The sequence below is a fragment of the Silene latifolia genome, chromosome Y, assembly GCF_048544455.1.
Source record: "Silene latifolia isolate original U9 population chromosome Y, ASM4854445v1, whole genome shotgun sequence".
NCBI lineage: Eukaryota > Viridiplantae > Streptophyta > Magnoliopsida > Caryophyllales > Caryophyllaceae > Silene > Silene latifolia.
Window position 1 is genome coordinate 117,458,655 of NC_133538.1, and position 72,089 is coordinate 117,530,743.

The 72,089-nt window shown below is 37.6% G+C and overlaps 1 protein-coding gene across 3 annotated transcripts; it reads right to left on the reverse strand.

Moving 5' to 3' along the window:
- Nucleotides 1-1,346: 1,346 nt before the first annotated feature.
- On the reverse strand, nucleotides 1,347-29,731 carry LOC141633058 (uncharacterized). 3 transcript variants are annotated; one of them, XM_074445545.1, is made up of 27 exons: nucleotides 29,495-29,673; nucleotides 28,216-28,392; nucleotides 25,983-28,124; nucleotides 25,127-25,202; nucleotides 24,377-24,499; nucleotides 22,574-22,826; nucleotides 21,986-22,477; nucleotides 21,545-21,730; nucleotides 20,893-21,186; nucleotides 19,604-19,849; nucleotides 19,205-19,516; nucleotides 17,919-18,309; nucleotides 17,712-17,839; nucleotides 17,376-17,540; nucleotides 15,595-15,807; nucleotides 14,091-14,645; nucleotides 13,374-13,433; nucleotides 12,905-13,233; nucleotides 9,372-9,780; nucleotides 8,244-8,711; nucleotides 6,861-6,977; nucleotides 6,668-6,789; nucleotides 5,858-6,584; nucleotides 5,464-5,718; nucleotides 5,149-5,331; nucleotides 3,339-3,680; nucleotides 1,347-2,795 (listed from the first exon to the last, which is right to left on the reverse strand). In XM_074445545.1, the coding sequence occupies exons 2-27, from the start codon at nucleotides 28,388-28,390 to the stop codon at nucleotides 2,046-2,048; spliced, it is 9,513 nt and encodes a 3,170-aa protein (XP_074301646.1). In that variant the 5' UTR covers nucleotides 28,391-28,392; nucleotides 29,495-29,673; the 3' UTR covers nucleotides 1,347-2,045. The 3 variants fall into 3 exon arrangements, with proteins under 3 accessions (XP_074301646.1, XP_074301645.1, XP_074301647.1); XM_074445544.1 differs by having other exon boundaries at nucleotides 19,205-19,849; nucleotides 29,495-29,731; XM_074445546.1 differs by lacking the exon at nucleotides 1,347-2,795 and having other exon boundaries at nucleotides 3,504-3,680; nucleotides 5,189-5,331; nucleotides 19,205-19,849; nucleotides 29,495-29,728.
- Between the last annotated feature and the right edge of the window lie 42,358 nt (nucleotides 29,732-72,089).

Here is a 72,089-nt window from a genome sequence, read left to right on the forward strand (position 1 = left end):
TACCACTATCAAATCAACAACTACAACAATATCACAATACCTTCCATTTTTTTTATTCGGGGGGTGTCCTTTTAGCCATTTGTTTTCTTCCCATCCTCTTCACGAAGCTTTCAATTGGTCACAGTAATTTTTCTGGGCAATTTTGAGAATGAAAATGGTGATCGGCGGTAGATGAAGAACATGCGGCTATTTTTTGGTAAAGAACAACTAGGTTAAGAGAGAAGAGGGAGGTAAGGTTATGAGAGAGGTTAGGTTAATTGTTTAATGAATGAGTGAAGAGAGAGGTTAGGTTGAGTGAAAAGTAAAAAAAAAAATCTGAAAAGTTATCGCCTAACATTGGGAGTTCCCCTTTTTTTATTTTTTATTTTTGCAATTGTCAAATCATAAATATCATATAATATTATCTATCACCTACCCCACTAGTATCCATATTAGGCTAAATGATACCGATTCGCCCCGTCTTCACCTTGTGACGGATAGCGTCCGTCACAAGGGAGACTAATTGTATTTTAAAACAAAGTTGAATTTCCGTATGTGGGTTGTGGAGAATCATTTCACTGCACAGGACAATGTGTCATTGCCGAGTGATTGACATCGGTTCTTCCCTGGTTGGGTTTCAGTACGAAATTGCACGTCAACCACCACGAATCACTGCACCAATCTTAATTTAATTATTTAAATAAAACTCAACAAACCCTAATTTCATCATTTAACAAACAAATAAAATTTGATTACTTAAACTAAACTCAACAAATAATATAAAATACTGATAAACAAGTAAATTACTTCATTAATTGGAGAACTATAATCCATTGTTTAAGTTCTTGGAGCAATTAGATTAGATTATAAGAAGGGTGATATAAGAACTTTTAGGTAAGAAGGGTATTAGAGGTAAAGTTATGAAACAAAATGTATGTGAAAGAGTAAAGTTCGTATGTGAAAAAGTAACTCCGCTAAATTATTGTTACACTATAACCATAACCCGTAACTAAATTATTGTTAGACCATAACCATAACCATAACTAATTATTGTTAGACTAGTTCAATACATGTTGTAATTAGTTTAACAGTATAAATGAATGATTATACATTTCAGAATAAGTGTCATTACTGAAATGTCGAATGAACATAGAATGACAGAACCGATAGGGCCTGCGCTTGAATCCCTCATCTCCTTTGTACTAGTAGTCTAGTACCATATTTGTGTCTCCTTTTGAGTCCTGGACACACACACACACACACACACACACACACACAAAGTGACTTCGACAGACCGTCTAACATGAAATTTACCAGCGTTGCTAGCCACAGTGAAGACTGCAGATAAGCAACTAATTCAGCAAGAGTAACATTAAATTTAAACATAAAAACTCCAACGAAACAATCTTACATATTAGACAAATCAATTATCTATGTATATAGTTGAAGACAATACATAAACATTGAGTGATCTTACACATAAAAGTGTCTCACGCACGACTTGCTCAATTTCCTTGCTGGCTTATCGACTCTTAAAAATAAACGGGACCCTAAAAATCTCAAAATTTGGCTCATCAATTGCCAAAACCAGGTTACAAGCAATATAAGGGTTCTTTAGTGTTACAAAACTTTCTATAGGATTCGATAAATCAATCTGTACACAAACTACATTTACTTTGGTAAGAATAATGCAACGTCTCTACAAAATTTGGAATAACCAGGACTCACTCAAGAAGGCGAATAAGCACGACTTTACCAAATACACACCAAACTCGATAACTCACAAGCCTAATTTTATAATCACATACTGAAGCAAACGATCTTGTATAAGGCCCAACAGCTAGAGAGTAAATGAACCCGTCTCACGAATAAAATTGTGTGAGAAGTCTCTTTAGAATATTTGTGCTCTATGCACACTACTCCAATTCTGGCAAACTTTGAACAGGATTTTCCATCCTTCTTCTAACCACAAATTTTGTCTGAAATTATGCCTTTCAGTATTTCCATGTACATCAATGGAACATTAATGACATTCACTTGGACTTGTCGATCAGGTAGGAATGAGTCTATGTTACTGGGAGATAGGCCCCGCCATGCCCTTTCCTCAGCACAAGGGGTCCCGCTTTTTCAGGAACCTTATCCAAGGCCTTATTACATGCATCAGTCACGTCATTAAACCCAGTGGCAAGAGTAGCCATTTGCAAACGCCATGTCAGATCTCTCGTTCTCTTGAGCAAACACCGAAACGACCTTCCCAGATACTTGGCCCACTCGGCAGGCAACCCGCCACCAGTCAGCCAAACAGAGAAGTGGGACTGGTCCCCCCTCGCCACCATCTCTGACCTGTAGAATTTCGCTAGTTCAATTAGTGTGGTATGGTGGAGAGGTAGCACCGCGACGAATTCGGCCACAAATTGCTCAGCGACCTCGGGTTTCAACATTTGGTTCCATAAAACTGGGGTCCACTCACTAGGTTGATTAAGATTATAGGCTTCCGCGACAATTAATGCTTCCTGGAACCGAGATTGTTCGACCAGTAATCTACGAGCGCTAGTTTCGGATAGATTTAGCCATCGAATGTCTGGCATCCGAATTTGAAGAGAAACAAGGGATGCTTGAGCACATGAAGAACGGGTTTTGTCACCCGAATCAATGGTGGAATAGACCTCTGCTGCTTCAATGTAAAGCCGCATTGATTCCAGAAGATCTTCATTTTGGTCCTTGTCATAGCGAAGGTGCCACTGTTGGTAAAATTGCTTTGCTCGGGACTCTAGTAAGGAAGCTGTTTCGTGCTTCATGTCAAAGTGATTATACACCTACTCAATAGGATAGATACAAAAAAAAATCATCAAGAAAATTAGAATGATAAACTATGAAGATCAGAAATTGTTTCACCAATAACCCGTGAAGATTCAAATCTCCAACTTCGCATGTTAGTTTTCAAAAACGCAAGATTACTCATTTTCATAGTATTAGATCTGGGTCGTGAGCCGTGACACAGCACTTCAACCAAGTTCTAAATTGATTGCATTTTGAGCCTACCAGCCACATTTATGGCACGACGACTGAGATCAGACGGCGACGATCGATTCCGAGATCAAGTCTCAGCCCGCAATTTTATATAATCGACTCAATTTATGATTATTTTACTTTTAGCATAAAAGAAGTCACAAATGTCAACTAACTTAGACTGTAAAGTCACAAGGGATGTTACTCATGAACTGGGTTTGCATTCCGTCACATCAAACTATCCTTGTGATTCCCTTTGTGTCGAAAGAAACACTAGAAAGACATAACTTCGATGCTATTTAGCTTTTGTCTAAGTATAAGTAGCAATGACATGAAGCAAGTAAACGAACCGTGGCAAAAGCATCAAGATCATTGGGGTTAAAATGCTTCAAAGCTGTAACTACTGCCATACGGAACCCTCTAACAGCCTTAGCAACACCAGTGTTAGCATCAGCAGCTGCAGAAAATTTTTGGAGAAGAAGATCTAGCTGTCCATTTTCAATAAGTATGCCAAGTATAAAATTCAGAGCATGGAAGTTTCCCACTCCGGTTATGAGTCTTGCCAAACAAGAGAAATCACCCTCAGAAACATAAGCCTCCACCCTTGTTGCTGCAAGGGCTACAAGAACATCAACCCCATCAAGACAAGCTGATGATTGGTAGAAGTGGTGCGACAGAATAAGGAGCTCGACCTAAAAAAGAGTTACCAGGGTAAAAATATTTAGCTAAGATCGTACTCCATATTATCTACTTCATCCCATTTATATCCTCCCTATTTGACAAGAGGCCACAATTAGGATCTAGCGAAATTTAGAGATTCTCTTTCCATTATTTACATGAATAACATATGCATAAGAACAAAGTATATGGAACACATTATAGCATACTGTAGTAGTAAAATCAAACTCTGTGACAAATATTCTTATATGCTAACCTGCACATTAGCAATTACTTCCTCTGTTTTATTTAGTTGTATACGGTTTTCAAATTACACGAGGGATTTTGAAAAACGAGCATATGACGTATTAACTGGAACTTTGGAAGTCATCTCATGTTAGGTATATGTTGCATGATATTTGTTTACATTTAGGGTATTTCTGGATGCAAAAAGAGGAAGGAAAGGAAGTGAAGGGAAGGGAAGGGGAGGAGGGAAATGAGGGATCCATTTTCTCTCCCCTTCCAAATCCCTCACACATAATTTGCTCATCAAGCACGGCACTTTGTTGCCCTTCCTTTCCCTCCAAATACCTTCATCCAAACAAAGTGCTAAGGTAGCGGTAAGAGGGGCCCCTATCATTATGTTGTACAATCCTGAAAGATGGATTAAATTGTAAAAATGTGTGCCCAGAAAACACACACAACCTGCCCAGGCAAACTCTTGGAGAATTTCCAACCTAGCTACTTACATTTGGAACAAAGGAGAGATGACATATTTGGTGGGAAAAACAGCAGAGGAAAATAGGACTACTGTGGATATGATGATGGCCATGATGGGTGGAACCTTATGTGACAGTCTCTGTGGAATAAAGATACTTTGCTAGCTTGACTTTTATCCAACTTTTAGGGGATTCTATGTAACATTGTCTTAATGCAATCAGCTGGCACAATGTTGTATGGAGGAATACTGTTCCTAAGCCTATTCTGAACCTCTTTGGGTTCTTTATAATGCAATTTAAAAAGCAACCAGGTCACAAAGTGGACCATAACAGGCATCCCTCACTAAGTGGACCATAACAGACATCGCCTGTGGAGTGAACCATAATTATACTAATATGATGCAATAGACAGAGGGATCCAGTAGCAGACTCATTTTTGTCCTTTTGCTCAACAGAAAAATTGCATGTATGAGTACACAAACAAATCTTTGTTTAATAAAGCCCCAGATACTAATCATCGCATTAAATCTAGCCCTTGACAACTTAATCAAGGTTTCAAAGGTTACTGCGACCACATTTCAACGCAGATTGGCCGCAGTTATTCACAACGACAGAGGTCAGGCCGAGATGGCCGATTCTGAGATCAAGTCTCAAACCAACACGGCGACATTCAATACTATGGTGCAGATACTTGACATGGACAAAAGCCAAAGAAATCGAGCATCATCATATAAATCTCTAATACCAGACAACAATCAAGTTGGCAAAAATAACAAACAGCTACCTCACAAGCATGCGAAATTTCTTGTCCGGTAATGACTAACCGCATCAATGCATGTCCAATCTCTTGCTCTGAGGGGCACAATTCGGCCCACTTTAGGAAATCAGAAAATCTCCACAGTAATGGGGAAGGACCTTCCTCCTTTTGGGAATCAATATATCCACCACGATGTGCTGCCAATAAACCCTGCACCAGATTATTAAAAGGTCAGACGTGTTATTAGCTGTTAATGAACAATATCTGAAATCATCTAAAGGTGTGCATACGCTATGACAATTATATGCCTGCGGAAGACAAAAAGATATCGTAACACAGTACCTTCAAGAATGATTCTGCTAGAATGTTAGCGATGCTCGTAGCAGGCATGGAATGAGATTGTACCACAAGTCTAGCTTCATCAAAAGAATCTTGTGCTTTCAGAGAAAGCAACTGCAAAAGTTCAGTTGGCTGCTTTTCAAAGGCCTCAAGAAATAAAATACCCAGGACATTGGCAGCCTTCACGACTGCTATGATTCTCTTGCAAAGTCCACGTCCACTACCTTCTGTCAATATGGCAGATAAATTCTCCAGAATCTAAAGGAAACAAAAGCTCTAGTTACACAGAAAATATTGGAGTTTCTCCAGCTCACGAGAGAAAATAACAGAAGTGCCACAAAAGCACGTAAATCGTTCATGAACAAAGATCAGGAGACCAAAAAGAATGTCAATTGACCTGGAGCGGATTGGCAAGGAGATCTTCTGTTGCCATGTCATCAGACTGAATCAGAGAGTATAAATCCTCATCTAATAACTGCAGAGATTGTTTCTGAAGTGGTGTTGATAGTTCAGCAACCTTGAGGGCAGCATCCACAATTCTTAACTCAAAAGGCACGCTACCAGATGAAAGCTTGTTTTGAAGTTGCTTGGCAGCGGTTACTTGTCCAAATTCCAACAGAGAAAGAACCGCCCTCTCAATCTCTGTATGTCCAACTCTTTCTTCCCAACTTGAATATGATGCATCAAGTCTCAGATGTTCAGTTAGCAAGTCATATCCGAGGTCCGAAGATGGGGAAGAACTCTCATCAATATCAGCAATCCTGTCGGCGACTTCTGCTGTAAACCGCCTCGTGGGGCCATATGCTTTAGTCCTTCTTTTATTCTTCATGCCCCCAGAGACGCCAGTATCCCAGGTTTGAGGACTTCTGTGCTGCGAAGAACTATTTTCTCTCACGTCTCCCTTCTCAGAAACGCGACTTCTCATCATGTTCATATGGCTATCCATTTTCGCAATAACTTCTGCAGTTTGGTCTATAATGTTTGCACTGTTTCCGAACATCTGATATTGACTAGAGGTAATCAAAGAGGAACCTCGTTCACCACCCTTCAACTGAGCTTCCGATTCTACTGCTAGAAGCCATAATCGGGTCTCAATTTCTCGTAGAAGATGCAGCGGACATGATCTGGTGAACAGGTATGTTTAAAACAATACTTGACAGAGGCACAGAAGGCATTAAAGAAGTAATCAGCAGTCAACAGAACTTACGGATGAGAATTGGTAATTGTTCCGCTTAGCCATTGTATAGAAAGAAGTAATAATTCATGGAGCTCTCTAGGAGGAAGTTCTTTCTCCACTGCCTCTTCATGTTTGAAAAAGAACCACCCAGCCTGAATGGAGAACATACAATAAGTACCTTCAAACACATTTGAACATTACACCAAAGAAGTTACAACATTACCTGTAATGCAGGAAACGAATATCGAATGAATAAGTTCTGACAATGACGCCATAGAGCAATTCTCTCCTCAGCTACATCCCAAAGGAACTCCTTCCACTCAGCAACCATGGATGCTGCCTAAAATGGAGAACATTAAAGAACCAATAGTGATGTTAATGGAAGCAAATAGCATCATTTCATCGAACGTGAATTCATGCGACAGTTTGTTCCTGGATAGGAAAAGTAAATGAATGCAGAATTTAAAACAACTTCAATTTCAGAAACAACAACTATATCTTCTAACCCAGGGGTAAAACTGCTTACATCCAATCCCCTTACCTCCCCGAGGCAAGAGCCTTTGAAGAACTGGGAAATGTTGTAGTATTGCTTCAATAAGAAATAGTAAGAAGCAAATAGCATTATCTTTGACAAACGATAACATCTCCACTTCTAGGTTTATATGAAGATGACACAAGGACTACCAGATGCTAGCTAAGGGATACAATTTAAAACAGGTGTCCAGCTGGTCAATAACCAAACTAGATTACATTTAAAATAACCAGATAGAAGATTAATCTTCTTCCAACTTATTGCATTAGAAGATGAGGCGGGCCTTTCGAATTCAATCGTACAAAACTGAACTTCACTAGTTTAAAACAAGAGGTTGGTATAGAAAACATTTTTGCAGTAATAAGTGGTAGAACCACTACCATTATACCAACATGCCTGACCGTGGCCCTGTTTTCCTCACCAACAAACTGTCAAGTAACTAGGCTATTCCGAGTTTGATGGGAATTTTTCCAAGTCATTGAAGCCACCATTGACCAGGCACCAACCAATTATACATAAGTATATAACAAAACTCCACTCAGGCCAGATGCATGATCTCTTGGTGCATGATTATGGTTTAAGAATAATGCTCCGCATACGAAGGCAAGTAATACTTAAAACTAACTACTCAAGCTCTTTTGAGTGGTTTTCTACAAGCCGCACTGCTTTAGCATATTTTTGGGGTAAACCAGTGCAAATGGATCAAGAAACTACAGTTAGATTTAAGTTGGGAACAGGAACTGGTGTACGCCTGGGGCACATCTGTATATTTCATCCACACCTTCAAGTCGTGGTAACACATTTTGCTAGAACTATCTACCAACTCATTCAGTGCAGCGTCTGCAAGTGAATGACATGGCGCTACCAAATCCATCTCACAGCAATTATGCTACTTATGCATATTACCATGAAGTATACAACACTTTTGAAGTACGAACGGAATACAAAACAACTTCGCAGCAAAAATTGAGCAATTTGGTAGGATTGGAGATTAAAATTCAAGAGTGATGCGTGGCATGATATAGAGAAATCTGAACATAGCTGTAGCACAAAAATAGGGTGTAACAAGTCTACCTGTCTCTCAGTAACACGGTGAACAGCGGCTTTCCACGGTCCCCCACTAGCCTCTAATTGTTGAGCCCAATTTCGTGCTTGCTCCCAGTATCCATTATTTTCGAGAGCAGTCAAGAGGGAAGCATCATCTAGACTCTCATTTCCTAACTGAAGATCCTCATGTTTCCTTAGTGCCGGCTCAGCTAAATTAATTTTCCACAACTGGCGCTGGTAGTTTGCAGCAGCAGATCCCCCGTCGCCAAAGTCAGTGGAAACAAGAAGCTGCAGCAAACATCTTTTCTCATAGGGAGATGGGCTAGTACAAATGATAGCATCAGCAGCCATGAGTGCAGTTGAGCTTATCCATGATGTACCTGACAGTCCCTGTTTACTAAAAATTGAAGTCAAGAGAAATGGCTCCTCTTTAGTTCGTGAAGAAAATGATCCCAGATGAGCTGAAGCTTCAGATAGGCGCATCTGAGAAAAAGCCTGCGACAAAAGAATAGATGATGGATTAAATGTCAAAGTAACAAAAGTTACACAAATATATAGCTCAGCCAGCCAAAGAACCTAAGATGATAAAAAGAAATGCTAGGGTACCAGTAAATAATAAATCTTGCTTAAACCACAAAACTCTTTCCAGATAAGCTTGAGTAAGGACTCTTAATAATCCTATATCCACCCTTAAGGCTTGTAGATAAAACAGTGTTTTTGTCTGACACAAGAGTAGCCATAAATAAAATAATTCCCGGATAATCGGATACCCAAGATCCTATGGAAACAAATGGCAAGGCTAATATACCTAAAAATTGCTATGATTGAGCCAGTTGTCATGGACAACTGTTCTATTCCCTACAAGATCTGAAATCGTCCTTATTAACAACCCAGCTGAGGCAAATAGTCACATGAAAACTTTGGGCATTCCCCGGAAACAGCAACATTGCCCAGTGCCACAAAAGGTTCCTAACTATGATGAGGTTAGAGGGTATAGGATATCTGCAATCTTACCCTTGTTTGGTTTAAATACAACGAGATTCTTCCGAATGACCCACAATGAAATCTGTGTCGAGAATTGAAACTCTAGAAATGTATAGTGGACAGGGAAACGTATGCGCAACTATTCTTTTAAAAGCAATGAGGTAGACAAACCTGAAGAGCACGGATAAAAGGTAACAGACAGCACGAGGGCAGAAACATTTCAAAAGCTCTAAGCAAAGGAAGAAATTGATGTTGTTGACAAAGCAAAGCAACTAATTTTGGCAAAGATATCGGCCAGTCATCTGAATCCTTCGACAATTTGACATCATTATCCATTCCAATTTCCTTGACCTCTTCAACTAGAAGTCTTGCATGAGCACTTGACATGTTATTCGTGCTGGCAGAGTAAAAGTCATCTGACACTTGATAGATGAGCCGCCGTCGCTTTGAACTTTTTCGATTGTAGTGAAGTGTTTGGGCACTGTCATCTGTTGGCAAGTTATTTGAGGCTTCTACAGCAGCTCCAACATTATTTGCTATGTGGGAAGCTAATTCACTTTCTCTGACAGACGAGATTTCCCTGTAAAACATTATATACTGCCATTAAAAAGTTGGAAATAGACATTTCTTAAAATTGTCCAGAAGGATATTTTTGGTCAGAGGAAAACTGTGAGAGTAACTATTTCGCCTCACTATGCAGCATACACAAAACCAATAGGTTCATACCACTTATGAAAAAGCAAATCACGAAGCACATGGTGGGGGACACATTTATAGCACTTAAGTTTAGATATGAAAAAGCAACTACACGAAGCACATGGTGGCACACACATTTATTTGCCCAAACTGCTTTACAATCACATTTGCAATAAACAGCAGCAGCAGCAGCACCACCACCACCACCAACAACAACAACTACTACAAACATGTAATATAGGTTACTAATAAGTTATATTGCATAGTGATGTATACGTGGGACTCTTGCAAGATCGGCTATGGAGGCAACTTATCGTATGAGAATATGAGGTAGATGATGGAACCTATCGAGATAAGAAGACAGATATGCATATGAGTAAATGATCTAGAGAAGGCGTATGGTCAAGTAACAAAGAACTATAGTTGACCTTATTAAGGTGGGATAGACAAGAAAGTTCCCATTACAATTGAGGTGCATCAAGGCTCTTCACATAGTACTTTTATTTGCCACATTCTGACAAATTGACGGGGTCAATTTAAAAAAAATATCCCGATGTGATGATGCTAATGATATGGCGTTGATTAAAGAAACGAGAGAAAGTGTTAGAAGGAATTTGGAACCTCCAAAGGCAAAACTTGGGGACCTAAGGCTTTAAGCTAGTATAGTTTTAGCGGGAACGTATGCACAAATGTAGGAATGATCACCTTATATGGAAACATTTTTCAAGAATCTCACTTTTTCGGGTATTTAGGATGTATAATCCAAAGGCAAAACTGTTTCATTATTATTATTATTATTACTAGTGTAGATCCCGTGCAATTCTTACACGGTATAATAGATTAATATTTTTTAGTACATTATTTTTTTATTTTTAACAAACAAATTAATTTTTCACATTTCTCATACTTGTATTTTGATTTAAGAAATAAATTTAAAATCGAAAAAACTAATCAAAGAGGACTAATGTTATGAGATTTATATTTTCGTGATTTTTTTATACCACAAAACTAATCATAATAATATCATTATTTTTAGGGTTAATTAATGAGAATAATCCAAACTATGACGGTCCTACTCAAAATAGTCTCAACTATTAATTATCCTAGAATAATCTGATTTATTCCATCATTTAACTTGTAATGCTTCGGTGGAAGGGCAACCTGTTAATCAGGTTACCTTTTATTCTTAAATCATTTTAAACACTTCCTTTACTAAAATTAAGTTATTTATCTCTTCACATTTTCATCTTCTTCTCCCCACTTCCTCAGTAATCATTCATCCCTCACCATCTTCCTTCATTGTTTCAATCATATCCATCCCTCCTCAGAAATCAGACGCCATTATATTGACTTGAAAACTAACGCAAATGCTGACTATAAGAATCAATGAAGTCAGATATCATTCAAAATCTTCTAAAAAAGTATGATCCAAAACCAAAAACAAAGTAGAAAAGTGTATAGAATAGAAATGTCTTAGTTCTCAGGCAAAAGAGGGAAAAACCCAAAGTAATTATCAGCAGGAATCTCAACAAACACCATTTTGAATCTCCTCCTGCAAGTCCTTAGGATCCTTACCATCAACACTACAATCAACAGAAACACAAGTCCCTAAAATCTCCTTAAGAGTTCCCTTCAACTCCTTAGCCATAGATCTCCCTCCCATAATAACCTTAGCAACCTCAATAACATCATCAAGTGAAATATTCTCAGTATACTTAATAATCCTAGTCTTCTTTCGGTCACGTTTCGATTCCCTGAGAGCCTTAAGGACAAGCACAACAACTAAGGGGACAATGGTGAGCTTGACGGTGACACGAAGACCCTGTAATTTGTGCTTTGTTTGCTTAATCGCCGATTGCATTTGAATTTTCGTTTCTAATCCTGGAATTTGACGTGGGTTGATGAAAGATTTGATTTTGTTTAATGCATTTGTTGAATTTTTGGGATTTGATTGAGTTATTGTGTGTGCGATTCTATTGGGCTGAATTGAAAGAAGATTCTAGGGTTTAATGAAGGGGGTTTAATTGTTGTGTGATTTGGGATTGGAGTAGATCATGAAGTGGGATGAAGTTTAGAATTTGGGTGTTTAAGGTTTGATTTATTAGATATCAAATGAAAAACAGTAATCAAAGGAAGAAGAAGCTTATTGATGAAATGAATGAACAGATAAACAAAAGAATGATGACCTAGAAAAAGTTAAAGTCACCTGTTACAACCGGTGACTTGGAACAAGAGAGCAGTACAAGTTAAATGATGGTATAAATCGGATTATTCTGGGATAATGAATAGTTGAGATTATTTTGAGCAGGACCTTGTAGTTTGGATTATTCTCATCATTTTTTATTATTTTTCTCAATTTTCTTTACTGAAATATTTTTTTTTTCACGAAACTAATAATAATAGTGTATAGTGTTTCATTTTGATTTGCAAAGCTAATAGTAATTAATTAATTGTAATGATTTTTAATTAATTTGTATGAATAAATGTATATAATAGACATTCACTACTAATAGCCGCGATAGTGTAGTTTCCTTAATTAAATTGTGCACTTTGGAGGGAAAATTTCAAGAAGGCTTAATCTTTTAGTAGATAGGAGATTATCATCATCATTGCAATCATTTACATATTTTGGATTCATTTCTTTATTTACGCTGTTTATTTTCCTCCTACTCATGTTCTTATGATGTTATTATTTTATATAGTATTTATTAATTTTAATTTTTGTTGATAATAGGAATATAATAATTTATTTATTTATTTTGACTTATTAAGGGAGATTTGCTCCTGATTTGTCTTTTGGGATTAAGGCTCTACTATTGTGCGACTGTACTGTGTCGACTGCAGACGGGTACACTACTTCCATTTCGGTAGTTGAAGACAAAGATAAAGAACAGCAAACTACAAAGCGCACAGACACAGCCAGTTAAAAGCAAAGTGATAAGAGAAAGGGGGGCACAGAGAAAAGAAAAGCCTCATCATGCACCCACGAGTAAGGTTAGAATACTCACTTTGCAGTACTAATTTCCAGCCAAACTGTTAAGCAAGGTAAGGGAGCGACATCAGGAAAGCATGAAGCAATCATAGCCAACAAAGACCAGTTCAACTCTTTTGCCTTCCAAAGTAGTGCCTTTCCTGGTTGCATTTGTTTCTCACATTGAGCTAAAATTTGGAAAAGTTCAGCTGGTGAACGAATATCTTGACTTATAAAGGGAGATTCGCTCTTGCTTTCTGGAGAATCTACGCTTGACAACATGATACTTTTCTTTTTGGATTCCATGCACCTCAGCACTGTCAATATGTGAGTCCTTAGATGAAGATCTGTAAACTCTTTCGCAGCCTAATAACAATATTAAGATAAATGTCTTCATATAAAAGCTGATGTGAAAAAATATGGCAATAATTACTACGACAACAATTACTATGACACGTAACAGATGAAAGCCAATCCATTAGAAAAATAGTTGAATAGTTTCTCACCACTTGAATCACAACGTCAGAAGGATATCCACCAACCTGTGCCTCTGAGAGAAATCCAACCTAAAGAAAATACATCATCATTACCAAACTGTGCAGAAAAAAGGCATCATGGTCTGAACCATTGATCTTCATTATCCAAGTTAAGAAGACTGACAGTCACATATGATACATAGGAGATGCAAGAGGACATCATATAGTGATTTGCGTAAGCCTACACAACGACATAGCTCCACTCTAAATAAAGTCTTACAAATACAAGTTTTAAGTGGATCTTGACAACCCTCACTTGCCAATTTACACCAACCAGTTAACCTGAATACACCCTTTTATTCAAGGGATCAAAGACGCACATAACTCACACAGAACATACACTTAGTTACGGACTTATGGCGACATCTCTTAACTACACTTGGTTGTGGCTACATCTTTTAACTACAACACAATTCAAAATCACTTTTATACAGAAAATAGACTAAAATGAATCTACTCTAAAATAATACAGAGAGCCATGCATACATATAATACATCCTCTTCATGTGTCTGTCACTAGTTCACTCCTACACTATGTACAACTGAGAAGTATACATTCCCATACATGTACCAACCCAGATGCATGTTCCTTTCATATTCATGATATAAAAAATAAAAAAATAACGTTATTTCAGCAATCATTCTAAGTTCCAACAGTTTCCCTATATTCAGATATGAGAATCATACCCAATCATTGTCTCTCGCCAAGGAAGCAAGGTACATTGTGCTCAGTGGAATCTGGTGCATTTGGCAGAAAGCGCCAACTAAACTCCAATGCTGACTGGCAACCTTCTGCTGAGATCTTAACTCGTTTCCATCACCATCACCATTCAACAACCAAGAACCGCATGATTTCTCGCTAGCATTTAGCAACAGACTAGCTTTTTCCAGATGCTGAAGAACAAGCATCAGGGGTGAAAGACGCTTTCCCTTAGCAAGCTTTTCAGCTCCCTCCTGCTTATTGACACTTTGACGTTCCTGGTGATGATAATAATCTGCTAGAACTTTAGCAAGCGAATCTGCAACAGTTGCATCACTGGCAGCACCAAGAAGAGAGGCGCCACTAGATGAAAGTTGATTTTGCTGGTCCACTTGATTTGATTTGTAGAACAAACTAATCCTTCTCAATACAGAAACATCAACACGAAGCTGGCTAACAGACAAACCACAAAGTTCTAACAGAAAAGCACATGAACCAACCAGCATAGAATCTTGATAGTTTGTTATTGCAAGGGCCATAACCTGAAAGTTTTGGAGATAAAATCAACTTCAAGCCCTTATAATCAGAACAAATGAAAGCACACAAACTTCTACGATATTACAGGTAACAAAGTCATTGTGGCCAACCATTCAAGCAAAGAAATATATAACTCAAGATGATCATCCTCTCTTCAGACTAGTGACGCTAAACGCAACAAGGAAGCTAAGCACATACACTCATCAATCATCATAATCAAATCAAAAGCCCCGATTCACCGAACGAACGTAGTAACCAACTGCAGAGTAGAATTGCATGAAAGCTCTTAACTTATAATGACAATTTTTATAATAAACAAAAATAAAATAAAATAAAAGTCGCATTACATCTCCTAGTAATAAGAGGAGACTACTCTTGGATAAAAAGAAATTCTACCACCAGCACTGAGACCGACTGTAAGGGAAACACCTGCTTCAAATCCATAAAATTAAGCATGTAGTGTGACCCACCAGGCCACCATTAATTATGTGCGTATGATCTTACAAAAAACCTCAGGATACTGTTATTTTCCATAAACGAAGTGTAGTTAAAATAGGAATCTTTGGTGCAATGAAATCGGGTACTTAGTGGTCCAATCATTACCACAATAGAAAATATAGTAGAACTCTTTGGGGTAAAGATATTAGGTACTTAGTGTCCCATCTTTACCACAAATAGAAATGGACCAGTCTTTCCAAACAACGAACATCCAAGCAGCTAACTGAAGTCCCCCACAGAGACAGCTGTCTCAACATGACAATAATAACATGATTTTGGACGCAAAATAGCATGAACCACCGTCAATAACGGTACCTAGATATAATTTGCCTCCTGATAAATAACCGCTCAGGTTTCTTAATTAATTATAAATTATGACATGAAACCATAGACTAGAAATATTGAGGTTATTTGGAGCAGTTCCATAACTCGAAATAATTAAGAGGCAGTATGTACCGAGGAAAGAAGAAACTCTTCATTTTGCGTTAACGGAGCAAGCAATGTTTGCACATCTGACTGGATATTTGCTTGTCCACGCGTCAAAGCATTAGATTGTGATCCATCAGTGCCATCAGATTTCAGCTTTTGGACTCTGTAACCAAGAAGCTGATTGAGGGCAGCAAACGCACGTCCACGATGCAAGTGCTGCTCCAGTGCAACCCCGGTATCCTGTAATGATCATAACGCACATAAGAGTTATCCATGACAAAGTAGGATAGTAACCAATTCATTTTATCGGCTATTCAGCTCAATTAGCTACAGTGGAGCGAGCTACATAATTAACAAGGAAATAAATGGCAGAGAAACATCAAAATAGCCACCACTCCATTAGTCTGTCATACATGCCTTCTTTAAAACAAAATTAACTGAGAAAAAATAAAAACTGGACCATTTCTCGATTAAGGTGTGTCAACCTTGAGCAGGGGCCCAATAAATCCATATTGTTTATAATCACCCTTATCCATTTTTTCTTGGGTCTTATCCTACCCCTCACAAGCTTATCACACTTCACATTCTTTAACTAATGCCACAATTGATCTTTGACTCACATGGCCAAACCACCTTACAAGATTCTTCCTCATTTATTTTTAATAGAGGCAACCCATAGTCCCATAGCACACACATCTTGACTAAGAGTGACACTATGCCAGTACACCTCTAGTGCAGACGAATATCATTGGTGTTGACTCTCCCTGAAACCCACACCTTAAGAGGAGCTTTGGTTTTCTTAATTCCTCTCTTAATCGGACTCAGGGAAGTCATTGATCTATATAAAACCCTCCAAAAAGGATAAACAGCTAAACTACACCAAATACCCTCCATCCCTTAACAAACGAGCAGTATTTAAGAGCATTCAAATCGACACGCAGATATGACTAACAATTATAGGAAGTCTACTTAAATACAAATTCCAGGAGTTCCCATCTCAGTACCAAAAGCAACTAAGTTGCATTGTTAAGGATTGAAATGATATAACGCTGGCACAGGTAAGGGACACAGAATAGCATGGCTATCTATGGAACACAGAATCAAGGTAAGATATCAAATTATGGATAATCTACTTGCCTTGGAGTCCGGTTAATGTGAGCAACTAGTTAAAGATGAAGAATATTTTATTGGAATAATCAAGGTGACAAACAGGGCTGAACCAAATAAGGTACTACCATCAAAACTAGGGCTGAGAAAAAATATACGACACGGTTTTTTATACATATATGATACAGTATACGGTGTTAAGTATACGGATTTCTGTATATCCGATACGAATTTCCGTATATATGATACAGTTCATTAAAAACCGTATCAAATACATATTGGCAAAATTTGAAACCGGATATACGGTTTCAGATACGGTTCATTTTTTTAATAGAAAGTATTAAAATAAAATCATAAAACCACAAAACATTAAGTGTATCTATGACTAAATCTTATTACTGTCGCACATTTTTAAGTTATTTACTGTTGTACTATTTAATACTCTTTTAAGTTGTTAATAAAATTCATAAAATTACCAAAGAAAATAAAAATAAGACATAAAATTACTTAAATTGGGCTGAAAACTGAATACCGTATATACGGTTTCCGGATATACGGTTTACGGATATACGGAAAATCCATATCGGATAAGAATACTCAAAATTGAGATTTTGAAAACCGTATCGGATATACGGTTTTGCTCAGCCCTAAATTAAACACCATTAATATCTTTCAGGAAAAAAAGCACCATTACAACATACCTCTACTGGAGGGTACAGTTCTTGTTCAATTTGTTTTTGGATAGCTGTTTCCCAGGATATTGCACTAATCTCAGAGTATTCTTGATTGCTCAAAAGAATTTCTCTGTCTCGTTGTGCATAAGGGTCTTCACCAGAAACAGCTGTTGTCTGCCATCCCATAGGCCCCTATAACGGCAGCAACAAATATCATTTAAGCAAGCAATCCTCTCCAAAGGTCAATCATGCCATAACATTTATTTCAGAGACACCAAACAACTGCTATATCTCAACTTCTCTTTGAGTGAATACCAGCTTAAGATAAGAAAAAAAATTTAAAAGAGCAATTGCAGACCTAACCTGGACAAAAAGTTGAATTAGCCTTCGTAGCCTTTTAGAAAACCAGCATGGTAGCATTTGCAGAAATGACGTGTCATGTCCAGAAGAATAAAACATACTGTCTCGCCAGTTGATGTACACGGACAAAGCTGAAACGTCAATTAATAGGAAGGTCGTTAGACTAATTAAACATGGTCAACAAGCAAGGAAAGATGATGTAGACATTACCAGTCCTTCCTTTAGAACCCCAAACACTCTGGTTGGTATCTTGGCCAAAACACGCTGAAAAAAGAGTGCGCCACAGAGTAGGGAACTTTTGAAGAACAGGCCTCAGGTTTTCCAATGTGCACTGAGAAGAGCTACAGTTCCTCTTCACACTTCCACTGCTTATGCAGTTTTGTATAGGTAAGGGAGCATACATTAATGTGGCTAGTGCTGCCATTACCCATCCAGCTTCAGCAATGCCATCCACAGTTGAAATTATTGCATTAGCATCCAAGATAGGGAGGCTACTTTCACCATCACGCATTAGAAGAGCACGCGCATTAGAAAATGATGCATCATACTCATGCCCCTTGGTCCTGGAAAAAAGCAACCATTTTGCCCATTGACAAACGCCCTGTGGCAAAGCTGAGTTAGTGTAGCAATGACACCCCTACAAAGAATTCTCGCAAAAACAGTTTAGCAAAGGATTTGACATAATAATAGTTGTTGAGTGGAGCAAATGTCAAGAAGTAGACATATATTAACTGAACTTCCTTGCCGTCACTTTTGGGACCGAGATACAAGATCTAAGTCAAGCTTATCATAAATTGACCCTCAGTATCTCCAGTAGCAAGAGTTAAATGGAATAGTTCCCAGTAGAATGATGACAGAAAAAAGAGAGAAAAATGAAACAATAACACAACGAAAATGTTACACCGATCTAAAGAGACCGAAGCTAACAGTTTCGACATCAAAGAAGAAATACTGTAGAAGATGAGTATCTGAAGGGACATTAGAAGTAATATATCTCTATTAATCGAAGATGACTTTGTAAATCAGTAATATGCACATCTTCTTCGAAAATACTTGTTGCTACGGAGTCTTCATCATATACCAAGACTTATTTTGTACTGTATAAAGCAATATGCTACGGAGTCTTTATCATATATCCGACTTATTTTGTATTGTATAAAAGGAGGATGCACCAGACTTTATATTGTCTTCACACAAAAAATTATATCAAAAGGAGGATGGTCTCTTTATCAGTCCTCTTGCTTAACACAAGAAAAAGTCATATGTAGTAGTATGATATGTGAAATTTGGATTACAGATATTCGTAAAAATTGCAATGTAATATCTTTTACATAAATACTCCAGTAATGTGTACTTTTCTGGAGAGACAACCATTAACTGCAATGGCTCGAGAAGGTATTACACATCACATTGTTTAACATCCAAGCAGGAGTATTTTTGTAAAGATAACACTGTGCAAGTTTGAAGCTTTGATTGGTGTTGTAAATAGAACTTACTGCAGCATCCTGTAGTGAACCAATACTGTCACTATCCAAAGCCAATTTGTGATGGTCAAGGTAAAGGTCAAGGAAATGCGGCAAATTGTTCTGAGCACAGTAATGCACAACAAGTTTGTGCAAGGCCCCGAACTTAATGGGATCGAATTCTGTAACATTTGCAGAATCTATAATAGCTGAGTGATGTACGGACTCTGTCCGAATGGATGACCCAATTTCTCCACCAAGGAAGCCAGACTGTGCTAATAAAAAGATGAATTCTCTTGCTCCAACCCAGCATTCCTTAAGGAAAATAAATCTCTTGGCAAGCTCCTGACCAATGAGCATTTTCAACCATGATGAGCACATCGAATTGAGCGGAGACCGAAAAATTTTAATAATTGGAATTTCTATACACACTGCGTCAAGTTCATCTGGAGGGCAAGCATAGCTGCCATAATCTACAGAATCCACACGGTCTCCAATTGAAGAAGCAGGTAACAAATCATCCAGACTGATAAAGAGACTTCTGTCATACAACAATGAGCTTGGGATCATCTGCAGAAGTTTCGAGACTTCCTCCCAATCATTATGGCAAACGTGATACTCAAACTGTGATTCCCACATCACATGAACACCCAATAAAAATGGTTGATCCAGCAAAATCTACAAAACATGAACAGACCTTGATGTCAGCTTAAGAACCTAACTAACATGAATAACAACTAATTATCAAAAAAACATGAATAGAAACTAAACTAATGTTTAGTAAGATGCATTGACAAATGCATTGACAAATACAATGTATGGAGAAATAAGTAGCACTAAATTGAATTAACTGAAATTAAAAGTCGAAGAGACTTGTATCATCCAGGGGAATGTACTTGGATACATAATTGAGTAATTGCAATCACTCAAGTTCATCCTATCCATAAACAATTAAGTAACAATCAAGCATGTTAAGACGTAGCAGCACGTCAGGACCAGTATCTACAGAACATCAAACAAAATATAAGAAGAGATGGCAGATTTAATGTCTGCACTATCTTTATAGCTTTCTGGAGGGAATAAAATGAATAAGATCACAAACTAGATAAGAGAAGACTTGGCACTCAATGAAAACAAGACAGTAACATCAGACCAGTGTCCCCAAAGAGGATAATGCTTGCGCAAGGCAAGGGAACCCGGATGTATACCCTCTGACACCTAGTATCAGGGAAGCTGTGTTTGCATGTGACCATTGGCAAAAACTGTCCCCATTATAATTGTGCACCTTGAACACATTCACAATGTATATGTAATGCTAACTGTCTATTGCACCATTTAAATGCATTCCACTACACTCTTACGCTCTTAGCTCCAGAAACTGGAAGAATGTGAAAGCTTACATAGCTCTGATAAATGGGACAACTTAAGGGTGAGCAGGGAGAATATGTTTAGTACTCCGTATGTTTACATTATTCAGCCCCTCATATGAACAGTAAACCAAAATAAACAAGTGCAGCAGTTATCAGTGACCTTGGGGGAAATTACTGTAATCAATATTCAGTCCAAGTGATTTATAAAAAAATAACAATGCATTGGCTTTCAAATCTTTCTACATTCTCACCCAGGGAGGTTGCTAAAATAGCTGTAAGGTAATTAGCCAAAGTTTTTACTACTGGAAAGGCAAGAGGATCAATAACTTCAATCATGCATACATAACTTACACGATCAATGGTGGTCTGATCCCAGGCAGTGGCCCACACAGCAGCAGCAGCCCAGTATCCCCCTAGACTACTGTCATCACCAACGTTGGAGCTAACATCAATGCAGTTTACATTAGCCCATGAACCTAACACTACTCCATTAATGTCATCGCACTCAATGCTATGATTTCTGAAAGCAGTGCACAAGAGATACAAACTAAAGTCTCTCGAGTCTTTTGTAAGCGGTAAGCCTCCAACTACTTCCTTTTTCCTGAAAGCATATGTCCTCCAAAAGCTGCTACAGGGGTAGATTCTCTGCCAGAAAAGGAAAAAATATAAAGGTTAGCTGGAAAAGACTTGTGATCAACCACTAACATACTCCAAATTAAAGTGAACCACTAACATACTCCAACTTGAAGTGAATATAAGATAGAGCAATAAATTAGTACCTCAGTTCAGTTTTTATTGGTCTTGGTTTCATATTAGATTGTTCCAAAATTAATAATCCCCTCTATACTTTGGCAACAAATTGTTAAATTTCCTAGATACCCTTACAAACACCCATTTGTGTAAACAAATTTGATATTAAAGGCCAACTGTGGTACCATAATTTCTTATAAAGTGACCCTTGGTCAAACGAAGTCTATAAAATCAAAAGGGGGGTATCAAATACCTCTATCAGTGATATCCTGTCAAGTAATGCCAGCTCATATGACTTTAGAAACCCATATTTTTTCACTTCTTCACCGATTTGGTTCCGGAGTGATTTGCTCACAGTACCATACAGTAGCTGCTTCAGACATGTTTCAATGTCTTCTCCAAGCTTTTGAAGTGTAGTGACGGCCAGTGCAGTGTCCCCCTATTATTTGCTCATTGTGAGTATAAGACCACACATATTTCCATTACGTTTAATGACGTATGAAAAAAATTTGTACAACTTAATTAATAAAAAATAAAAGGGTGAGGATAAGACATTCTCATAATCATAAAAAATAAAGAAAACAAAGGTAGTTGAAAACAAACAAAAATAATATAAGGTAGTGTTTTTACAAATACCCCTAAATATAAGGTAGTTTTTGACAAAAAAACCCTAGTAATAACAAAGAAACAATACCTTCAAGAGTAGTTCATAGGCAATTGTTCTTCCGATTTCACAAACTTCAGCAAAAGTATCGCTCTGTTTCTTATCATTCACCAAATCTTTTAACTGATGAAGATGCAGCTGAAGGACTGCTAACGGAAGGCGACCAGACATAAGAGCATCTTTTACTACAGTTTTCAAGTCCAAATTGTTCATCTCCCAACGTGCAAACATATCTTTAGGGTTCTCCAAAGGGAGTTTTCTTCTTGGAATTAACCCTGCTACAACAACTGATGTTTCATCTTGTATTCCTGAATGATCAACATTATCAGAACCCCGTGAATTAACAGGAACCAATTCAAGGTTTCCAGGATCACGAAAACCCATATCTGCTTCAAGAGTGGTGGATTCATATTGGTCTTGATTATCCATTAATATTCCATCAGTTCTGCCTATAGAAAGCTGGTCATCAACAAGCGAAGAACTTTGCTGATTCTCAAGATCTTGTGCTTGCCAAGCCTCTATCTGTGGTCCCAGTAGTTGCAATCAGAATTTAACACTGAATAAGAAGTTAATATTCATGCCAAAGAGGGAGCAGGGTCAAAAAGGATAAAAACATACCGCTCCCTGTCCAGGCCTTTTATATTTTGCAGCAAGCTGACATTGAATATTTCGGATGATTTCCAAATAATAAGACAATTCATGAAGCCTTCTTGAATATGAGCGATCATCTTCTTGTGTACACGGCAAAGATGGGGGTAATAAAAGGATACCTGTTCCTTGTATCCTTTGCAATTCACATTCGTTTTGGAGCTCTATAAATGCAGGTCTACGAAGCATTTTGATAGAGAAACGCGTTCCCAATGAAAGTAATCTGCAGCAATCAGTTAAACATTTAGCTAAACGAGATAGAAACATAATGAGTGCAAGACTTCTATCATTACACAGTAAGACACTTACATAGTTACATAGGTAGCAAGAAACAACTTTTGTACAACTAGCTAAAGGTTGGCCATGTACAACTTCAATTTTTTCCTAACACACTTTAGACAGAAGGCATACTGAGTAGTTTTTGTAGGTTGTATACTGCATATCATGTTCTAAACTTCATGTACACAGCCTACCTCGGGTAGCAGACACGTTCTGCAGAAACATATAGAGTTTTAGACTTCAGTAAAAATCTTTCTCGTCAGGAAAGAAGGCCATTAAATTTATACAAGCCTTAATGAAATAAACATCAGGTGAAAGTTCTTAGATATTCAGACAATCAAGTAGGGTACCATCTGTAAGGTTGTGACAGGATACAGGGAAGCCCAGATGTAAGCAGCCTCCCTCAAGTAACAAATATAAAATAATTCTGCGGTACACCCAGTATACCACGCCACCATACACCGGTTACACCCTAACTAGTGAGAAACCTTCTTTTCTATTTCACGTAGATTCTCCTTCGTTATTTATAGGATACGATGTCAATTTCAATTTTCTCATTTGTTTGAGTGTACAATGACGTGGTATCTTCACATGTACCTAAGAATTTCTTGCAGACATGTTCTCTATTAGGGACCTCTCTTGCTTGTCAGAAATAAAAGTTTAGTTTTTAAATTTGAGACTACTATGAATATATAACCTGACGCTAAATTTATTAGGACTTTTCTTTTATTTTGGTTGGGTATGAGGGAAGGGGATCAAATTGTGTCAACATGCAAGTGGCAATAAAGAGCTCCAGTGACAAAATCATCAAGCAACATTTATATGAAGAAAATTACATCCAGGGTGTCTTTTTGTATATGGGCGTCATCCCCAGCCCCCAGCAATCTTTTTGTAGATGAGTGTCACCTTTTTGACATTTTTTTGTATGCAGAAATCCCCCACTTGGTGCCCCGTAATTATATATTGTCTGGTCCAAAAATTGCGGAAACAACATCCTTCTCTTTAAGATGACCATTTTTCACAGCAACTACTTTAATGAATAACAGAAATAAATAGCATGAAGCAAGTGGAGTATTTGTGGCACAAAAAAGGAGGAAAAAAAAACTTAAAAAGCACCATGCATTGTCGGGAAAGACTAGAAAGCTATATACTTGACAATAAAACAGGATGTATACATGAGGCACTTGCACTTTGTTCAAATCAACGAACAGTGCATTACATGAAACATTTTCCGAGACTAAATCTAGAGGATATGGTGTTGTGAGGGAATGGCATGAATCCATGAACAACATTTACCCAATGAGATCCACGGCACAGCATGACGCCATGGTGCCCATGACAGTCCTCTTAAAGCTAGGCAAAAGGCAAAGATTAATCACTCATGTAGTCATGTATCAGATACAAGTATACAACACAACAAGTGAACAAAGTACAGAAATGACACATACAAGAAGACACTGCAATAAACATTCACACACACTTAATTTACCATACCTTAAGGCAGCAGGTACCTCAACATCATTTCCAACTTTGTGAACCATTGTGTATATGGCAGCAAAAATCAGTCGCAAGATACCTTCTTCAGCAATATTGACTTCAGCAAGCATTTCTAGAGCTCTGTTAATATTTTTAAAGTAAATACTCCTTGAGATATATGTAAACAGGCTCGCGCTCAGTGCAGGTATAAATGATTTATGAACGATAAACGTACAATCAATGATCAGAATTTGAAAGCGGTCATTTACAAAGAAACCAAAAAATCATTATCGCTTACTGCCTCCGTCCCACCAACTCTCAACCTTGAAATATCTTGTTTAGTGGCATCATTCCAATATTAATATATTTCCACCCAATCAACGTCTCCCCTTACACTATACTATTCACCCGTCGGACAAAACCCTCATTATTAATGACAAGCCGTCATGAGGTATCCAAGTCAGGTAAACAATTATGGTTGTTACAAAAAAGAAAACTAAGATAGAAAGCCACATTCATTAATCATACTCTGCGAAACAATTGTTTCAGTCACTTTTCAAACTCTCACTTGTCCTCATACTTTCAAAGTTTTACAATGCTCGGCACTAATGTACTGCAGCATCTAATCAACTGGCTGACGTAGGCAAGTTGCTCACGAATGTATGCTTCTGGTCAAACTTTATTGGGATTTACAAGTTTGCAGTTTAATAATTAGAACTAAATAATTCATTATTATAAGAAAAATAGAGAATATTGTGCATAACTTACTGCTCAATCTCTTCAAACTTTAAGTACGTCAATGCTAATTGCAGTCGACAAAGCCGAGAAACTTTGAGGTCCCAATCTGCAGTGTCACAAAGATATATGTTAACAGAGTATATACTTATCATCTCAAGATTGTTTGCACAAAGCAAGAAATCAAAAGCAACTTGTGACAAGACAAGCCTCAAACAACTTAATTACAAACTATTTCCTTCAACTCGCATAAACTCTTTTTGCCACCAACCCCACCCTATCATAGTATTCATACAAATGTGCCAGCTGCCTGATAATCCACATCAGATAGTAGCCACTAGGCAAAAAAAATTCCAAGGACTTAAAGAGTTCAATTTACATATAGGTGACAGGCTTTGAACTGTAAAAGGTCGAGTAAAATGACAAACGAGGCTCTCTTCACTGGGTCAATACAGATTTATCTCCCACAAAAGATATTTTAGCATAAACTTTCACTCGTCAATAAGTGCTGCTCGAACAAGTACCAAGCACAGTAAGGTTTAGGTTACAAATAGAGGGGGAATCAAGTGCCTTAACAAGGTTCAATCATTCTGCTTGACAAACAACATATGAATAACCAACAAATGTTGCAATAAAAGTTTACCCTCCAAAAAAGTGACGTAATCTCTCCCTCTCCTCCCTAAAAAAAACCTAGTCCAATCTTCAACAAGGGGCAATCGCCAACCAATTTTGGTGGTAATAAGCTCCATATTTTCATTTAAACTTCCCATCAAAGAAACGTACTTTAATTTTGATGTCTTTTGTACATGTCATATGACTTTATTAATGAAATTGATCTTCCCATCAAAGAAACGCACGAATGATACCACAAATTGTAGAAATCACTTACTGTTCTGCAAACAAAAGCGATCAGCTTCATCCGGACCTTCATATAGAATAACTCTATCAAGTACTGCCACTTGCCACGGTAAAACAAGTGGTTTTGTTCCGTTGTACATAGAAGAACCCTGTAAATTATGAACAGTTCCTTCACTTTCATTGTTTTTGGACATCAAATGGATTCGATGGAAGTTCAATGGCACTGAGACAGAGGGAAGAACAACTGAAACTGCATTCCTAGTAACTAAATACAAACACCCTTGAAAATTGCAACCAATAGCATCTCCATCAACACCTTGCACGTCAAATGTTCTATTAAGGAGGCCCAAACATTTGTCATCAGAACAATTAGGCTCTATGTACAAACTGGTATGCGCAATATAGCTCCTTTCACTTCTCAAATTTTTTCTTCTAATGAGACGAGTTATCCCAAGATTAGAAAAACATATAGTGTCCGCAGTATCAAATCTTGCAATAGGAAGAAAGAACCTCCTATTACAGTGTGGATGATGGGAATCAGAAACATTTTTAACACCATTGTGGGGAACACTAGAGAAGCCATGTAAACTTAAGTCATCTTGATTCAACACCCCTTGACTATGCCAATTGTGAACACTTTTGAGTTGAAAATAATTATTTTCATGGCTCAAAAATAGTTTTTGACTTTTTGAAGAGAAGTTTGCTGATTTTTCAGTGACCAAAGGAGCAGAAAGTATCTTTTGCTGGCCTATGTCGGAATAACCAACATCCCAAGGAGCCAAAAGGCCAAGCCTTAGATACTGCGGAAGAAGTTTATCAACCATAGTATACTTATCTGGCACATGATCAGTCGCACATACAATATAAGCTACACCACACTCATCAACAACAGTAAAACAAGACGAATAAGGAGCGCCTATCAATCTATGGAACCTTTGTTTGGCAGCAATAGTACGAGCGGAATCTAGCTTCTGTCTTAGCAAATCAACTTCTGCCACACCATTACCATTTATAAAAACATTTGCTTGTATTGGGTGAACTCCGTATATCTGCAACATGTTCACATATGCAATATATTCGCCTGTAGTCGCACCATGAAGAAAAACTGATCCAAACTTGTTTAGAGAAACAAGAAACTTCTCAAAAAATTGGAAGTCCACCCACTCAACTTCAGAGCTCATATCTGTTTGTGGAAGCTTAATAGAATAGAGCCACTGCAACCCAAATAAGTCCACTAGAGCAACAATAACAATGATGTCTGGTTTTATATAGCTACAGTCCATACTATCATCACATCCAGTGGACAGAACAAATCCAATCAAGTGGCCAAACGTGCTAGAAAACACTCTCAGACAAACATAGGGTATGCTCCTGGCAAAATTTCCATCTATGAAACTTAGATCTGCAACACTAGTTTTATTGTCCTCTGGTTTAGGAATACGTTTCCCTTCATAAGCGCCATCATTCAATGAAGAACGTGCATCCGAAATGAAGCCCAGAAAACAAGACTCATTGAAAGAAACAGGGAAGGAGACCACATATGCTGCACAGGGAAGTTTCGATTTCTCGGGAAAACGGGTCACAATAATACCTTCTGATTTCATAGTCTCAGCTGAGCTCATAAAGGTCTGCAGCCACTTTTTGGAAGGCAATGCACTAGATAGATGGCTCGCTGAATCCTCACCAGCACAGTGCGGACGTACTTCAGCTTCACTACTCCTATTTGCCATGGAAACATCTCCAACAGTCTTGTTATCATAAGATGATACACTAGAAGGACCCCAATTCATCCACTTTCCTACCTCATGTGCACCTTTAATTGGTGGCTGGACAAGTTCATCACTGTACTCTAATTGACGGAATGCGTGAACTGTTACGCCACGTTCACCGACCACAAAGAGAAACTCCCTAAATGGTGCTTCTGTGTGCTGTTTATACATATCCCCACACGACCCCCAGGCCAGTGAATTTACATCAGAAATAAAAGGGCAAGTATTTGATTGTGAAATATTCCTTTCAGGGAAAAATCCATTATCAGAAACTCCTTCAACTGATCCAGAAGTACCCGGCAAATTTTCTAATGAATCTAACCTACAAAATGATGAAGACACCGAATTTACATGCTCTTGACGTTCATATCTACCACTTTCACAAGTTATGCAGTAAGGGTCTCCTGCAAAGAGTGTTCTATATAAATATTGAACAAACTACAAAAAATAAGACATAAAATTGGGGAAAAAAAAAGTAAAACAGATCTGAGTCACCTTTTGTTAGAGGAAACAATAAGGCTTCATTTTGATTGGAATGCAGCAGTAACAGCTCTCTTGTAGGAGAGAGAAACGCTTCAGAGTACTCAGACACATCTAGCTGGACACGAGAAGGATCCAATTTGTGCAACTGCAACACAACTGGACCTTCCGTATTCTCTTGAACGTCCATATCTGGTTTCAAATAATAGCAAATAATTTAGCACCATCAAAATCAAAACCGAGAAAATGTCATCCATTTCCAACAGAATAACCACAGTACATCACCATATTAATAAATGTGTCACTTTGTGATACCTGTGCCACTTAGCATATTGTATTATGAATGCAATATAGTAGGTCACATCACCATATTAATAAATACAACTTCACAATACATCCAGCATTCATCATCAGCATTGCACCAGTGCCTTCAAGTAGAGGCAACTTTACATACCAATCCAAATCAACCATACTAACCAATTTTTCAATAAGCATAAATGCAGCTACAACAAGTGAGGAATTACTCACAATTGCACAATCTAACTGCAATAGAACTTACAATAAGTTCCAGATTAGTTCCAAATCTGAAGGACTAAAATAAGTGTCTGATTAAAGTGGCATCAAGACACCATATAAGTGATACTAAATATGTCATATATAAGTCGTATTGCAACTCTTACACACTTGCAAAATCAAACTGCAACTTTTTCTACCATATACTCCATGTCATGCTCAACAGCGAGTAATCGTCCATCCAACATTATACACAAACGCACAATCAGACTTATGCGTGATATTTCCTATCACTTGATGCAGCCTTACAGTCTTACACTACCAATGCAAACTAAGCAAAAAATTAACCAATCTCTCAATGCACATAACAGCGGTTGCAACGAACATTACTCACAAATCCGTAATCAAACTAAACTAAGTTCCGGACAAAATTAAGACATTATCTGAGCGAAATCAAATCAAAAACACGTCCCCGAATGCGAAAACGAGTAACCGAAATCGCATACTTCACACAAAAACACAATCTAACTTATGCATATCATTCCTACTTTAACAACTTACTAAAATTCCTCATGCATGCTGCAGTAATGCATAACAATTATCAAACTAGTACATAAACACGCTGAAATTCACAAGATTACTCAAATAAACAATAATAATCACAAACACCGATAAATACAAAGCAGAAAACAGATTAAATTAAACAAATAAACCTAAGTCAATCACAAATAACAGCAATTAAAATCGAAATTGAGAGATTAAATCGAAGATTAGTACTAACCTGAGCAAGCAAAACAGCTGTGAAATAACTGGAAAATGTTATACAGCGATGAATTGATCAATCAAATAGGGATTGATTGAAGAAATCCGTGACGAAGAAAGTCCATATATGATGGAGGTGAAATTACCGGAAATATCAGCGATATTTTGTCGTAACTTGCAAATGATGCTTGTATTATTATTAAAGTAGATTTAATGCCCGTGCGATGCACGGGCCTAGAAATAATATCGTTTCACTAAGTTTTTCGTTAGTGCTAATATATTATACTATATCATGAAGAAGAAAAATTGTACTGGATGATCAATAGAGGCCAATCTTAATGTAATACACATTGTATTAGAAATAATATCGTTTCCCATTTTATCTAAGTACTACTTTGTACCTTAGTAGGCTTGGTTGTTCACAAAATCTCTCTTTGATTGACCTCCATGCTTTATTACCACAATGACGTCTCCTCTACAAAAATGACATTATATTTGTAATTTAACTTAGCTGATAATGCAATGACTGCCGTACGTTCTGCAAAGTCAATTAACTTTGCAATGAAGTTTTGTGCGTGACACCAATATTATTGATGGAAAAAAGATGAAGAGACTTTACTTTCATTATAAAAGGTAATGTAAAGCTTGGAAGGTAGATAATCATATATATACTCCGTACATGCTTGCACCATATCTCGATCAACTCACGTGTATATTGCTCTTATGGCGGTCGTAGTTCATCTTATAAGAAATTCTGACTTATGGTCGATTATGATAGTATCTCCGGTCTCGTCTGCACATAGGGTAGGCTAAGCTCTTGTATAAATAGTGTCGTTGTATTCAATGATATGTATGCAATTCATTAGCCAACTCGTAAAATTTTATCATGTAAGCCGATTTATTTATTTTGAGGAGATTTGGTATAGTATTTATATCAAAGAAGGATGGCTTTGCTGGTTAAATTTTTTGTTACTGTCAAATCCTTCCAAACATTAAACTAATAGAATTACTCATCTCAACTCCCAAACTGTCAACTAAAAAAAAAAAAAAAGCGAATAGATCGATCTTTAAGGAGTCCATAATTTGATAAAAAAAAAAAAAGCAAATAGTTCGAAAAGATTCTGACTAAATATGGCTAAAATTCGATCGATAAGTTAATATATGTACATTAATACTTGCAAGGTATAATACTATGTTCATCTCTGTAAAATCTCTCCATTTGCTATCAATAGGTAGGCTTTACGCATAATGGTTTATTACGTAAGATCTTATAGTCACGAGACATTTGAGATTCTTTACACTGTTATAATCTCTTTATGAAATCAAATTTTGTGAACAATATATTTCGTCACCCAGCCTACATTCATACCCATTATGACGGAGGATAGTTCGCACGCAGTAAAGACTCTTATACAGGTTAATCAACCATATCAACGTATTTATACATGTCACTCGGTCGATAAATTTCAAATAGTCCCAAACAAACTATATAAACGTACGTGTAATAGTCTTAAGTTGGCTAATATTAAGGAAGAGTATGTCTTCCGGGAGACAGTCTTTCAATAAATTTATTGAGAAATTATTTTGCAATTTTAAGAAAATGTGATACTAAAGGTAATTGGGTTTTTCTAACATCTGCCCTTAGGGCACATGTTAAAAAGTTAAGTATGGAAAGATTTTCAACATTATATCACTAATTATAGTAAATATGAGTTCTATCTTGTCATGATATATTCTCAACAAACCTTTCCTAATTAGCTTATTATCATGTGTCCTAAGGGCACATGTTAGAAAATCGGTAGTACTAAACTGATAAAATAAAAATATGATAAGAAGTCTCTTTAAGTCTTACCACCCAAACAATCGTCATATTCATCAATTAGATTTCAACATGCATGAAAAGTCTCTTACCACCAAAAAAAATCGTCATTTTCATCAATTAGATTTCAACCTTCTGCAATTTCCTCTATGTATGTTGTTCAATTGGAAACATTATGTCGATTGTGTAGGCGTGCATCGTATATGCAAAATAAAATTAATTTGTAGCAAATTAGATAACCGAAAAAATTACAATAAAAGAAAACGAATAGCGGGTAGAATACGATGCATAGTTTGGTAAATTGAGAGACGATAAAGTGTGTATATATATTAACAATAATCATGTTAGCTTAGTGTTGTTATATTCATCAAATTCTAATTCTAATTTTTTATAAAATATAATCTCTATGAATTAATTATAGTAGAACTATAAGCTCTATGAATTAATTATAGTAGAACTCTACTTGGGGTAAGAGATTAGGTATTTTTTTTACGTATTATGATATGATCTTTTAGTCTAACTATAATTCTAATCTTTATCTATTAATTGGCTTTGAAGAAGTTCGTAAAAGTTGGAGTCTCTACAATGCCTCGAAAAAAGCTTCCTTTAATAATATAAATAGATAATTTATATTTTATATTTTACTTGTATTAAAAGGGATGGGGGTTGAGGAGAGAGAAAATTGATGGAGGAGAGGAGGAAGGAAGGAGAAAGAGAGAGGGAGAAGATTGTAACAAAGTTGTGAACTCTTATATCCTACACCTATGTGTAGGATATCGTAACAAAGGCCACGTTTGGTTCATCTTGGAATTTGATTAACACTGGAAAATGCAATTCACGTGAATTATTTTTCCATATACAAATTCACATGAATCCGGAAAACTTGTTTGGTTGCGGAGGTAGGAGTTGTCAACTACCTAGGGGAAGTAGGTAATCAAACTCCAACATCATGTAGGCATTCAAAACTCCTAGGAAAATTGAATGCCTACATTTTGCCCAAAAAATGATAACCAAACACTCACCCTTTTTACAATTCATGGGATTTTAATTTTCCCATGAATTAGACACCACTATCATATTCAAGTTAAGTGTTTTGTGTTTGTAATAATGCGTTCACGATATGATACTATCATATTCACTTTCATTTTAGTGAATATGACAATGTTGTATAATGAATATGCGCTTTATAGTATGATATTCACAATATAACACTATTATATTCACTTTTATTTTAGTGAATATGACAGTGTAGTTTGATGAATATGTATTATGTAGTGTGATATTCATCTCATGTCTCTATTATATTCACTTTTAGTTTAGTGAATATGGTTTTATAGTTTAGTGAATATGACTCTATTTGTTCAAATATATTGAACAATGACGATCTTGAACGTTTTATTCCATATCAAAACCGCATAATACAAAATAATTTAAAGGAATACAAATAATTATGTGATATGATATGAATATGTCAGTTACGTGATGTGAATCCGCGGGGCATATCAACCAAGCCACGGGATTTGTTGTGCGCATGACAATAGTAGCCCTCATCATTATCATTATATCATTATCATTATTCATTATCTTATATCTATCTATCTATCTATATTATTAAAGGAAGCTTTTTTCGAGCGATTATAGAGATTTCAAATTTTACCAACTACTGAGATTAGAAGATAGAGTTTCTTAGTCAACAGATAGAGTATCTTAGCCAACAATAAACGTCAAAGTTAAAAATGGTTAGAAAAGTACGTAGTGTCAAAGAAATCTTATTTGAATTAAATAATATACAATTTATAAACAATGTAATTTCACCTACTTCCAAATTCCAATGCTATATATAAATAGGGGTCGTTTGGTTGCTCAAGGAACTTTAACTTCCTAGGAACTTGCAATTCATGGGTATTAGGTTCCAACATCCAATTCGGGTTAATTTGGCAAAATCGTTTGGTTGCCCATGTAGGAATTGAATTCCACGGGAATTTCCAATAACCAAGGGGGAGTAGGTAAGCCACTTCCCACATTATGTAGGCATTGAAAGTTCTTGGGAAGTTTCAATTCCTACATTCTTCCAAAAATATGGCAACCAAACAACCTTATTTTTTTAAATTCATGGGATTTTCCATTTCCTGCGTTTTTCAAGTGGTAACCAAACGACTCCATAGATTTACCCCAACAATCATTGAACGTAGCTTCCTCATTCAATAACTGTGCTATTGTTTCACTTAATTGTGTTTATATTATGATCTCCGATCCGTCATTATTATAGCCATGGGTCATGCTCTTTCATGGACATAATTTACTTAATCATGGACATGAATGACCATTTTACCCCTTCTCATTTTTATGCCTTCATTTTTTTTTCTACAGTTTGATTATCTCTCTATTTACCACCACCCCGACACCCACCTTGAACCACCCTCACAGCCGACTACACTGCCTTCCTTAACACAACCGGACTACCCAGATCCGCCACCCACCTCATCCTTAACACCACCGGAAGAATCGGAACCCCCTGCCACCAAACCCGTTCATTCTGACAAAAGCATATATGAAAGAGTCCACAATTAAAGTAATAGCAAACAATGAAGGAATCATATAATTATTTAGTTAGCAGAGGACAGGAAGCATTAATTCTTGCAAGAAAGTGAAGAAACTAGTCTACTTTATAGCAAACTAATTTTTCCAATCACTCATAAGTATGCTGCATGTTATTCAGACTGCCGCCACAACCACCACCAACCCTAACCCCATACTTTCGTCGACTGCCGTCATAACCACCACCATCCAGGCCGTCGTCGAGTTTTATGGTACCCACAACCACCGCCACAAGTCGGATCGTCACAAGCACCACATAAATCGTCCCTCTTCATTATCAATAATTTTCGTTGACATCATTTAAACCCTAATTTCGTTACTCCAATTTAATTTAATGACCCTAATTTGACATAAAATTAATAAATTAGAATTATTACTTAATTAATCTAAGAATTAACCTTCATAGTCCATTAATTTGACAGATTTGATTAGTTTTGTAAGGATGAGAATTAGAGAGGTTTGTTTATTTTTGTTTTTTGGGAGAAGGGTAAGAAATGGAAAATAAATGACAAAAAGTCCATGAAAAAGTAAACTACGTCCATGAAAGAGCAACTACGTATAGCCATATGTGTTTACTAACTATTTTTTGTTATGGATATTTCGCGTCTAATTTTTCACGTGTATATTTTCTAAGTGAGCCACGAATTGGGTAGCTTGTGTATTATCTTTCTTTCATGTTCAGACTAATGACCAATAACTATAACTATTGTATTGTTTCTCCGTTATTTTTCGCATTTTTCATTTGATTATTCAATACCGATGTCTTATAATGGAGTTATACTTTAGCACATACAGAGTGATATCTATTATTTCTATAATAAATTAATGTTTTTTTTGGTGACGAGGGGGTTGAATCCCCCCGGGCCCATGCATTCCTGCACCACCAAATGGACCATGTAAGCCACCACCTTCGGGGGCTGCAGTGGTCAAGTGATCATCGCCCCAGCTAGTAGTCGAACCCGGGACCTCTCAACTCCTGTATTTCTGCAAGTTTCAAGGTTAAACCAGGCTACCATTGGACTAACACCACTTGGTTTACTAAATTAATGTTTTCTTAATTCTCATTTAAGATGTTTATTGTTTCAAGGCAGATATGAATATGATGAATGTCGGGTATGAATGACACAACATGGATATTGCCCGCGGCGAACTAACACGTAAGCTTTCATCTATTTGTCATCAAGGAACCAATCTTTAACTATACTGTATTATCGTTGGATGTTGAATAACATTGTGCAAATTTCATTATTATCAAGTGCTACGGCCCATTGTATCTAACATTACACAAATTCTCATTATAGACGAACACTATCCGTCTATACGTATAGACGGATACCATTTTTCCTCACAAAATACCCATTTGCCATAAAGTGGGAAGCACATGGGGGTGCCCCACCTTGTCCCCCTACCCATTTTATTAGAGGTCTTTACCCGTCTGTTCGCCCCACCCGTCTATACCAATATTAAAATAGAGGAATAACTAACTAAGAGGGTTAACTAACTAAAACTAACTAACTCTAGTTAGTTATATCCTAACAAACTATCTAACTGATTAGCTGACTATATAAGCAGAGGAATCCCCTCATTGTAACCACTTCGATTGTTTACAAAATTACATTCAATAATAACTACAATATTCTTCTTCATCATTCCTATTACATTCATATGTTTACATCAATGGAGTTCTATATGGTATCAATCGCGAGTTCGATTCTGGGTTGTTAAGTTCTTTATTTTTTCCGCTGTACATTCATCATCTTACTTCATTCTGGTATCGTTTTTTCTTCTTCTTTCTTGCTTCAATTCTATCATCTTGATCAAATTCTGTGATAGTGCTTGATTGTTGATCATCATAATGCCTGAGAATATTGATAATTCTGAAGTTTCTCCTTATGCTTTCTTTGATGACCCTTTGTTCCTCTCTACCAATGATCAACCTAACTTGAAACTGATAGATTACAAGTTTAATGGTAGTAATTTTCTGAATTGGAAGAGGGATACATATGTGGCTTTGATTTCCAAAAACAAAGAAGGTTTCATAGATGGGTCTGTTAAAAAGCCTGACAATTCTGATAAAAAGTTCCATCAATGGATGCGTTGTGATATTCTTGTTAGACATTGGATGCGTAATTCTATGGATGATGACATCAAAGAAAATATGTCTTATGCTAATTCATCCAAAGAACTATGGGATGAGTTGATTGAACGATATGGTGATGTAAATGCTATAGAGATTTACCAACTTCGCAAAGATTTGAATGCTATCAGTCAGGGTAATACACCTCTGGTTGAGTATTACAGCAACATGAAAAGAACATGGGAGAACCTTGACACCCTTGACCCTATTCCCACTTGCACTTGTGGAGCACTGAATTCTTGTACTTGTCAGCTGCTCAAAAGAATTCTTGACAGGGATACACATGCCAAGTTGATCCAATTTCTGATGGGTTTAAACAGTGGGTATGAGGGTGTTAAGACCAACATTCTGTCCATGGATCCCTTGCCACCTCTGAACAAAGCATTGTCTTTGTTACAGAAGATAGAGAGACAGAAGCAGATATCTGATGCTGTGGATGTCCTTGGTGAAGCCAATGCATATGCTGCTAGGGTTGAAGTCAAACAACCAGACCTCAAGAAGGCTAAGGCTGACAGTTCAGTTGATGTTGATACTGAAATTATTATGCCAAAGAAGTGCACTCATTGCAACAAGAAAGGACATTCTATAGATGAGTGCTTTCAGTTAAAGACTTGTTCTTACTGTGGCAAGAAAGGCCACATTCAATCCATCTGTAAATGGTATAAACAAAGCAGAAGCTTCAGAGGTAGAGGCAGAGGTGGTTATGGTCGAGGAGGCACTACTAGGGGTGGTTATACTAGCAGGAATGCTAATAATGCAGATGTTATGCAATATGATGACTACCTACAAGATGATCCTCTCATGGATTTCTCCTCTAATTCTCAAATTAACACAGCTTTTAACTCTGACATGGTTGATGGCATTGTTGATTCTCATTGTGCGAGAGGGTTATGAAAAGCTTTGGTGATAGGACCAAAGAACAATTTTGTGTCTACTTCAAACTTTGCGGATAAATACGGATGGTCCAATGTCTTTGTGGTTAATTGTTTTGACACTCATAATTAGATTGTGGATACTGGAGCTTGGACCACATGACATCTCAATTATCTATTTTGAGTAATATTCTAATTTGGCAAAGCCTCTTATTGTAGCTTTACCTGATGGTAGTATCAAGTTTGTCTATCAAATGGGGAGAGTTTATTTGATCCCTACAATTACTTTAGAGAATGTACTAGTGATTCTAGGTTTTAGGCAAAACCTCCTTTCTGTTAGCAAGCTTGTTGAGAATTCTAAGATGACAGCAGTATTTACTCCTACTGAATGTGTTTTACAGGACCATTCAAGTAAGACCATTCTTGGGAGAGCAAGAAGAGTGGGAGATCTTTACAAGCTTAGGCCAGCAGCAGGGAGCATGTTTGGCAAGAATAAACCAATGTGAGGAGCTTAACTGGCAGGAACACTAGTTTAAGTAATTGTAGTTTAGGGCATAATCAGCTTGTTAATACTAGTAGAGGATGCAATGTAAAAACTATTGATGCTCAGTTGATTCATGATAGGTTGGGGCATACTTCTATTGAGAAGCTTCAGCATGTAATTGGGTTAAGTAAACAAGCTCTTAAGAAATTTCATTGTGAAACTTGTGCATTAGCCAAGCATCATTCTCTTCCTTATCCAAGGAGTATATCACATGCTATATCTCCTTTTGATTTGTTACATGCTGATCTATGGGGTCCTTATAGGACAGTGGCATTGAATGGTGCTAGTTATTTTCTCACTTTAGTAGATGATTGCTCAAGGTCTACCTGGACATTCTTGCTACAAAATAAAATGCAAGTCCCAGCAATTTTGAGACAATTTTTAAATTAGATCAACACACAATTTCAGAAGAACCTCAAAGTCTTTAGAAGTGATAATGGTTTAGAGTTTATCCAAGCTCAGTGTCATGAACTGTTCAGTGCAAAAGGAGTCTTGCATCAAACTAGTATGGCAGGCAGGCCACAGCAGAATGGTCGTGTTGAAAGAAAGCATAGGCACTTAGTTGAGACTGCTAGATCTTTAAAATTGCATGCTCATTTGCCTGCAAAATTTTGGGGAGACTGTATCTTAGCAGCTACCTATCTTATTAATAAAATTCCAACAATAGTGCTTGATTGGCAGACTCCATATGAAGTTTTATTTAGTCAAAAACCCAAGTATGAAGAATTGAGGGTGTTTGGTTGCTTGTGCTATGCAAGTATTCCATTGGGACGGTCTGATAAGTTTGCAGCAAAGGCAAAGAAATGTATAATGATTGGGTATCCATTTGGCAAGAAAGGATACAAGGTTTATGATTTGGAGACCCATAAATGTTTCTTTAGCAGAGATGTGAAATTTCAAGAGCATATTTTTCCATTTAAACCAAGTGACAAGGATCTGTTATTACATTCAGAGACACAGCAAGTTTCTGATGATCCCCTAGCATTAGTTAATCCTGGAGATTCTCAATGTCTTATTTCTCACAGAAATGTTCAGATACCTAAAACTACACCTGCTGTACAAACTGCTGGGGTACCTACTGCAGTTAGTACAGAAATTCCAACAAATACTGTTGGTGTTACTGATGAGACACCTGCACCAACTGCTACTGCTACTACTGCAGAAAGTACAGTCAGAAGATCTTCCAGGCCTGTGATTCCAACAGGAAGATTAAAAGACTATCAGTGCAATGTTAAGCTTCCTACTAGGATAGCTATGACTCCATCTAGGCAAGCACTTCATGCATCTATCTTAACTGATCTCAATCAATTTGATCCAGCATATGTTGCTTCAATCTCTAATGTTATGGTTGAACCTGAGCCAACACATTATACTCAGGCTATAAAGAATCCAAAATGGGTTGAAGCCATGAACTTAGAATTGGCTGCCTTGGAGAAGACACAAACATGGGAGTTGACTGAACTGCCCCTTGGACATAAAGCAATAGGACACAAGTGGATATATAAAATAAAGTACAAAGCAGATTGAACAATTGAAAGGTACAAGGTAAGGTTAGTTGCCAAGGGCTATAATCAAGTTAAAGACAAAGATTATAGGCATACTTTCTCACCAGTAGCCAAGTTCACTACTGTCAGGTCTCTAATTGCCCTTGCTTCAGCAAAGAAATGGGTTTTGCATCAACTAGATATTAACAATGTATTTTTACATGGATATCTAGATGAGGAGGTGTATATGACAGTTCCTCAAGGATATGATAAAGCAAGACCTGGTCAAGTTTGCAAGTTAAAAAGATCTTTATATGGCTTGAAACAAGCCTCGAGACAATGGAACAAGGAGCTAACTAAGCACTTGGTCAGTGAAGGATTTCAGCAGTCCAAACATGATTATTCCATGTTTACAAGGAAAGATACCAAAACTGGAGATTTCCTTATAGCCTTGGTTTATGTGGACGATGTGTTACCCACAGGGAGCAATGCTACACAAATTCAGATGGTAAAAGATGGTTTGCATACCAAGTTTACAATAAAAGACCTTGGTCAGGCAAGGTATTTCCTAGGATTAGAGATTGCTAGGAATGATACAGGAATAATCATTAATCAAAGGAAGTATATCTTGGATATACTTAAGGACATAGGAATGGAGAATTGTGCAACTACTGAGTTTCCATTACCAAGAGGACTACAGTTGAGCACTGATAAAGGAGAACTGCTAAGTGATCCAGAACAGTACAGGAGATTAATAGGGAGACTATTATATTTGAGCTTGAGCAGGCCTGATATTTCACATTGTGTTCAAAGATCTCGAGTCAGTTCTTAACTCAACCAAGAATGCCTCATCTCACTGCAGCATTGCATGTCATAAAATATCTCAGAACCACAGTAAACATGGGTTTGTTCTATCCTGCTCAATCTGACATGACATTAAGAGCATACACTGATGCAGATTGGGCTCAATGTCCATTTAGTTCCAGATCATTGAGTGGTTACTGCATATTTTTTGGTAAAGCTTTGATTTCGTGGAAAACGAAGAAACAGAAAACGGTTAGCAAGAGTTCTACTGAGGCAGAGTATCGAAGCATGTCATATACAACAAGTGAGCTAGTTTGGTTAGCAGCTCTACTTCAGGAGATGCAAGTCAATGTTCCTCTTCCAATCCCACTGTATTGTGACAACAAATCTGCACAGTCTATTGCTATGAATCCAGTTTTCCACGAGAGAACTAAGCACCTAAATGTGGATTGCCATTTTGTGAGGGATAAACAAGAAGAAATATTTCTCTACACTCAGCATGTCAGTTCTGAACAGCAACTAGCAGACATAATGACTAAACCTCTAGTAGGACTTCAACACAAGCTGCTCTCTTCCAAGCTAGGACTTTTACAATTGACTAAGGATTGTCCTGCTTGAGGGGGGGATATTAAGATAGAGGAATAACTAACTAAGAGGGTTAACTAACTAAAACTAACTAACTCTAGTTAGTTATATCCTAACAAACTATCTAACTGATTAGCTGACTATATAAGCAGAGGAATCCCCTCATTGTAACCACTTCGATTGTTTACAAAATTACATTCAATAATAACTACAATATTCTTCTTCATCATTCATATTACATTCATATGTTTACATCAATGGAGTTCTATAACCAAGACCTAATATCATAGGATAACTTTTTTTGTTGGTTTTTATGTGGAGGATATAATAAGCTTAAGGTTTAAGAGTTGGGACAATATGAAATTATGAATAGGTTTACTTTAATTTGAAAGCTATTAAGGTCGTCTTTTAGTCTTTCCTTTTTTGCATTGTTTTATACAGAGTATATAGCATTACAGTTGATATTTATACTGATTACATAGATAACCTTTGTCTTACGTGCCATTGTTACTACACAAAGCTTTTTGTTATACTCATGTGCTTCCATTAATGGCGTTTATTTATACTTTTTTCCTTTCTAATGTCTACAACCACGCATGTTTTACATGATTATTTTTGTTATGTATGTTTTACAATTCTTCATCAACTATTTGCAAACACTACTTGAATGTGTTATTGCTTATAGGCGTAGTAATTAGTATGAATTTATGCAATACATTTCGATTACAAGAGAGACTCCAACTATTTAGAAACACTTCAAATTAAAATTTCATAAGATAAAGAAAGAAATATAAAAGATGCACATTTCGAGGAACTCCAGTTTTTTAGAAACATTTCAAATTAAAATTAACATTAAAATTTCACAAGATAAAGAAAAAATATATATATATATATATATATATATATATATATATATATATATATATATATATATATATATATATATATATATATATATATATATATATATATATAGGCGGGATCTCGTGAGTTGGGTTCTTACGGTGAGTTGTGAGTTTGTGTGCTTTAAAATCCTGACCATAGGTTAAAAAAGATTTGACGCCTGAGATCAAACATAGGATTGACCGAATTGAATAAAAATATATCATCTTTCTTGAAATAAAAATTCATGACTCCTCTGTATCTCTCTCGTCCTTCTCAAGGCTGCTATGTCTTCCCTAATCAAAATTTCACCTTCAATCGACATCTTTCTCGAAATAAAAATTTCACCTTCTCAAAATTTCATCTGACGTCTTATCACCTTCAATCAAAATTTCATCATTTAACCATAATCTATCAAAATCAATATTTACTCGGTACTATTAATTTCCAGATGAAATTTCGATCTACTTGAGGATTTACGATTATAAGACGAAGAACTCAATACAATAAGGTAAAAACGTTTATAGTTATAGTAGATTCTGAATTTTACGGATTGCTAGTACGCGTTATTGATAGGTTCTGGTCGTCTTTTTCTGGGTCACCACAAGGCGGTGGTGCAGTTCACTGAGAAGTCGAGAGAGCAATTACAAATTAAATGAATCAGGGCGAATGACTGGAGATGATGAATTGGTGTTCTCGATGGTCTAATGCTGGTGAAGTCGGAGAATCCTAGCATTATTTTTGTAGTTCTCGTTTTTTGGCTGGTTAATAGCTCCATTTGGTTTGCAGTGTTGAAACCGAGGGAAGGGGTGTTCTCCATCATTCAGGTCCTCTACTTTATGCCCAACTGGTTTCAGTTCAGGCAATTCAATGTCCTTTGGAAACGGATACGCAGCAATCCCACGGGAGATTGAAAATGGGGTCTGCGCATTTGAGACTGAAACGACGGACTGGCCCCAATCCACATTGAGAGTGCTATTGAGTTTCACATGCCTAAATTTAGCTATGAAGGAGGTTTCAATACTCAAAATAGCTAAATCAATTTGTGGATACCTAAAAACAATATTTGCCTTGATAAAGTTTTCCTTCTTGCCATGACACCTAATTTGAATGTCAACTACGGTTTTACTAGGATCCCCCAATGACGTGATCGCATGTGGCAATCAAACCATGTTTTGATATAAAAATACCACCGCCTCTCGAAATATATTCTAGTTGGGATGAATTTTCGATTTTGTCAACCTGAATAATGCACACCTTCTTCAGAAACTCCTCTAATCTTCGGCTTCTAGTCTTTCTCTTACACTTGTCTACCAGTTCAGCACTGCAAACCAGTTCAGCACTTAAGCAGAACGGAGCTGCTGCTTCGGTGGTAAAAGTTTAACGGTGGCGCGTGGTTTGGTTTTGTGAATGGAAATGGGAGCTCGATTCCGGGCAGCCATGGTGATGAGTGATGAATGGAGGTTGAAGAATGGTTGGTGAATTGATTTGGGATTGGTAATATTGTGCTGCTGCTGTTTCTTTATTTTTGGGTGTTTTCTGATTCACTATGACCTCAACCACTCATGTTTTGTTAGGTGAATTATATTGTTTACGTACATGTGTGTCACAAGATTAATCTTTTCCATTGCATTAACCCTGGCCGCACATAATACAATGGGTTGTATAAGACTATAAACCCACGGTTTAGTTCGAGCTAAATTTCTTCTATAGTTTTAATGTTTAAACCATTGCATTTGAATTTCGCCCAAGCGTAGCGTATCATATTCATACAGACTTCAAAATTAATGAAATTGGTAGGGGTAAGAGTCGCATTGTCACATTAGTACAAATGTACGCTAACTAGGTCATAAAGGAGGCTGGCCTAAGTCGAATCCAACCAGTAAAAAACTGCAACAATACCCACGACATTATATCCGTAACTCTTTTCGCTGAAGTGTGTAATAACATAATAATAAAACTACAATAACACTAGAATAATAGTGCAATAACACCAAAATAACACTACAATAACAGCACAATAACACGGGAAAAAAAAAAGAAAAAAAAAATCAAGTAGTAAAAAAAATCAAAGCGACACCGGAATAACATCACAATAACACCAGAATAACAATACCACCAGAATAACAGCACAATAACACATGGTAAAAAAAGAGTAAAAAATCAAAGTAGTAAAAAAAATCAAAGTGACATCGAAATAACATCACAATAACAGCAAAATAACAATAGAATAACAGCACAATAACACGTGGTAAAAAAAGGAAAAGAAATCAAAGTCGTAAAAAAAATCAAAGTAACAGCAGAATAACGTCACAATAATAAAATGAATAACAATAACAAAGACAATAACATGTGGTAAAAAAAGAGAAAAAAAATCAAAGTCGTAAAAAAAATCAAAGTGACACCGAAATAACATCACAATAACAGCAGAATAACAGTAGAATAACAGCACAATAACAGTGGTAAAAAAAGGAAAAAAAATCAAAGTCGTAAAAAAAATCAAAGTAACATCAGAATAGCATCACAATAATAGCGGAATAACAATAACAACACAATAACATGTGGTAACAAAAAAGAGAAAAAAAAAATCAAAGTCGTTAAAAAATCAAGTTAAAAAAAAAAGCACAATAACAGCATAATAACACGAGGTAAAAAAAATAAGAGTGAAAAAAAATTCAAGCAAAAAAAATTTTGGTACAAAAAAAAAAGAAAAAAAGGTAACATAATGAGAAAATTAGAGAAAAACATAAGAGAAAAAAAAACAAAGTTGTAAAAAAAAGTATAATAACACGAGGTAAAAAAAAAAAAGTAAAAAAAATTAAAGTAAAAAAAAAAAAGTAGCACTAAAAAAAATAGAAAATAAACTAAATAACAATGCTTTTATATGACAACTAAGATTAATCTTGGCCACTCATCTCTAATTTAATCTAATGGTTGAGATTGGATTTGGTGATTTTGGTTCTTATGATGAGTTGTGAGTTGGGTGAATCTCAGCCATTAGATTAAATTATAGATGAGTGGCCAAGATTAATCTTAGTTGTCATATAAAAACATTGTTATTTAGTTTATTTTCTTTTTTTTTTTTTTCTCTCTCTCTCTCTCTCTCTCTCTCTCTCTCTCTCTCTCTCTCTCTCTCTCTCTCTCTCTCTCTCTCTCTCTCTTCTTTCCTTCATTTACTCTCTAACTATTTCCCTCTCTAATTAATACTCCATATTACTGCAAAACCGTTTATATAATCATTATCAACGGCAAGCGTTCCTCTCTCTTCTATTATTCTTGTGTTATTCTTCTTCAATTGTTCGTCTCCTTCGTGTTTTCTCTCGTTTTCTCTTCGCCGTTCATCATCTTTCTTCCGATTGAAGATAATTTCATGACATTTTCCTCTTTTATTTTGTTATTTTGTTTTATTTCATGCTTTTGTATGCTTTTTTATTCGTTTTTCCAGTTTAATTATCGCTAGGTTTACTTAATCGAGTACTTTAATGTCGTTATTGTGTTTATGCAGTTTCTTCATTGTAATATTATGCTGCATTTTTGAATTTCTGATTTTTCCTGAACTGATTTGCATGTTCTTAGTCGTTTCTGTAGTTCTCTATTGTTTTGAAGTGATTTGCATGTTCTAGCTGACGAGTTGTGTTGAGAACTTTACTATTGATCTCTACACACTTTACTTTTTGTGTTATTTTGCTGTTATTCTATCGCTTAGTTTGTTGTCAAGTTATTTGTCATGTTTTAATTGTTTAATGTGTTTTTCTAGGGTTTTTGTGTTTGTTCGTGTTGTCTTCACTTTTTAGTACTTCTGTTATTCCGTTGTTATACTGATCATATGGTGTCATTGGAGCGTTACTCTTCCTGTCATTGTAGTGTTTTTCCTGTTTTTATTTTCTGTTATTCTTTTTGTGTTATTCTGCTGTTATTCTTGTGGTTTTGTTTGTTTGGCTTTGTTTGTTTGTAGGTTTCAGCAGCACTAATGGACTTAGTTTGTGAGGGATGGGCAATAAATATAGTGAATGAAGATAAATTGTTATTTGCTAGAGAGTTCGCTACTGAAAAGAAAAAAAAATTGGGTTGGTTATTGGAAGATAAGAGTGATAAGTGCTTTGAAGTTAATGTACGAGTTCGTCGTCGTAATCAATCAATGACGGCATTTTTAAATAGCCAGGACCTAATGGAAAGAGTATTCGATCATGTAGAGACTACTTTGGACAAGAGCAATATGTGTCTTGTTTGTAAGAAATGGTCATAAATGTTCCTATTTCATAAAAGTGCGCCCGGTGTTCACGCTGAATATATGAAAGTTCTAACAACAAGTCACAGTGAAGGTTTTCAGATTTTGTCAAGAGGCTCGAAAGTAGTTTCCAAACGATGCAAGTGCTACATGCTTGCAAGTGAGCCATCAAAGGCGGTGTTGCATGCTTGTCGTTATATACACGATCATGACTCGATCCTTGATGCACGTGTATCTGAACGGATCAGGATAATTCACGAGTACTTTGAAACACTCAGGGACTATCCTGCTGCTTATGATCTTGCTTACGAATTGTATTATAAGTCAGTCGATGTTGTTGACGTTGACTGACTTTTTACGTTATGTCCTGTATTTTCGGAAGTACATTTTGGTTCTTTCTCGGAAAGAATGTATTTTGGGTATTATGTAATTTGAAACTGTCTCTGGTTGTAATTTAGTACGTTATTTTGTTTTATGAAGGCTTATGTAGGCCGTATGTAATTTTGAAACTGTCTTTTACTCTTTATTCAAAGAGGCTTTCTTTTGATTCTCTTTGTGTTTTTGTTTACACTTCCGTGTTGTTCTTTTTGTGTTTTTACTGCTGTATTATAACGGTTCTATTATTAGTTTGACTAATTGTTAGTGTTCTGTTATTTCGCTGTTACGGTACTCTCATTCTGCCGTCATTATTAAAAAGTCCAGCTGAATACCTATTTATCATTGAAAGTGATCCTTATCTTTATTTTCTGGATAGTACAGCTGAAAATGAAGTTAAAAATCAAATCCGCCGCTTCATCAAAGTCTACTCAACCGTCATCATCAAATTCTCCGAGTCTGTCTCCATCCAAATCCCCTGTCACATCTCCATCAAAGAGCACTGCTTCTCAGAGAAGGAGTACTCGTAGCCAAGAAATATGTACAACCGAACCACCCACTAAAAAAACCAAACGAAAGGCCGAGACCCAACTTGCGAAGTTATCGTCTAGTCCACCAAAGACTAGTAGTAAGTTGGCTGGCAAAGTTAAGCATGAGAAGGGAATTGTGATAAGTAGTAACCAACCTCAGGCTGGAGATGCCGCAGGAAATAACCCAGTGTATGTACTACTGTTATTCTACTTTTATTTTGCTGTTATTTTGCTATTAATATGTTACTTTTCGTGTTATTTTTTGATGATCTCCTGTTATTTTGCTATTATTCTGCTGCTTTGCTTTTGTTATCTTAAATGTTTTAATGCATTGCATATTCTTTCCCCTTTGTGTGCACAAAGGTCGATCCATTTGTTAGTCATGTCGGCCGCTTTTCTTTTCGTAGTTATTGAAGCCCTTACCGAGGAGCGAAAGAAGGTCATTAGGGAAATGGGATTCGGGGTTTACTTGAGTTGAAGCTTTCTTCCCTCCCCATACCATGTTCCGGGAGATTATATATGCTTTTAGAAGTGGGAAGTATTTTGAAATATCCTCAAAACGAGAAGTACGAGTTGACTGCAGATGATGTGCACGATGTGTTTGGTTTACCAAATTCTCGACCAAAATTGGATTTGGTTATTACTGGGTTTTCTGGTTCTGCAGACGCTGATGGAGAAGCTTTGAAGCGTGCTTGGCGTGAGAAGTATGGTATCGCCAATAACAAAAGTGGGATACCACTTAACAAAGTTCAGGAGACCCTGCTAGAGTCTTTGGTTGCGGATGATGAGTTTAAGAAGACTTTTGTTCTATTTGCTATGTCGTGTTTCGTTGCTCCTGTGTCGGGTTATGTGGTTGATCTTAGACTTTTAAGCGATGTGGAAGATGTTTCTAGGATCAAGGAATTTAATTGGTGTCAGTTTGTCTTCTCAGACTTGGTGACTTCTGTGCGTGAAACCCTTAACGGGAGGAAAAATATTCGTTGTTGTGTAGTGCTGTTGGCTATCACCTATTTTCACCATTATTTCTTTAGCGGTAATCAGGTGAATAATGAGCTACCGCTCATTAAACATTGGGATTTTAAGTCTTTCAGTGAGAGGTTGCGGCGTGAGGCGTGCGGTGCTCGGGCACTTTGGGAGCGTTCGACGTTGCTTTCCCATTGTCTCGTCCAAACATCGTTGGCTCTGGTCAACGTAGTCAACGTCGATGTCTTGTGCTGGATCTACCTGATGATATTCTTACGGATGAGCAAGTACAGTCCGCAGCGGTCGACGTAAGCACCTGTTTGATTGTTTTTAAACGAATCATTCTAAAATGTTATTCTATTATTGTCTTTAAGCATTAGTTGTCCTACTGCTATTATTTTGCGATTATTCCACTGTTATTCCTCAGTTTTCCTGCTGTTATTCTATTTTTCATTCCAATTGTTACTCCACTGTTTATTCTACTATTATTCTACTATTACTCCACTGTTACTTATTCTGCTGTTAGTGTACTGTTATTCCTTTGTTATGTTATTACTCCACTGCTATGCTACTGTTATTCTACTATTAATCCACTGTTATCTATTCTGCTGTTAGTGTACTATTATTTCTCTGTTATTCTACTATTATTGTACTTTTATTATGTTTTGGAATTCGGTTTTAAGTAAAATTTTGGGATTTTATCTTGACAGGATGTTCATCAACTTATACTGCTTAATGAGAGGGACTCTCAGATTTTATGCCGCCGATACTTGGAACGGGCGGAACTTATAAAGTCGACGATGATGAAGAAGAACCAGCAGGCTATGCGTCAAGCACCTGCTGCTAAGTTGCCCAACCAAGTAACCCGACGAGCTGCTAAAGAAAGCACAACCGAACAAATCGAAAAAGTTGGTTGTGAAGGGTCAGAGAATTTGGTTGCCACCCCATCTTTCTTCACGGATCAAGTTATCCGTGAGCTGGACGACCGGTAAAGCATGCATTGGCTATGCAAGCGGCAAATAAATCGCGATCAACTGTTCCTGAAGAACCAGCTTCCAAAAAAGGTAGACATGAAGATGTCATCATTGAACCCCCATCATTTAATCTGTTTTCTCAATTTTATGAGGAGTGTGTCGGGCTTTCGGATGTGCAGCCGACTATAGCTGAAAAGAAGGGTGTTGAACATAGTCCCGTCATTCAACAAAATGCAAAGGTGGGGATTCCACAATTGTCACCGCTCGGTTTAGATTCTATTACGACGGATATCTGTGCTGACATTCAGTTTTGTTATGGAGAGCCAGATGATGTTGGTGAGAAAGTAGTTGATGTGGGGGACATTACCATTGATGTGGAGGATGTTAACAATGATGTGGAGGACGTTAACATTCAAGTTGAAGACTATCTTGTTGATAATCCGCCAGAGGACGTGCCTAATACTGTTGAGTGTACACCGGTAGAGGTTCAAGCAACTCAAATTCCAAAGACTAATGCTTGTTTGCCTGAGACGGAGGTGACAGATACCGGTGATGACATTCCATTGCCTAATGACACTCAACATTCCACTCAAATTGGCAGTGAAGCATTTGTGACTGCAGAAGAGGAAGTCACGGATATGGTGATGTTTTGTCATGCAGACTTGTTGCTTGGGGCTGCGTCTGAGATAGATAAATCTGATAAATAGGATTCCGAGGTTGTGTTGGAGGCTGGTACTGTTGTTGGTGAGGCTGTCCTAGAGGACAATGGTGTTGCTGGGTTGAATACTCCTAATATCGGTACAAGTTATTTGATGCACTCTGCTGCACATGGGGAGCTACTGTTGTCTATTGTGCCTCAGAATTTCGGATGCACCTATGATTGTGGTATTGTGGATCCTCAGCTAGTTGTCCTGTCAAAATCAATGATAACGATGGGACATGTTTTTAACCCAATGCTATCCAAGCGGAAAGAGGTTGCAGACTACTGCTTCTTGAATGATCATAACATTTCACAAGGGTAAGAGCTCGTTTTTATCGTAAAAATTTTCCGCTTTCTGTTTAATATATTATACTGCTTTTTGTTCTTCAAAAATATATTTATGTGACTCTTATTTTTCCTGTTTATTTGGTTTTGAAGGGAGAATCTTGTCACTTGGGGTGTGAACAATTATCTGAATCGAGAGGATATAGAATCTATGGTTCCAAATATAATGATAATGCTTGGTGTTGTGGACTGGTGGTCCCTCTTTCTTAATGATACTTGTATAAGAGGAAGTCCAAGTCGACTTTTCTTTGGGATGGGTGCAACGACGGTTAGTTATTCTATCTTATCGTGTCTTTTACTTTATTTTTCATTTTTGGATCACGTTTCAACTCTTTTTTTCACTTTTTGTTTAGAATCCATTGGGGCGAATTTGTACGCCGTCGAAACATGAGAAGGCTTCCAGGAGTGATTTATATGCGGAAGTCATATTGTCATTTACTGTGTTTGTAAATAACAACAAGAGAGAGTATGATCTTAATTCTGATATGGTATATTTTCTGTACTTGTGTGTATTCTACTATTATTCTACTATTAATCTACTATTACTCTGCTGTTATTCTGCTGTGTTTCTGCTTTTTTTTTAAAAAACCACATAATTAGTAACAATTTTTTTGGCCAAATATTTTCCCAGATTTTCATTCCAATTCTTTTGTATGAGCACTTCAGCTGTTTGTGCATCAACTTCAATGCGAAGAGGGTTGAATATCTTGATAATGTATTTCAAGAGGCGATGTTTGCTGATGATCAACAGCCGTGTGTACGTTTGGTGTATTGTCAAACTGCTGTAAGTCATTTATTGTGCCTAATTTTCTCTTGGTGTTTAGCCTAATTTGTTTAAGTATTGTGGTAATTATATATGTTTTCTTTTTCCTTTCTTATTTGAAGGTGAGCTTGATGTCTGATTTCCTGGTCAACAAAGGAGTTGCCCGAGGCGGGGAGGTTAAAGATTATAAAATTGTTAATGTCCCTTTTACCTGGCAAAGCGCTGCGATTGAAAATTTGGACTGTGGTGTATATACGATGTTGCACATGCTCTTTTACCGTGGAACTGTTTTTGATTGTGATTTGGGTAATTCTGATTCAAGAACCCTTTACCGCGCTGAGATCCTTGCCTTGTTGGTGCTGTGTGATATGAACGAGTTTAGGGAAGATGTGTTGAAAACTTTGGAGGAGTTGAACAAGACGAGAAAGGAAACCCTGAGTGTGCTTGAAGAGAAACGGCGTATTGAGGATGCGGAAGCGAGGGGTTCTCAAAGCGGTAAGAAATGTCGTGGTTCTGGCAGGGTGAAAACTGTTGGTAAGAAGGTTAAGACGACGCAACCTGTTGTCGAGCCCGTCGCTTCTCCTACTTGTCATTGATAGCACCAATTCTCTACAAACACCCCTACTGCCAGCCGTCAAGTGGGAAGCAGGGGTGTGGATAGCACCGTGAGTCCAAAGTCGGCTTTGGGTAGCCGTAAAATGGGTAAGGCAGACGATGGGCTGGGTTGCTCTATGGATTGCGGACCAGAGGACAGTAGTTTTGTTGCGGTGTCGGATTTGTTTCGGAAGAACAAAAAACAGTTCTCTAAGATGTGGAAGGTGCGGAAGCAAGTGGTGGACTTTGTTCTTCGTGAAGACGCTCACTTAAAAGAAGAGTATGTGTCGATTTTCATTTCTTTGATTGTGGTGTTCCTGTTCAGTTAGTCTTTTTGTTTTCCACTATTATTCTACTGTTAATCTGCTGTTATTATGCTGTTATTTTGTCAAACTAGTATCAGTAGTTCCACTGTTAGGTCCCTTTGTTATTCTGCTTTTATTGAACTGTTATTCTTATGTTATACCACTATTATTCCCGTTGTTAGTCCAGTGTAATTCCACTGTTAATTCCTTTTGTTATTCTGCATTTCTACGAATCGTTATTCTACTTTGTCATACCACTATTATTCCGCTTTTGTTAGTCCACCGTAATTCATTTGTTAATTCCCTTTTGTTATTCTCTTATACCACTATTATTCCGCTTGTTATTCCACTATTATTCTACTTATTGTTCTCATTATTGAATTTATTCTCATTGTTATACCACTGTAATCCCACTATTCTTATCATATGTTTTTTTTGTGAATACAGTGAGATGTTAGTGTTGTACAACGACGACGTCGACGTGTTTTTGGACAGGGGGGATATTGTTTCCATTGTAGATGCAGCTGCTATGATGTCAACAAGAGTAGTCGATGTTTGGTAGATTCTTTTGAATTCGTTGGAGTTTGAGGAACATTCAAAACCAAGCTCAATGTTTTTCGGACTTCGTCATATGGTATTTTGTTTTTTCCTTTGCTATTTTGCGTTATTACCTACATATTTACTCACAAGTACTGATATAAAGTTAACACTTGTGCACTATTTTTGGTTGTTTATGCTTTCTGTTTAGGAGGATGCTCTTTATTCACTCTTAGAGAACTTTGATTCCTCAAGCCCTCTTGACGGTCCGGTAAGAAGTCATTGAAATTCGAATGTGTTTTTCGATTCCTGCAATGGAAGATGTCGTCTGAACTAGGACCTTCTGTTTGTGCCGATTCTGTATAATGATCACTACTCTTGTTTCTGCATCAATTTTATGAATGAATCGATTGATATTTTGGACAACATGATTCACGATGCCAACCAATTAGCTGATTACAGAAGATTGGCCGAGATTGTGGCAAACTATATGTATGGTTTTATGGAGGGTCATAATGTTATGAAGTCGCAAGATTGCCGCAATTTCAAAATCGTTGATGTTCCTTTTAAATGGAAAAAGAAGGAATTGCTGAATTCCTAGTCGGGGTGTTTCTTGCTGTACATGATGGCCGAATATGGTGGAAGCGTGTTTGAGTCCAATCTTCACAGCAAGATTGCTCGTCGAAGCTTCTGTGTTGAAATGTCGGCTTCCCTGATCTTGGCGGATATTAATATTTATAGGCAAGTAGTTCTTGATAAAGTGATGGCTTGTGAGAATCAAAGGCCGAAGACATTGGGTTTGGGGTCAGCAAGGAACAAGTTGAATGAAGTGAAACCCCAATCATCTGCTGCTAGTTAAGAATCAGGCATCGTAGTGAATGCAGTACCTTTGACTGTTGTGTATCCAGGAAAGTCAGACTAAGTTAGTGTAAACTGTTTGTTAAACAATTAGTGTGCTGTTATTGCACTGTTATTCTGTATAATAACTAGTTGATTGTGCGGTTATTCCCCTATTATTCTAGTGTTATTCCAGTGTATACTCTAATTTAATTGAGTTTTCATATTACTTGTACTTTTTTCAAACACCATCCATTTTTACTCTAATCCCACTGTTATTCTGCTGTTATTGCAGTATTATTCAGCCTAATGAGCAGTTGTTCTGCTATTATTGCACAATTAGTCTACAGTTTTTAAACTGTTATTTTAGTATAATTAAGCTTTCTTATTACCTTTGTTTTCTACAAACACTATCCATTTTTATTCAAGTGTAAATTTAGTCAAGTGTAAAAGCTGTGGTTTAAACTGCTTTTATTCCACTGTTATTCTACCATTATTCTGCTGTTATTACAATATTATTCCGCATAATAAGCAGCTACTCTGCTGTTATTGTACTATTAGTCTACACTTATTCTGCTGTTATTCCATTAGTTTAATTAAGGTTTACAAACACTATCCAATTTCTACGAAGAATATGCATTTTCTATTCAACTGTCAATGGCTGTTTTTTTTCAACTCGTGATTCTATTCTTATTGCACCGTTATTCTCATTTTATTGCACTATTATTCCGCATAACAAGTAGTTTATTCTCATTTATGCGAGTATTATTCCACAAAAGGACTAGTTTATTCTCACATTATTCCACTTTGTTAGTCCATCATTATTTTGTTAAAACTATTCATTTTTTTCAAGTGTAAATTTAGTCAAGTGTAAAAGCGGTGGTTTAGATCGCTTTTATTCCACTTTATTATTCTACCATTATTCTCATTTATTGCAATATTATTCGCATAATTAGCGCTTATTATCTTTGTTATTGCACTATTATTCTGCAAAGACTTCATTATTCAAACATTACTTAAACATAGTAGTAAATAGTACTTAAAGATAGTACTTACATAATAAACATTAACGATCTAAAATATTAAAGCCATTATTTTTAAAGCAATAAATATTTTAAACATATTTTAAAGCAAAGACCGGACCATCATCGTTAGATTTTTATATCTTTATTCTATTCTCTCGACGCTGCGCTTGTGTCCTTGGACAAAGCTCTCAACTTCCACCGACTCATCCTGAAAATGATTTTTGTATCCTTCCATAAGTTCCATGGCTTTGAATCGGTGTCCAATCGGTAGAGATTGAAGGATAGACTTCAGTGTAATACTTCTTCAAAGCATTCACACCAACAATGAATTGATTGTCCATGTCGGCTTCTGTGTAGTTCCTATTTTTCTTTTCCTTCAACTGTCTACGCATACGTTCATTTTGAAGTTCAGCAACCTTCAACTGTGCCCTAACATTGTCGACCTCTCTTATTAAGGCCTCTTCACGGTTTTCTGCTGCCTCTACATTTGTCCTTGTCTCGATCAACTCTATCGAAAGGGACTCTATCTTCCGTTTCGCTTCATTAATTTCCTCCCTTGTCGGGGACCTTCGGCTATCGTCAGTTACGTCACTCATTCTGCAGTATTGGAAGTATGAAACTTGTTGCATTATAAAAAGACGTTTAAAATATTTCAACCAAATTAAAAGGATACCAAAGCAGAAGAAAGAGAATTACCTTTTCTACAGCATCGAGTATAGTGTAGACAGATAAGAAAAATAAACATCAAAGAAAAATAAAGAATAGAAAGATAAGAAATTACCTTTTTGCAGAGTAGATAAAGTTTTTTTTTGGAATGGACTTTTTCAGTGTGTGTGTTTGTTTTTTTACTAGAAATAGCAGTATTTATAGGGGCTTGGGGAATAGAAACAGTTTTTCTGTAATAAAATATAGAAAGATAAGAAAGTACATGCCTACCAAAAAAAAGATAAGAAATTACCTTTTGCAGAGGAGATGCAGAGTTTTTTCTGGAATACAAACAATTTTTCTGTACTTATTCAGTGTGTGTGTGTGTGTTTTTTTTTTACACGCAATAGAAGTATTTATAGGGGCTTGGGGAATACAAACAGTTTTCCTGTAATTATATTAGATTAGGTTAGGTAACTGTTTTTAATAAAAACTGAAAAGTGGAACTGCTTTTTATAAATATTACTAATCTGTTATTATTCAACTATTATTGTAGTGTGTAAATGCAGTTTTATTTTTGTGGGTGGTTTGTGGAAAAACAGTCAGATAATATTAAAAAAAAAATTAAAGTAACTAGTATTAATTCTCATATAATGTAGGTCTCACTTTATTATCTAGAAGAAACATTTTAGGATAAAATGTAATTCAAACAATGACAAATAGTAAAAGTCTTTGACATTTTTAGGCCAGGTCTTCATTGTAGCCGCTGTCTTTTGTGTCTCTTTTGTCTTTGTTAGTTCATGCATCTGATTCATATTCCTGCAATGTTTGCTTAGTATTTAGCAACTACATTAATAGCAGAATAGCAATAGAATAACATTAATAGCAGTAGAATAACAATTAGAGCAAATTTAGCAGCTACTCTGCTGTTATTGCAGACACTATCCATTTCCACGAAGAATATCCATTTTCTATTCAAAAATAACAACACATTAATAGCAGAATAGCAGTAGAATAACACAACAGCAGCAGAATAGCAGAGTAACACCGGAAATAACAGTAGAATAAGAGGATAACATTAGAATAATAGGAGAGTAATAGTTCAGATTCATACCTCTTCAGTTTCTGATTCTTCTTCTTCATCGTCATCAGAAGGGGGACTTTCAGCAAATGGAAGATTACAAGTTCTACTGTTGTGGTTCACCCACTTCTTGCAGTTACCACATCTTCGCTTCCTCTTTTGTGGCTTGCTCTTGGTCTTTTATTTCGACGACCTCAATCTTTTACCACTGCCTTTATTCTTGGCCTTGTTTGGCGGTCGAAGGTCAATATCATTTGAAGCTGTGATGCCAAGAAGAGCCTCGATTTCCTGGTTTTTAGTTTTCGGTTCAATTGGACTTGTGATGTTCACCCTGAACTGTGTCAGGGTTTTCTGCAGTTGCTTCATCTGTTTAACCGTAGCATAACTGTCCATCATGCCGACAGTTGCATAAATCTCAAACCAAACCTTTGGTATCTTAGCTTTCTTGATGTCAGCTTCATCAATGTCTTCTATCACCTTTCCATTTTCATCTCGGACAATTGGCCTGTAGGATTTCTTTGTCCATCGAGCAAGGACATAAGGCTCAGGTATCCTGTGTACCTGCCTACCATTCCACACCCACAGTATATGCCGACAGACAATGCCATGCCTCTCAAACAGCTTACATGCACATTTGCTCTCGTTAGTTTTGGTGTTAAATTCCCCTCGGAAGTCTCTGTGCTTCAGTCCATCACGAACGTCATGGTACTCCACTGTTCCTACTGTTGTTAAATCCCCGACCCCCATGCTACATATCGCATGTTTGACTTCCATCTGAAAGTCTGCAAATATAGGATGTGTGTAGACAAGTGAGGCATGCATCTCTACCTTCATCGGCCCTACTTTCTCGAGCATACTATGCCCGTTGACAGTGTCCAACCTCCTTTGTGAATGCCTTTGCTGTTCTATTGCAGAATTGTACCTCATCCAGAACTCGACAAGGGTTCCAAAGTGGCTTTCAAACCGCTTGAAATAGCTGTTTGAACTTTCGGATCTCTGGGTTGTCCGTAGCAAACAACCTAGAGGCAGATCCCGAAAGTAAGCCGGTATCCACTTTTGTCTTATTGCAAATACATACTTCAACCACCGGTTGCTTTGCATACCATGGGCTTCAATAACAGTTTTCCAGTTCTGTTCAAATTCTTCTGGTTCGAGGTCGATATCCCAAACAACGGTATTTATGTCGGTCGCAAATTCCGTGTCATTGCAGATTGCCCTTCCGACCTTCTCAGGCATTTTCTGCATGATATGCCACATGCAGTACTTGTGCACAGAATGCTTGAAGACATTTGGGCATGCCTTTTTAATTCCAGGGCACTGGTCTGTAATTACACACTGTGGTTGCTGATGCCCCATTGCTTCGAGGAATTTTTTAAAAATCCACTCAAATGAATCCTGACTCTCGAAGTCAAGTAACCCAGCTGCAAAAGTTACCGTCTTCTTATTGTGGTCTACTCCGGTGAAGGGAGTAAACACCATGAAATATTTGTTTGTCCCATAAGTAGGGTCAAATGAGATCGTGTCTCCATATAACTTGTAGTTGTTTATCCCTTCCTTATCAGCCCAAATAACCTTCGTCAAGCATTTGTTGTCATCTTGATCATAAGCAAAATAGAACCCGTTTGTTTCAGGCAGCATTTTGAAATGTCCAATGAACATTTTAGCATCCTTGTCCCCAATGTAACACTTGATATTTCGTTTGAAGTTTTTGAAGTCTAGCAAAGAGGCACCGATATTCTGATAACCATTTGAGTATTCCTTGAGAATTCTGAAGCTCAATGTTGGACCTATGTTGAGCTTAGTATGATCAATAATGGTCCTCTTAATGTAGTCATGGACGTCCCTTGAGAGCTTTTGGAACTCTCTGTTTTTGACAGAGTAAAGAGAGTGATTGTGAACGTCTACAAAGACGTCCATAATATATCCAGCCGGTATGTCATCGGTTTTTTCATAGGTTCTCAACCTCATGTGCGCCTTGCAGCCACACCCAGGGTTACAGGTACAGAAGCCCCTGGTGTCGCGGCACAGTCGATCGACCGCACAAGCCAGTCGATCGACTGAGATACCTGCTGTAAGTTTCTGATTTCTTCGAATTAGATCAATAAATTGAGCTAATATGGTCTATGAACCTGCAAATACACATAATAATGCGCCCAAAATTGCGCAAAACCCAAAGTAACAGTTTAAAGACGGAAAAAAAAACTAAACTAAACAAGAAACACACTCCGGGTTGCCTCCCGGCTAGCGCTGGTTTCAGTCAGGTCCCGCTCGACCTCTTTTTTCAGCCAATTACTCTAATTAAGCCCAATCAAAACAGCACAAAGCTCGTAGCAACCTATCAAACTTCTGCGGATGTGCTACACAAAACTGTAAGTAGCACCATAATATAGTAATAGCATAGGAAATTGAAATGCAAAATCATTAAGCCTAATGAATTTCCTATGACAGCTCCCAAAATCATTCACAAAATAATTCTGCCCTCCAGCTAAGGGCGTAATATAAAAGCTCAAATTAACCGCAAGTGGTAAATGAAGGAGCTCTGTAGCATTTGACTCAAAAATAACGCGAGTAGAATCCAGATGCTCAGACGGGTAAGGACTGTGAGGTGGAGGAATCTGGTTGGCTAAAGGAGAAGGTGGATAATCATCCCAGATGCAAGGGGCTGTAAAGTCAATTGGGTCAATCGGGTCCTCTATAATAGGCTCATCTACATTGTCATAATTATCCCATATGACCTCAAGACTATCAAAATTTTTCTCCTCACTCTCCTTATCGCCAGACTCGTCAATTTGGAGGTTCTGAAAGAGTTCCTCCCAATCGTCCTCACTATCAGTGCAAGAATCATAAAGGGGTTCTAAACTATCCTCATAAAAAGGATTGTCAACCACGCTAGTGGTCTCCTCTATGTCTCCGTCAGCATTTTCTAAAACGGTTTCTAAAGTCTCACCCACCCCCATCATCTGAGTCAACATGAAGAGAAGAGTTGGGTTTAAGAGATTCAGCAACAAACCAATCAAAAAATTCTAATACCTCATTCACGGGGATTCCTTCGAAATCCCACTTTCCAATATATTCAAGGTATGCTCGCGTAGGGTCATTCACTCCATGGATGATAGTCCAGCATATTTGGAGTTCAGAAATGCATCTCGTCTGGGTTCGAGCCACTCCGAAAGTCTGGCTAAATAAGCACCAAAAATTTCGTTCTCTTCCTGCGGAAATCTCAGAAGGAACGACATGAGAACGGTCTCAAGGAACCGAAGCTCCTTGAGACAAGAAATAAACTAAATAAAAACAAATAAAACTACGCTGCCTCCCCGACAACGGCGCCAAAATTTGATACCGTCGTTTAGTATCAAAAATAATATTTATAAGCTAAATACTACTAACAGAAGCTAGTGGCAGTCAGGGTCGAACCACAGGGAGGCGATGCAATTAATAATTGTCTAATTTTAGTCTAAGGTAACAGTTTTGAGGGGGGTTTGATTTGAATAATTCTATAACTAAAGAGCAATAAAATTAAAAGTAAATTAAAGCAAATAAATGAGCAATTAAAAAGAATGGATGAAATCAAATATTAAAAGGATGCTAAGACGGTCGGTTCACTGTAGTTTCGACGGCATTATCCTAAGTAAGTCTGAAATAATCACGTAAGACGGGAAAATAAGAAGTCCTCTCGGTCCATTCTTAACAGGTAACATCTTTCGATCTAGCTACGAGTCCCTAATATCACTAGTACTGACTCTCGCCATGAAAGGTGATTTAAAAGCCTAAATTAACTTATCTCTCGATCTTATTAATTTAGTCGTCTTAATGAAGTAGTCTATTTCCCTCCCTTATCTTTCGATCTATCGGGTCAGTCAATTCCTAAGCATTCAACTAGTCGCGTGCACTCGATTCGTCAAATATAGCAATTAAATTAATTAAAACGGAGCTGATCTCACGTGAGCCGGTCGATCGACCAGGTAAGGCAGTCGATCGACCATGACGCGACTCAGGTCTACGAAATCTACGCCGCCTACACTACAGGTCCCCTACATCTTAGCACGTAGGATTTAGCTACTCATGATGGTGATAATGACAGCAATAAAATTAACAAATAAAGCAATCGAATTCATAATTAAATTAACTAAATAAATAACTAACATGAACGATAATTTGGCTTTGGGAAATCTAAACTAGCAATTCTAAACTACGGAAGAATTAAAGCAATGAAATTGAACAAAGGAACAGAGAATACCGTAAAGAAGAATTGAAGAGAAAAGATCAAACCCAATGCAAAAGAAAACTTTATTGACGGAAAATTAATCTAAACTAATGAAATAATCAAAAGTTCAACTTCTCTGTGTATTGAACCCTAATTAATTCGATTCTTCCTAGCAGTAGGAAGGAGTTACGTTATATAGAAGTGTCACGTAACTTTATTCCTAAAACCTAATTACAATGGGCTTCGGAATTCTAACTTTAATTACCGCGTCAGATCGTGGGGTGGTCGATCGACCACTGATACCAGTCGATTGACCGCTCCTTTTTCCTGCAGACGTTTGTTCAGCATTCTGTCGGTCTATAGACTACGTAGGTCAGTCTATAGACCACTGTAGTTGGTAATCCGCTTCTGAAACTCTCGCAAATCTATCTTTCAGGCCTTGATACGCGCACCAAGTTCGCTTCCCGAGTCAAATCTTCATGTCAAATCCCATGCCAAGCACTTAGGGATGGATTCGGCTCGATTTCCGCTGGATTCTTCATATTTCTGCAATGTTACACCGAAAACACAAAAGTAGACGGAAATAGGGAAAATAGTAGCATAAACTACACAAATGAGCTCTGAAATGCGTGTAAAATAAGGTGTAAAACATCATATTTAGGACACGCATCAATAGGGATCTGAAAGAACCCTGAGTACCCATCTAGATAACAGAAAAACTTATGAGAAGCTAACCTTTCTACCATTTGATCAATGAAAGGAAGGGGAAAGTGATCTTTCTTTGTGGCGGCATTCAGCTGTCTGTAATCTATACACATCCGCCACCCAGTCATTACTCTTGTAGGTATTAACTCATTTTTGTCATTCTTGACCACAGTGGTCCCTCCTTTCTTAGGAACTACCTGAACTGGACTCACCCACTTAGAATGACCAACAGAATAGATAATACCTGCATCAAGCAGGTTCATTACCTCAGCCATCACAACATCCTGCATCTTCTGGTTCAGTCGGCGCTGACCCTGTCTGCAAGGCTTGTGATCCTTCTCAAGCTCAATCTTGTGCATACAAATATCGGGACTAATCCCCTTGATGTCATCCAAAGAATAACCCATAGCCTTCCTGTTTTTCTTAAGCACAGCTAACAAAGCGGTCAGCTGATCATCATCAAGTTTAGCACTAACAATGACTGGATATTGCTCTGTATCATCTAAGAAAGCATATTTAAGATGAGAAGGGAGAGTCTTACGCTCAGGTACCTTTACCTCTATGGCGCAGAGAGTACTAATCATTTGTTCCACCCTCTCTGCTTCAGCGTCGGTGAGTTCACGCTCATCTAAAGCAGCTTCAAGCAAATCCAACACAGCATCATTGTTATCTGGGTTATCTGCACACTCGTCCAAAAGCATTAAAGCTTCTAGTGGGTCCTTTGTAAAAGAACCCGACCAGAAGTCATAGACAGACTCTTCAACAATATCAACAGAATAACATGTATCCTCTATCATTGGCCGAGCAAGAGTACTAGGCAGACTAAAGGTGATCGCGTCATCCCCGAATGCAAGAGTCAAACGCCCTTGTTTGACATCAATGATGGCCCCAGCTGTACATAAGAACGGTCTTCCTAGTATAATTGGGGTCCGGGTATCCTCAGCTATGTCTAAAACAATAAAGTCCACTGGTATAAAGAACTTGCCTACTTTCACAGGCACGTCCTCTAAGATACCCAAGGGTCGTCTTACAGATCTATCAGCCATCTGTAATGTAATGTTAGTCATTTTAAGGTGACCCATATTCAGCTTTTTGCAGATAGAAAAGGGCATGACACTAACACTGGCTCCTAAATCACAAAGAGCCTTGTCGATTACTTCATTGCCTATAGTACAGGTAATAGAGAAACTACCCGGGTCCTTCATTTTAGGCGGAGCTTTATTTAAAAGTAAATTACTAGACTCTTCCATAAAAGCAATAGTCTCAAATTCAATAAGCTCTCTCTTACGCGTCACAATGTCTTTCATAAATTTAGTGTAAGTAGGTACCTGGGTAATAAGTTCGGTAAGAAGGATGGTTACCTGGAGGCTCTTGACCACGTCCACAAACTTATCGTACTGTCGCTCAACTTTAGCATCCTCCAGACGTCCCGGATAAGGAACCCTGGTAGCAATAAGTGGGCCCGCGACTTTCTCTTTATCTTTAGCAGCACGTGACACCTCCACAGCAGGGGGAGAATGTTGGAGCTTGTGTCCTCCACAAATTAGTGTGATAACATTTGTAAATCTCTTACAGGTTCACAAGGGTATACTTCGTATTTTATCAGTTGATTAACGATTACCTAATAACGGTTGGCTTGCTAGAAAGTTTGACGTTATTATCATACAGATGGCGGTGATCAACTGGTCCCTAAAGGTCACACCTATAGGATGTGTTTGAGAGATGTGGTTAGGGAAATGTAATCACATTGATGCCTTATATGACTAAACAGTTAGTCAATGTGTTGATGAGACAATTATTTAATGCCGATTAAATAATATTAGTTAAGACGAATTAACTGTCAATTCGTAAATTGAATATAATAAGTTATATTTAATTAATGTATATGATGTTAGCTTGGACGAATTAATATGTTAATTCGTAATTAAATGTAATCGGTTATATTTAATCAACAAGATGAATTTGTCATAGTGGTAATAGTAAGGGTACTCAAACCAAGAGGTTATGGGTTCGATCCTCACTAGATGACAATTTATATTTAACACATTTTATACATTTTTGGAATAACAGAAAATAAGGGTTTTAATCCTTATTATTTCGGTGGGATTTGGGCCGAAATGAGGAAAAAAAAAAAGACTCCCCATTTACTTCTCTTTTTCGGATCAGAATAAGAGGAAGAGGGAGCTTATTTTTAACCTAATCATTCTAACCAAAACCTAGCCTCCATCTCATCAGAGAAAAACACAAAAACCTAAAATTAATCAGTTAATTTGTTGATCGATTCTAGCAAAATCAAAGGGCATTTCTCATATCGTCTTGGGTGCAACTGATAGGAGAATATCATTGCGATATTGTTCATAGGCCATAAAAGCTAGGACCGAAGGTTATTTCTTAATCCTTTATGTTTTTGTTTATGTAATTTAATTTTATGACTAGCATTCATCATCTTATAATTCGTTATAATCCTTAAATTTAAAGGGATGCATACAGATAAATCCCACAAGTGGTATCAGAGCCAAGGCCACGAATTTTATTTTGATGATTTTCATAAAATTGGATTAAACAATCTTTAGGGTTTCGAAAAAAAAAAAGAAAAGAAAAACCCACGGTTGAAAAAAAAAATTTATGCCGATTAAAAATTTTTTTGCAGCCGGTTTTTTTTGTTCTTGTTTTGATGATTTAATTTCCATTTTGATTTTTCATATTGTTGTTTTAATCAGTTAGAATGATTATATGAAGAATTGGTAGATGTTTTGATTTAATGTAGATTAAGTTGGAATGTAAATGGGAATTGTCATGTTGATGATATAAAAATTTGTTTTTGCTATATAGTTTTTGGCATATACGGTTAATCATGTTTCATTAATTCATATGCTAATTTTGTTAATAGCAACAATAAACAATTTTTGTTCATCAATATCATGTTTTTGAAATTAGGGCATAATGCCGAATTGATAAAAAAAAATTTTGGGGCTGTTTTTTTTTTTTCCAGCCGAAACACAAAAATAATTAGGGTTTCTGTTTTTTTTGTTTGTTTCGGTTTTTCAGCCGTGAAAAAAAAAAAAAAATTTATGTTTCTGTTACTGTTCACGTTCAGCAGTATTAAAAAAAAAAATTTGTTTTTGAAGAAAAACCGAGAAAACTTTTTGTTTGGGCTATTTGTTTATGCCGAGAGTTTTTTTTGAGGAAAAAAAAAATTCCTGTTTTTTTGTTGTTTTTGGTCTAGAATGATTATACATTAAATTTATAATGTATGATAACTATTATGAAGCGGTTCATAATTCATAGATACCTAATTATTTTAAAGGAGTTTAAAATATTGATGGATTAAATTCATATTACGAGTTTAATATGAATTAAGATTAAATTTAATGTGATTAATTGAGGAATTGTCACTTAATTTGATTAATTAAATAGGTGGTTTGGATAAAATTAATCTACATAATTAAAGAATTATGTCTTGTATGTTTAATTTTTTTTAGTTGATGCATTTTATTTTAGTTGAATGAATCGTTGAATGGTTTTATTTACGTATTTTTGCAATCGGTTGTAATTTCTAATACCTAGTGTGGCCTTAGTTAAATTATGTTTTCGTAATGATGGGAACATAATTTTTAATGTAATTTTGAGATCTCAAATCTCCTTTATTTTTCTTTAGTTTTTGGGTTTTGAAATTAGAATGTAATAAATAGGTTTATCATGTAAATTTATTTATTGTAATTTTCAAAGAAGACTAAAGATGGAGATTGGAGCTCACTCCCGCTACATGGATCAAGATGGAACATCGAGACAAGCTTCTCGGGTCCAAGGATGGATTCCAAATTTGTATTTAATGTTCATTTTGATAAGATAGGCCACACTAGGACTTTATTATTGTTTTTACGTTTTTCATTCCTATTGCTTTTCATTCACATGATAGTTTATGCATCATTTTCCGCCTTAAACCAAACCACCTACTACTTAAATGCATGAAAATTGACACATATAGGTTGTATGTTAGTTTTCATAGACATACAGATGTCACATGTTTATTAAGCCATCATCTTAGTTTATTCATTCACGCATGCTAGATATTAGTTCACTTAAAATGAATTAAAATAAAGTTGATGAGATCTTCCTCTAAAACGGAAATTGAGACTAGTCTTTATAAGGGCAAACAACTATGAATCCCTTCTTCGTCGGTAGGCATAATATGACCCCTTCTACGTTGGGTAAGTAGTTTGTGTTGACTTAGTTTATCTCAACATTATAGTCCGAAGAGTTTCTCGTGATTATGATGGACTAAAGATAGAATTTACAGAAATTTATCGACCAAGAATTCTAACAGTAGAATTAGCCAATAGGTTGGCTTATCAATTTACAGATAATTGAGTCTTGGGATCATTTATATAATTTTGAGGAAGGTCAATTGTATAAATGTTTTGAGTCTTCGCGTTATGACACTAGTTCATTAGACTTAAATTAAAATCGATGCACATGCTCATTATTTATTCTTCTTTTCGCAGTGTAGAACACGTTTATTTTACTTGTTACAACAAATGGTGAAATAACGAAATCTCAATGCCAAGTGCCACACTTGGACGCGAGTCCTGGTGAAAGTTTTTATGGACAACATGAATCGGACACGCGATCAAGAATGATGGGTCCAACTTTGCGGATGGGGAGGCGACTACGGAATCTTGCCATTGCGGACGTAAGCTCAAGTACTTAACTGAGCCAATACCGGTAAACCCAGGCCCCAATGCGGGAGTTACCGAGTCACTTGCTTATAGTGATTTCGTTATGGAAGCGGGTGCGATAAAGAACGTACTCATCTTTGCAATGAAAACCAATTTGCAGAGACGCTTCATTGCCCAAGGTGCGAACAAGATTTTCACCACGCTCACTAACGAGTTCTCAAAAGCACCGAGGATCGTTACTTATGAGCATACCTGTTGCTTCTTTGATGCGAAACTCCAAAAGGGCCAACCGGTTAGCCCACACATTCTTAACATGATTGAGAATGTCGAGAAGTTGGAGGCACTTGATTGCAAAATCAGTGAGAGCATTGTCATTGACCGAATGCTTCATTCTCTTCACGATGGTTTTGCCCTTTTCAGGGCGAACTACTACATGAATGACTTGAAAAAGAGTCCTCATGAGCTATACTCCCTTCTCGTACAGATCGAGAAGGTTATGAAACTAAGTGGGAGCATGAAGCAGGATGTTTTCACGATTTCCAACAAGGGTAAAGGTAAGGGCAAAGCTCCAGGCGACCTAACTGTAGGTAAGCCAAAATTCAAGAAGCCAGGAAACGGTAACAGTGGGCCCGGTGAGACTAGTGGCTCACAGGGCAAGGCAAAGAGCAAGGGCGGTGACATTGAGTGCCACCATTGTCACAAGTCTGGACATTGGAGGAGGAACTGTCCCGTCTACCGTGAGGACATCAAAGCAGGCCGCGTCGTTCCTGTTGGTATGTCATCTTATATTCATATGATTGAGATTACCCATACAAGTTTCAGAACTTGGGTACTTGATACTGGTTGTGGTTCTCATCTGTGTAATTATTTGCAGGAACTAAAGAACATCATACCTCTCGAAAAGGGTGATGTGGACCTGCGAGTCGGGAATGGAGCACGAGTTGCTGCAGTCTCGAAGGGAACATATGTAATCCAACTCCCTAGTGGTTTTGAGTTATTTTTATATAACTGTTACTATGTACCCAGTTTATCTAAGAACATTATTTCTATTTCCGTACTCGAGATAGACGGTTTTGCATTTTCAATAAAGGATAATAGCTGTATTTTCTTTTTAATGAAATGATTTATGGCAAAGCAGTTTCCATGAATGGAATTTACATCTTAGATCAAACCACGGAAGTATTACACGTGAATAATAAGAAATTAAAGGTTGGTGACAAAGATCAAACCTATCTATGGCATTGTCGAATGGGACACATAAATGAGAAACGTGTAAAGAAACTCGTCGATAATGGGACTATTCCCGCATTCGAATTTTCTACATATGGCACGTGTGAATCATGTCTCATAGGCAAAATGACTCGAATTTCCTTCAAAGGTGTTGGAATGCGCGCTAGTGACCTATTAGGACTCATACATACTGATGTTTGTGGACCTATGTCAATTACCGCTAGAGATGGCTATAGATATTTTATCACTTTCACGGACGATTTGAGTAGATACAGATATGTCTACTTAATGAAGCATAAAAGTGAGTCCTTTGAGAAATTCAAGGAATACCAGAACAGGGTTGAAAACCAACTGGGTAGAAAGGTTGAAGCACTCCGTTCAGATCGGGGTGGCGAATATCTTTCAAATGAGTTTGATCAACACCTTAAAAACTGTGAAATCGTTTTGCAGTTAACTCCACCTGGAACACCTCAATTAAATGGAGTCCGAACGGAGAAATCGAACCTTACTTGACATGGTTCGATCCATGATGAGTCACACGGTAGTGCCTGATTTATTATGGGGTTTTGCTCTTTTGTCAGCCGCTCTTATACTTAACCGAAGTCCGACTAAAGCTGTCGACAAGACTCCATATGAAATGTGGAAGGGAACGGTCCCTAACTTGTCCTTTATTCGGGTTTGGGGCTGCGAGGCTTATGTCAAGTGGAGACACGAGGATAAGCTCGGCCTACGATCGGTCAAGACATACTTTATAGGTTATCCAAAAGGACTATTTGTTCATTACTTCTATTCGCCTACCGAACATCGAGTTTTTGTTGCGGCTAGTGCGACGTTCTTAGAGAAAGAATTTCTCGAGAACAAGATAAGTAATAGAACCTTCGAGCTGTCGGAGATTCCAGAACTAACAACCGAGGAACGGATGGAGGAAGTTTTTCCTCCAACTGATGATACGGTTAGTATTCCTGAGAAACCTAGGAGGTCGGGTAGAGTCTCTCATCCTCCGAACAGATACATTGGTATGGTCGAGGAGAATGACGTTTTGCTCCTAGAGAATAATGAACCCGCTACCTATAAAGGTGCTATGGCCTGTACCGACTCAAAGCTATGACTCGAAGCCATGCAATCTGAGATGGACTCCATGTATGAGAATAACGTATGGGATCTTGTTGATTTACCTAATAAGGTAAAACCTCTACAATGCAAATGGCTTTACAAAATAAAGCGTTCTGTAGACGCGCAACCAGATACCTATAAGGCACGACTAGTGGCAAAAGGTTTCATTCAAGTGCACGGATTGCATTATGATGAGATTTTTGCACCTGTAGTCATGCTAGGTTTCATTCGGATAATCTTAGCGATTGCCGCTTTTCATGATTATGAAATTTGGCAAATGGATGTGAAAACCGCCTTCTTAAACGGTTATTTGGAGGACCAATTGTACATGGTGCAACCCGAAGGTTTCATAGATCCTGAACATCCTAAGAAAGTATGCAAGCTTAAGCGTTCATTTATGGACTTAAGCAAGCTTCTCGGAGTTGGAATCATCGTTTCGACCAGGTAATAAAAGAGTATGGTTTCACTCGATCGGTCGAGGAACCATGCTTATATATCAAGTCGAGTGAGAGCAAGATTGTTTTCTTGATATTGTATGTAGATGACATACTCTTGATTGGGAATGACATTCCTCTCCTATCTTCGGTTAAAGAATGGTTGAAGAACCATTTCCAGATGAAAGATCTGGGTGAGGCACAACGCATATTGGGAATCCGTATCTACCGAGATAGATCACAATGGACGTTATCACTTAGTCAGGAGTCTTATTTGGATAAGATTCTTGATAAGTTCAACATGACCAACTCCAAGAAGGGGAACCTTCCAATGACGTCTGGGATGCAGTTGAGCAAGTCTCAGTCACCCACGACGCCTGAAGGGGTTGAGCGCATGAGTCGTGTTTGTAACACCCCCTCATACCAAGGTGCCTTACCAGGACCACCCTACCATGAAAGTGTGTTACCGTCTCGGTTGCCCGAGGTTAGTACATATCAAAAGCGTCTGAACTGAGCACATTTATTAAAGTACTGTAAAGTATAAAGTTTACTGTTCCAAATCCAAATACTGATTCAACAAAATACAACTCCAATGTCTGACAATAAAGGAAATAAAACTAAGACTCAGACAGTGATGCTATGACTGGTGATGACAACACTCCCATGACTGTCCCCAAGCTCACACTAGCAATACCTGCCAAGCCTGCTCACCATCCCCGAATGAATCACCGCAGATTCCACAAACAACAACGGGGTCAGTATTACTCAATCAATATAAGACAACAAACGAAGTAATCAACTGATCATCGTCCAATCCCAATCTTCCGTTCTCACACTATAACCGACTACACACCGAAGTGTGTAGCCCTGCCAGATTACCCATCGCAACAGGTAATCCTCGCCGCCAGTGGGTGACCGCAGCCGATCCCACCTAGTCCAGCTCCTCAACGAGCGACAAACAATCCCTGTCCCTTAATGTGCACATCCCCTCCCGTGGCGGGTTCCACAGAGGGCGAACTAGGGTGTGAAGCCACTCCCGCAAGTGACTCCACCAGAATCACAATCACACGACATCACAGCCGTCACAACACCCTCACACCAACATCGTCACGACAATCTCCATACTCCGATGATCAACAGATAACAATAATCACACAACAAACATGTCTTAACAAAGAACAGTAACTGAGTAGGGAAACCCTACATTAGCAATCAACAGTGGAATGAACTCGAACAATCAGAAAGGCTCTTCTACGAAGTCTTATCCTATACCATAATCATATAACACAATTACACATTGCACAACCCCCATATTCCCAATTCCGCAAATGTACACAGTAACCCCAACGAATACGAATAACATAGAAATAGAACTTACCAACAGTAGAATGAGGAATTATACACAAGAACTCCGAAGATTACACACACAACAATGCTATGGGATGATTAGGGAGTGATTAGGGAGAGATTAGGGTTAACGTTGAAATGATGAAGTTGAAATGATGTTTTAAAAACTGACGCGGGATATAAAAATAATCTTAAACACTCCCTAATCAAACCGTCAAAATAACACTCGCCAGACCGAATACTCGGTCGAGTAAAGTTATACTCGGCCGAGTATCCTCTACTCGGTTGAGTATTCACTATACTCGGCCGAGTATTCATCGGCAGAATCAAAACAACCCACAACAACAGCACTACTCGGCCGAGTAGGCTCTACTCGGTCGAGTAGTCACCAAAGAAAATCCATAGTATTACAGTCTTCCCCCCTTAAAAAGAACTTCGTCCAGAAGTTCACACTCCACTCTAAAACACGGCACAACACAATGCAACAAGACTATACTAACCACATGTAACAACGTCTAAGAACTACATAAGTCACCATAAAATTCTCTACCTCGACTCAAAACAAAATAACAAAACAAGACAACACACGACCGCGACCATCTCCTAACCCCCTAAAAAGACAACGGTTACGTCCCCGTAACCAAACATACCTGATCAAAAAGGGTAGGAAAACGTTCTCGCATGGCTTCCTCGGGTTCCCATGTGGCTTCCTCCACATTGTGATTAGACCAAAGGACCTTGAGTAAGACCGTCTCACCATTCCGGGTCTTACGAACCTTGCAATCAAGAACCTCCTTAGGAATCTCGGCGTAGGACAAGGATTCATCAAGCTCGATGTTCTCCATCTCAAGGATATGCGACGGATCGCTCACATACTTCCGAAGTTGAGATACATGAAAAAAATTGTGTACCCTATCCAAAGCTGGTGGTAACGCTAACCTGTAAGCTACCTTGCCAACACGGTCCACAATCTCATAAGGACCTATAAACTTTTGGCTTAGCTTACCCTTTTTTCCAAACCTCATAACACCTTGCATAGGTGACACTTTCAAAAGGACCTTGTCACCTACTGCAAACTCAATGTCCCTGCGGTGTAAATCGGCATAGCTCTTCTGACGATCTTGAGTCGCTCTCTCATCTTTTCTTTGAATTAATCGGACTTGCTCAACCATATCTTGTACCAGCTGTGGCCCTAAAACCACTGTTCTCGAACTATCATCCCAACAAACTGGACTTCGGCATTTCCGGCCATACAAAGCTTCAAAAGGTGCCATCCCGATGCTCGTATGATAACTGTTATTGTATGAAAACTCGATCAGATCAAGCCTGTCTTCCCAACTGCCCCCAAACTCCATAACACATGCCCTCAACATGTCCTCTAAGGTCTTGATGGTCCGTTCCGTCTGACCATCGGTTGCCGGATGAAAGGCTGTACTCATCTTCAAAGTTGTACCCATCAACTCTTGCAGTTCTTGCCAAAACTTGGATATGAACCTCGCATCACAATCAGAAAGGATATCTTTAGGTATACCATGTAACCGAACCACATGCCTCCTGTAACCCAATGCCAGCTGCATCTTAGACCAAGTATCTTTCATGGGAACGAAATGGGCTGACTTGGTTAACCGATCAACAATCACCCAAATCATGTTGTTACCTTGCCGTGACCTAGGCAACCCCACAATGAAGTCCATGGAGATCGACTCCCACTTCCACTCGGGTACTTCCAAAGACTGTATCTTACCTTGTGGTCTCCTTTGTTCACCCTTGACCCTTTGACAGGTCAAACATCTGGCTACAAACTCAGCTACATCTCTCTTCATGTTTGGCCACCAAAAAGTCTTCTTAAGGTCTTTGTAAAGCTTGTCACCACCCGGGTGAACTGAATAGGGAGTGCAATGAGCCTCCGTCAAGATCACTCTTCGCAACTCTGCATCCTCAGGAACACACCCTCTCCCATCAAAACGAACACTCCCATCTGTATGGATAGAAAACCTGGAAACCTTTCCATTCTCTACCCTTGACTTCCACTCCTGAATCTTAGGATCAAGCTCTTGCTTACTCTTGATGTTCTCATACAACTCTGGCTCGATCGTCAAATCCCCGATGGCATCTCCCTTTCGTATCATAAAGATCCCCATCCTAGACATCTCATCCCTCAACTTCAACAAAGATATGGCTGTACATAGCGAATGGACGCTCTTCCTACTCAGTGCATCTGCAACAACATTAGCCTTACCCTCGTGATAGATGATCTCCATATCATAATCTCCGATCAGCTCCATCCACCGTCTCTGTCGCATGTTAAGCTCCTTCTGAGTGTAGATATATTTTAGACTCTTATGATCAGAGAACACCTTAAAAGTTGCTCCATAAAGATATTGCCTCCAAATCTTAAGAGCAAAAAAAACTGCACCCAGCTCCAGGTCATGAGTAGGGTAGTTCTCCTCATATTGCTTCAGCTGCCTCGAAGCATAAGCTATGACTTTCCCTTCCTGCATCAAAACACAACCAAGACCATTCTTTGAAGCATCGGTATATACCTCAAAGTTCTCACATCCCTCTAGCAAGGCTAGGATAGGGGCTGTGGTCAAGCGTTCCTTTAAGGTCTGAAACGCCGTCTCACAACTCTTATCCCAAACAAATCTGACTTCCTTCCTCATCAAAGATGTCATAGGCCGCGCTATGGTAGAGAAATCTTTCACGAATCTCCTGTAGTAGCCAGCAAGGCCTAAGAAACTCCGAATCTCAGCAACATTCTTCGGCGATTCCCACTTGGTTACGGCCTCAATCTTACTAGGATCCACAGAGACCCCCTTCTTAGATATCACATGGCCTAGAAAAGCCACTTCCTCTAACCAGAACTCGCACTTAGATAGCTTGGCATATAGTTGATTCTCTCTCAAAGTCTGCAAGACTATCCTCAAGTGCTCCTCATGCTCTTCCTTAGTCTTAGAATAGACTAAGATGTCGTCGATGAAAACAACCACAAACCTGTCCAAAAACGGTGTAAAGATCCGATTCATCAAATACATGAAAGCTGCTGGTGCATTGGTCAACCCAAAAGGCATCACCACGTACTCGTAATGACCATATCGAGATCGGAACGCTGTCTTAGGAATATCCTCATCTGCTATCCTCAGCGGTGATATCCCGACCTCAGATCAATCTTGGAAAACACACCTGCTCCACTTAGCTGATCAAACAAATTATCAATCCTAGGCAACGGATACTTGTTCTTCACTGTGACACGATTGAGCTCTCTGTAATCAATG

Excerpts from the sequence above, each read along its gene's own strand:
- LOC141633058 (XM_074445544.1), bottom strand. The coding sequence starts at position 28,390 with ATGGACGTTCAAGAGAATACGGAAGGTCCAGTTGTGTTGCAGTTGCAC. Across the intron at positions 19,850-20,892 it reads ATCAGACCACCATTGATCGT|ATTTTGCTGGATCAACCATT; the intron begins GTAAGTTATGTA and ends CATGTTTTGTAG. Across the intron at positions 17,840-17,918 it reads GGGTTCTAAAGGAAGGACTG|CTTTGTCCGTGTACATCAAC; the intron begins GTAATGTCTACA and ends TTGACGTTTCAG.